This window comes from Triticum urartu, chromosome 2A, assembly GCF_056163025.1.
Source record: "Triticum urartu cultivar PI428250 chromosome 2A, HENAU_Tu73, whole genome shotgun sequence".
NCBI classification, from domain to species: Eukaryota; Viridiplantae; Streptophyta; class Magnoliopsida; order Poales; family Poaceae; genus Triticum; species Triticum urartu.
In genome coordinates, this window is record NC_141874.1 from 491,405,052 (window position 1) to 491,477,140 (window position 72,089).

Genomic DNA, 72,089 nt, shown 5'->3' on the forward strand with positions numbered 1-72,089 from the left:
CACGCGCAATATTTTGTTGGATTTTAACGTAATACAACTTTATTTTGAAATTATATTTAACCTGACTAGAAATTTTGGATAAAAATATTTCGGATCCCATCAAAATGTGGGAATTTTTTTTTGAATTCTGTTTTGAGCGATTGTTTGAAACTATTAATCGTTGTCCTAGCTAGAAGTTGGGTTGTACTTTTAACAAACTGTAAATGGGCTGTAGTAAATTCCATTAGAATTAAAAAATGGGTTGTACATTCTTACAAATCGCAAATGGGCTATATGTTCTCTGCCAAATCCGAGCTGTGGGCCTACTAAGTTGACGCGTACCGAGGGCTTTGTCAACTTAGTCAATATAAACGATTCTAGCTACAGTGGTCGTACGATGTCCATTCAACGGCCGTAGTGCTTCTTCAACCTCTGGTCTTCTTGCTCCAGCCGCCCAAAGCAGCGTGGGTCGTGTCGCGTGCTCCTGCCTCCCGTGGCCGGTTGTGATGCCGCGGAGGCCTCACTGCCCCGTACTACTCCCACCGCTGGCCAGGCCATCCCTCTTCTCACCCACACCCCCTGTTATTCTGCGGCGACGGTAGCCTCACACCGCAGCCGAACCAGTGAACCCTCGTACTCCTCTCTGCACGGGTCCCACTGCTGCGTATTCCCCGGCTCCGCGTCATCCCCTTCCTAGGCCTCGCCGTCGTCCAGACCACCGCCCTGGTGCTCTCGGCGCGGCGTGGTCAACATGGTCAATGACCGACTTCCATCGGAAGAGTACTGTATGTGGAGAGGCTGATAGCTGGGTCCAGGCGGCCGCAAGGAAGTGCCTCCTTATTACACGCAAAATAATTATTCCTCCACCTGACAACAGGGACCCATCGGACGGGCCACCTTATTTCACAAAAAAATGTTTCCCCCTGACTGCTGGGACCCACTGGACGGGCCAGCGTATTTCACGAAAAAATGTTCCCCCCGCTGTCAGCTCGGACCCACCGGAAGTGCCTCCTTATTACGCACAAAAAAATGAATACTCCCCCTGCTAGCTGGGACCCACCATGGTGGGAGGCTGACTCGTGGGCCTACTAAGTTGACTGGGACGGGGGCCTTTCTCAACTTTAGTCAATATGAACGATTCTAGCTCTAGTGACTGTACGATGTCCATCCAACGGTCGTAGTGCTTCTTCAACCTCTAGTCTTCTTGCTCCAGCCGCCCAAAGCAGCGTCGGTCGTGTCGCATGCTCCTGCCTCCCATGGCTGGCTGTGCTGCCGCGGAGGCCTCATCGCCCCCTACTATTCCCATTGCTGGCCAGGCCCTGCGGCGACGGCAGCCTCACACCGCAGCCGAACCAGTGAACCCTCTTACTCCTCTCCGCGCGGGCTTCCACTGCCGCGTCTTCCCCGGCTCCCCGTCGTCCCCTTCCTAGGCCTCGCCATCGTCCACCGCCCTGGTGCTCTCAGCGCGGCGTGGTTAACGTGGTCAAGGAACGACTTCCATCGGACGTGGACTGTATGTGGAGAGGCTGACAGCTGGGTCCACAGCCGCAGCAAGGAAGTGCCTCCTTATTACGCGGAAAATAATGATTCCTCCACCTGACAGCTGGGACCCACTGGACGGGCCACTGCATTTCACGAAAAAAAACGTTTCCCCCTAACTGCTGGGACCCACCAACTACATCTTCACACGCAAGGAAGTGCGTCCGGGCAAAAAAAACGATTCGCCCCCTGACTGCTGGGACCCACCAGCTACATCTTCGCAGGCAAGGAAGTGCCTGACAGTCGGGACCCACCTGGTCGAAGCGTGCGTAGCGTTGTCATTCTGGTCGCGAACGTGTACGTACATATATAGTGGTGGATGTAGAGGCGCGCACGTGTCGTAGTAGAGGCGCGTACGTGTCGTAGTAGAGGCGCACACATAGCATGTACACGTATGTACAACGTCCAGGGTGCAAGAAAGAAAATACGGCCACGTATGTGTACATACGGGCGGGGTCTCGAACGCCTACTCGCGCATACGTACGGCCAGGGCTCGTGTACATGGCTGGGTCGGAACGGAGAAACAGCGTCGTCGTTGTGTTCATGGGGAGGCAACGGAATGTGTCGTGTTCATGGGGAGGCAACGGAATGTGTCATGTTCATCAGGAGGCAACAGAACGCGTGGGAGCCAACCGGCTGGGTCAGAACGGAATGTGTGGTCGTATTCATCGGGAGGGCTTGGACAGAACAGGCGATGGAAAGGATGCCTGGCGTACCACACAACGGAGAAAACGGACCTCCTACGTTCGGAATGGGGTCCTGTTGATCGGGAGGGGTCTGGCGTACCGCAAAACGGAGGAAACGGACCTCCTACGGTCGAAACGAGGGTCCTGTTGATCGGGAGGGGTGTGGCGTACCGCAAAACAGACGAAACGGACCTCCTACGGTCGAAACGGGGGTCCTATTGATCGGGAGGGGTGTGGCGTACCGCAAAACGGACGAAACGGACCTCCTACGGTCGAAACGGGGGTCCTGTTCATCAGGAGAGGTGTGGCGTACCGCAAAACGAGACTCCACGGGATACTGTTCATCTCCACCGTCAACCTCCTCCAGCCTCCACGGGCTACCGTCGACCTCCTCCAGCCTCCACGGGCTACCGTCGACCTCCTCCAGCCTCCACGAGCTCCTGTTGATCCAGCCTCCACCGGCTACTGTTCAACCACCCCTCCACGGGCACCCCTCCACCATCTACTGTTCATCTAGCCCTCCACACCACGGGGTCCTGTTCAACCACCCCTCCACGGGCACCCCTCCATCGTCTACTGTTCATCCAGCCCTCCACCACACCACGGGGTCATGTTCATCCAGAGCCAACACCACCGCTCACTGTTCATCCACCCCCCCCCCCCCGCAATGCTCACTGTTCATCCCAGAGGCAGCATCGATCGGCTTCAGTTAGCAGCAGTAGCGAAGGAATCGCTCGATCGGGTTCAGTTAACAACCATCGATCGATCGCTCGGGTTCAGTAACGCGTAGCCTGCAGTGCAATCGCTCGGGTTCAGTTAGAGCCCAACGCCTCGCTCGGGTTCAGTCAGAGCCAACGCCTCGCACACACGCGCGTACGTGTACGAGAGAAACGCGCATCGCTCGGCCCCCGACCTCCCACTGTAACCGGGAACTCCCTGGAAGTTTCCTCCCCCTCGCTTCTACCATGGTTTTTTCCGTCATGGACGGCCCAAAGAATGTCATGCAGTTGCGTCTCTGGCCCGCCCAGGACGAAAAGCCCATTTTCTATCATGATTTTTTGTCATAGAAGTAGGAGCCCACCACATCTATGATGATACCGGGTTTTGTCACAATTATCGTCATAGAAGTGTCATATGTATGACAGAAAAAAATTCGTTCGGCCCAAAATGTCACGGATGTGTCTTTTTTTGTAGTGCAAGCATGTCCGGAGTAGGAGGCAAGTGGATGGTCTCCTCCATCACGGAGGAGAACATCAAAAAGTTATGGGAAGCCGGATACCTGGCTGCGGATATCGCGCACCGGCTGCCAAATGCGGGGCAAATCGTCCCAACGCCCGAACCCCATGAGAGGGTAGTTTTTCTTACCCATTTTGTCCGCGGACTGGGATTTCCTCTCCACCCGTTTGTTCGCGGGCTCATGTTCTACTATGGGCTGGATTTTCATGATTGGCCCCCAATTTCATCCTCAACATCTTGGCGTTCATCGTCGTGTGTGAGGCCTTCCACCGCATCAAGCCCCACTTCGGCCTATGGATGAAAACCTTCAATGTTAAACCGAAGGTGGTGGGTGGTCAGCAAGCAGAGTGCGGAGGCGCCATGGTGGGCAAGATGCCTCATGTCATCTGGCTTGAGGGCACCTATGTGGATACCATAAAGGGGTGGCAATCGGGGTGGTTCTACATCACCGAGCCGTGCGACTCCAACTGGGCAGCGGCCCCCAAATTTCGATCCGGAATCCCCACGCGGCTCACCTCCTGGAAAGAGAAGGGCCTGCCCTGGGGTTCTTCGATAGAGTTGACCGGACTCCAGACCTGTATCCGGAACATGACGAGCAAGAAAATCAAGCTCGTCAACATGGTCCAGGTCATGCTCTTCCGCCGGATCCTCCCGTATCAACGACGGGCATTCGATTTGTGGGAGTTTGACTCGGCCAAGCACCAGACGCTATAGGAGCTCTATGACACGATGCACGAGGACGTCTGGAGGGTGCTGTTCAAGGGCGCCGAGATTCCTCCTTCCCTCACCGAGGACCGCGGACTCAGCGCAAAACGCCGTGCCAATCCGGTAAGTTTTTATATCTCTCAGGGTATTTATTTGCCCTGATTTAGTTATATGCAGGATATAAGCTTCTATGTCATTAACATGACTGGATAGAGACAACGGAGCAGCTTGATTGCCAAGCCCCCCTGCCCGAAGATCCTGTAGGCGCTCTCCTAATGGAGATGCTGACTCCAGCACCTTACAAGGTGCCCATGAAGAAGACCAAGAAGAAAGCCGCGGGGACCCGAAAGGGTCTCCGGCGCAAGGTTGTGTCGGACTCATCGTCCATGACTCCGACGCGCACTCCTCCCATGAAGACGAGGAGGTGGAAGAGGAAACTTCTCCCCCCCAGCCGGGGGAGACAAGAAAAGGAAGGCCGTCCCCACCGGGGAGGCCGAAGGGTCCAATAAGGGAAGGACCCTCTCTCCGGACTGCGCCATGACGGCCGCCGACTGCGGCGACGAGTGGCTGCCCAGGGTCAAGCCCCTGGCGAAATCGTAAGTGTCCGGGCACCATAGCACTTCGTGGTATGTTTTATTACACTGCCTCTCTTCATGCCGAACAAGATTATGCAACCCGTCCCGAGCTCATCTCGACGTACCCTCGTCGAGCGGCTCTCTAGACTCGTCGGATATGAACAACAGTTCTCTCCCGACCGCTACCACCCCTCGCACTACGGACAACGCCGAGGTGTTGTCTCAAAAGGCACCGAGCCAAGGGGAGGTGGTTCTGGGGGCGCCTCTGTTGGGGATCGTAGCAGAAATTTAAAATTTTCTATGCATCACCAAGATCAATCTATGGAGTAATCTAGCAATGAGGGGAAGGAGAGTGCATCTACATACCCTTGTAGATCGCTAAGCGGAAGTGTTCAAGTGAACGGGGTTGATGGAGTCGTACTCGTCGTGATCCAAATCACCGATGATCCTAGCGCCGAATGGACAGCACCTCCACGTTCAACACACATACGGAACGGAGATGTCTCCCACGCCTTGATCTAGCAAGGAGGAAGGAGAGGTTGAGGAAGAGAGTCCAACAGCAGCACGACGGCGTGGTGGTGATGGAGTGGCAGTTCTCCGGCAGGGCTTCGCCAAGCTCACGCGGAGGAGGAGAGGTATTGGAGGGGAGGGGCTGCGCCAGGTTCAAGGGTGTGGCCGCCCTCCCACCCCTCCACTATTTATAGGTGGGGAGAGAGGGGGCCAGCCCCCTAGATCCCATCTAGGGTTGGGGGCGGCGGCCAAGGGGGGGGAGGAGTGCCGCCCAAGTCAAGTGGAGGCCCTCCCCCTTAGGGTTTCCCCTCTCCCATGCGCATGGGCCTTGGGGGGGCTGGTGCCCTTGGCCCATTAAGGTTAGGGCGCGCCCCCTACAGCCCATGCTGCTTTATTGGACGTGGTGGAACATTTTCCGGACCTCAGGACCCCTCCGGAATCCTTCGGAACCTTCCGGAAGCTTCCCGGTACAATACCGGAAAAATCCGAACTTTTCCCGGAACCCGAACAACAACTTTCCATATATAAATCTTTACCTCCGGACCATTCTGGAACTCCTCGTGACGTCCGGGATCTCATCCGGGACTCCGAACAACATTCGGTAATCACATACAAGTCTTCCTAATAACCCTAACGTCATCGAACCTTAAGTGTGTAGACCCTACGGGTTCGGGAACCATGCAGACATGACCGAGACAACTCTCCGGCCAATAACCAACAGCGGGATCTGGATACCCATGTTGGCTCCCACATGTTCCATGATGATCTCATCGGATGAACGACGAAGTCGAGGATTCAATCAATCCCGTATTCAATTCCCTTTGTCCAGCGGTATTGTACTTGCCCGAGATTCGATCTCGGTATCTCGATACCTTATTCAATCTCGTTACCGGCAAGTCTCTTTACTCGTTCCGTAACACATCATACCGTGACCAACTCCTTGGTCACATTGTGCACATTATGATGATGTCCTACCGAGTGGGCCCAGAGATACCTCTCCGTTTACACGGAGTGACAAATCCCAGTCTCGATTCGTGCCAACCCAACAGACACTTTCGGAGATACCTGTAGTGTACCTTTATAGCCACCCAGTTACATTGTGACGTTTGGCACACCCAAAGCATTCCTACGGTATCCAGGAGTTGCACAATCTCATGGTCTAACGAAATGATACTTGACATTAGAAAAGCTTTAGCAAACGAACTACACGATCTTGTGCTAGGCTTAGGATTGGGTCTTGTCCATCACATCATTCTCCTAATTATGTGATCCCGTTATCAACGACATCCAATGTCCATGGTCAGGAAACCGTAACCATCTATTGATCAACGATCTAGTCAACTAGAGGCTTACTAGGGACATGGTGTTGTCTATTTATCCACACATGTATCTGAGTTTCCTATCAATACAATTCTAGCATGGATAATAAACAATTATCATGAACAATGAAATATGATATAATAATAACTAATTTATTATTGCCTCTAGGGCATATTTACAACAGTCTCCCACTTGCACTAGAGTCAATAATCTAGTTCACATCGCCATGTGATTAACACTCACAGGTCACATCGCCATGTGACCAACATCCAAAGAGTTTACTAGACTCAATGATCTAGTTCACATCACTATGTGATTAACACTCAAGAGTTCTGGGTTTGATCATGTTATGCTTGTGAGAGAGGTTGTAGTCAACGGGTCTTGCCATATTCAGATCCCTATGTATTTCGCAAAACTCTATGTCATATCGTAGATGCTTCTACCACGTTCCACTTGGAGCTATTCCAAATTGTTGCTCCATTATACGTATCCGGTATCTACTCAGAGCTATCCGGATAGGTGTTAAGCTTGCATCGACGTAACTCTTTACGTCGAACTCTTTATCATCTCCATAACCGAGAAACATTTCCTTATTCCTCTAAGGATAATTTCCGCTATCTGGTGATCCAGTCCTAGATCACCTTTGTACCCTCTTGCCAGACATGTGGCAAGGCACACATCAGGTGCGGTACTCAGCATGGCATACCGTATAGAGCCTATGACAAGAGCATAGGGGACGACCTTCGTCCTTCCTCTTTCTTCTGTCGTGGTCAAGCTTTGAGTCTTACTCAACTTCACACCTTACAACTCAGGTAAGAACCCCTTCTTTGACTGATCTATTTTGAACTCCTTCAACAACATGTCAAGGTGTGCTTTCTTTGAAAGTATCATCAGGCGTCTTGATCTATCTCTATAGATCTTGATGCCCAATTTGTAAGCAGCTTTATCCAGGTCTTCCTTTGAAAACACTCTTCAAACAACCGTTTATGCTTTCCAGAAATTCTACATTATTTCGGATCTACAATATGTCATCCACATATACTTATCACAAATGTTGTAGTGCTCCCACTCACTTTCTTGTAAATACAAGTTTCTAGCAAACATTGTATAAACCTAAAAGCTTTGATCACTCTATCAAAGCATATATTCTGACTCCGAGATGCTTGCTCTAGTCCATAGAAGGATCGCTGGAGCCAGCATACCTTTTAGCATCCTTAGGATCGACAAAACTTTGATTGTATCACATACAACTCTTTCTTACGAAAACTGGTAAGAAAACTTGTTTTTGACATCCATCTGTCAGATTTCATAATCAAAAAATACAGCTAATGCTAACATGATTCTGACAGACTTAAGCATCGCTACGGGTGAGAAATTCTCATCGTAGTCAACTCCTTGAACTTGTGAAAAGACTCTTTCCCACAAGTCGAGCTTCATAGACGGTAACATTACCGCCCACGTCCGTCTTCTTCTTAAAGATCCATTTATCTCAATAGCTTGCCGATCATCGGGCAAGTCCACCAAAGTCCATACTTTGTTCTGATATATGGATCATATCTCAGATTTCATGGCTTCTAACCATTTGTCGGAATACGGGCCCACCGTCGCTTCTCCATAGCTCGTAGGTTCATTGTTGTCCAACAACATGATATCTGAGACAGGATTACCGTACCACTCAGGAGTAGTACATATCCTTGTCGACCTATGAGGTTCGATAGCAACTTGATCCGAAGCTTCATGATCACTATCATTAACTTCCTCTTCAACAGACGTAGGCGCCATAGAAAACATCTTTCTGTGTTGCATCACTCTCTGGTTGAAATAAAGGTTCGACAACCTCATCAAGTTCTATCTTCCTCCCACTCAATTCTTTCGAGAGAAACTCCTTCTCGAGAAAGGACCCGTTCTTAGCGACAAACAATTTACCCTCGGATCTAAGATAGAAGGTGTACCCAACTGTCACCTTTGGGTATCCTATGAAGATGTGTTTGTCCGCTTTGGGTTCGAGCTTCTCCGGCTGAAGCTTTAAGCATCGCAGCCCCAAACATTACGAAACTACAACTTTGGTTTCTTGCCAAACCAATGTTCACACGATGTCGTCTCAACGGACTTAAATGGTGTCCTATCTAAAGTGAATGCAGCTGTCTCCAACGCATAACCTCAAAATGAAAACGGTAGATTGGTAAGAGACATCATAGATCGCACCATATCTCATAGGGTTCGATTACGACGTCCGGACACACCATTACCTTGTGGTGTTCCAGGTGGCTTCAACTGTGAAACAATTCCACAATGTCTTAAGTGATTGCCAAACTCATAACTCAGAAATTCTCATCGATCAGATCGTAGGAATTTGATCTTCTTGTTATGATGGTTCTTAACTTCACTCTGAAATCGCTTGAACTTTTCAAACGTTTTAGACTTGTGCTTCATTAAGTAAATATACCTATATCTACTCAAATCGTCAGTGAAGATGAGAAAATAGCGATATCCACCGCACGCTTCAATTCTCATTGGATCACACGTATCAGCATGTATGATTTCCAACAAGTCACTTGCCCGTTTCATTGTACCTGAAAACGGGGTCTTAGTCATCCTGCCCATGAGGCATGGCTCGCATGTGTCAAGTGATTCAAAATCAAGTGACTCCAAACATCCATCGACATGGAGTTTCTTCATGCATCTTACGCCAATATGACCTAAGCGGCAGTGCCACAAGAAAGTGGTACTATCATTATTAACTCTACATATTTTGGCGTGACCATGTGTATTACCACGACCGAGATTCAATGAATCATTCACAGAGGGTGCATGAACATGAAAGGTATTATTCATGTAATCAAAATAACCATTATTCCCTAACTTAAATAAATAACCGTATTGCAATGAACATGATCTAATCATATTCATGCTCAACGTAGACACCTGATAACATTTATCTAGGTTCAATACTAATCCCGAAGGCAGATGGAGTGTGCGATGGTGATCTCATCAACTTTGGAATCACTTCCAACACACATCGTCACCTCGCCCTTAGCCAGTCTCCGTTTAGTCCGTAGCTTTTGCTTCAAGTCGCCAATAATAGCAACTGAACCGGTATCCAATACCCAGGTGCTACCAGGAGTACTAGTGAGGTACACATTAATAACACGTATATACTTTGTTGAACTTACCAGCCTTCTTATCTACCATGCATTTGGGGTAATTCTGCTACCAGTGACCGTTCCCCTTACAATAGAAGCACTTAGTCTCGGGTTTGGGTTCAACCTTGGGTTCCTTCACTGGAGCAGCAACTGGTTTGCCATCCATGAAGTTTCCCTTCTAGCCCTTGCCCTTCTTGAAACCAGTGGTCTTGTTAAACCATCAACACTTGATGCTCCTTCTTGATTTCTACCTTTTGCGGTCTTAAGCACCGCAAACAGCTCTGGGATCAACTCCATCCCTTGCATGTCATAGTTCATCACGAAGATCTAGTAGCTTAGTGATAGTGTCTAGAGAACTCTATCAATCACTATCTTATCTGGAAGTTTAACTCCCACTTGATTTAAGTGATTGTAGCACCCAGACACTCTGAGCACATGCTCACTAGCTGAGCTATTCTCCTCCATCTTGTTGGCAAAAGAACTTGTCAGAGGTCTCATACCTCTCAACACGGGCATGAGCCTGAAATCCCAATTTCAGCTCTTGCAACATCTCATATGTCTTATGGCGTTCAAAAACGTCATTGGAATCCCGATTCTAAGTCGTAAAGTATGGTGCACTAAACTATCAAGTAGTCATCAGGATGTGTCTGTCAGGTGTTCACAACATCCACAGACGACGTTGTAGGGGTTTGCACATCGAGCGGTGCATCAAAGACGTAAGCCTTCTGTGTAGCAGTGAGGACACTCCTCGGACTACGGACCTAGTCCGCATCATTGCTTACAATATATTTCAACTTAATCTTTCTCTAGGAACGTATTGAAACAGGGAGCTACAACGTGAGCTATTTATCTACAACATATTTGCAAAGACAATTTAGACTATGTTCATGATAATTGAGTTCTTCTAATCAAATTATTTAATGAACTCCCACTCAGATAGACATCCCTCTAGTCATCTAAGTGAAACATGATCCGAATCGACTAGGCCGTGTCCGATCATCATGTGAGACGGACTAGTCATCAACGGTGAACATCTCATGTTGATCGTATCTTCTATACGACTCATGTTCGACCTTTCGGTCTTCCGTGTTCTGAGGCCATGTGTGTACATGCTAGGCTCGTCAAGTCAACCTAAGTGTTTCGCATGTGTCCCGAGGCCATGTCTGTACATGCTAGGCTCATCGACACCCGTTGTATTCGAACGTTAGAATCTATCACACCCAATCATCACGTGGTGCTTCGAAACAACGAACCTTCGCAACGGTGCACAGTTAGGGGGAACACTTTTCTTGAAATTTTAGTGAGGGATCATCTTATTTAAGCTACCGTCGTTCTAAGCAAATAAGATGTAAAACATGATAAACATCACATGCAATCAAATAGTGACATGATATGGCCAATATCATTTTGCTCCTTTTGATCTCCATCTTCGGGGCTCCATGATCAACGTTGTCACCGGCATGACACCATGATCTCCATCATCATGATCTCCATCATCGTGTCTTCTTGAAGTTGTCTCATCATCTATTACTTCTACTACTATGGCTAACGCTTTAGCAATAAAGTAAAGTAATTGCATGACGTTTATGTTGACACGCAGGTCATAAATAAATTAAGACAACTCCTATGGCTCCTGCCGGTTGTCATACTCATCGACATGCAAGTCGTGATTCCTATTACAAGAACATGATCAATCTCATACATCACATATATCATTCATCACATCCTTTTGGCCATATCACATCACAAGGCATATGCTGCAAAAATAAGTTAGACGTCCTCTAATTGTTGTTGCAAGTTATTACGTGGCTGCTATAGGTTTCTAGCAAGAACGTTTCTTACCTACGCCAAAACCACAACGTGATATGCCAATTTCTATTTACCCTTCATAAGGACCCTTTTCATCGAATCCGATCCGACTAAAGTGGGAGATACAGACACCCGCTAGCCACCTAATGCAACTAGTGCATGTCAGTCGGTGGAACCAGTCTCACGTAAGCGTACGTGTAAGGTCGGTCCGGGCCGCTTCATCCCACGATGCCGCCGAATCAAGATAAGACTAGTAACGGCAAGTAAATTGACAATATCGACACCCACAACTGCTTTGTGTTCTACTCGTGCATAGAAACTACGCATAGACCTAGCTCTGATACCACTGTTGGGGATCGTAGCAGAAATTTAAAATTTTCTATGCATCACCAAGATCAATCTATGGAGTAATCTAGCAACGAGGGGAAGGAGAGTGCATCTACATACCCTTGTAGACCGCTAAGCGGAAGCGTTCAAGTGAACGGGGTTGATGTAGTCGTACTCGTCATGATCCAAATCACCAATGATCCTAGCGCCGAACGGACGGCACCTCCGCGTTCAACACACATACGGAACGGAGACGTCTCCCACGCCTTGATCCATCAAGGAGGAAGGAGAGGTTGAGGAAGAGAGTCCAACAGCAGCACGACGGCGTGGTGGTGATGGAGTGGCAGTTCTCAGGCAGGGCTTCGCCAAGCTCACGCGGAGGAGGAGAGGTATTGGAGGGGAGGGGCTGCGCTAGGTTCAAGGGTGTGGCCGCCCACCCACCCCTCCACTATTTATAGGTGGGGAGAGAGGGGGCCGGCCCCCCTAGATCCCATCTAGGGTTGGGGGCGGCGTCCAAGGGGGGGAGGAGTGCCTCCCAAGTCAAGTGGAGGCCCTCCCCCTTAGGGTTTCCCCTCTCCCATGCGCATGGGCCTTGGGGGGGCTGGTGCCCTTGGCCCATTAAGGTTAGGGTGCGCCCCCTACAGCCCATGCTGCTTTATTGGACGTGGTGGTACATTTTCCGGACCCCTCCGGAATCCTCCGGAAGCTTCCCGGTACAATACCGGAAAAATCCAAACTTTTCCCGGAACCCGAACAACAACTTTCCATATATAAATATTTACCTCCGGACCATTCCGGAACTCCTTGTGACGTCCGGGATCTCATCCGGGACTCCGAACAACATTCGGTAATCACATACAAGTCTTCCTAATAACCCTAGCGTCATCGAACCTTAAGTGTGTAGACCCTACGGGTTCGGGAACCATGCAGACATGACCGAGACAACTCTCCGGCCAATAACCAACAGCGGGATCTGGATACCCATGTTGGCTCCCACATGTTCCACGATGATCTCATCGGATGAACCACGATGTCGAGGATTCAATCAATCCCGTATTCAATTCCCTTTGTCCAGCGGTATTGTACTTGCCCGAGATTCGATCGTCGGTATCCCGATACCTTGTTCAATCTTGTTACCGGCAAGTCTCTTTACTCGTTCCATAACACATCATACCGTGATCAACTCCTTGGTCACATTGTGCACATTATGATGATGTCCTACCGAGTGGGCCCAGAGATACCTCTCCGTTTACACGGAGTGACAAATCCCAGTCTCGATTCGTGCCAACCCAACAGACACTTTCGGAGATACCTGTAGTGTACCTTTATAGCCACCCAGTTATGTTGTGACGTTTGGCACACCCAAAGCAGTCCTACGGTATCCGGGAGTTGCACAATCTCATGGTCTAAGGAAATGATACTTGACATTAGAAAAGCTTTAGCAAACGAACTACACGATCTTGTGCTAGGCTTAGGATTGGGTCTTGTCCATCACATCATTCTCCTAATTATGTGATCCCGTTATCAATGACATCCAATGTCCATGGTCAGGAAACCGTAACCATCTATTGATCAACGAGCTAGTCAACTAGAGGCTTACTAAGGACATGGTGTTGTCTATTTATCCACACATGTATCTGAGTTTCCTATCAATACAATTCTAGCATGGATAATAAACGATTGGCATGAACAATGAAATATGATATAATAATAACTAATTTATTATTGCCTCTAGGGCATATTTCCAACAGCCTCGAGGCGACTTCTCGGACCCTGGGTACCAAGGGAGCGAGGCCCCTGCAGGCTCTGAGTTCGGCCCCCAACCGGACACTACGCAGGAACCTTCGATGGTTCTGGACTCCGGCAGGCGGTCCCCCGTTAAGGGGGGCCAACCATCTGTGCCGGTGTCCTCTGTCCAACTAGAGGCACCGGACAACTGCTGGAAGCGCTTCGCAGCGCTTCCATAGATGAAGAGCACCGCACTATTATGAGTGCGGTGGTCGAGAAGGTTCAGTCTGCCAAAAACGGACTGACCGAAGCTTGCGCCAGCCTCCTAACAGGCTTTGAGGTAAGCAATCAAAATATAAGAAAATATTACCACATAGATAGTAGCCCTTGATGGTCTGTTCGGTGTTCGCGAGGAAAAGCCGAATAGAGGATCAAATGATAACTCAAGAGTCTAATTAGAGTATGTCTATGTGCATGTACAAGCTTCACTATTGGCCGCTGCCACACGTACTGCGGAGGTCTCTGCGCTGAAGCAGGACCTGAAGCGGTCCGAGGGCGAGCTCGGCCTTACCAAGAGGCAGCTCGAAGAGAGCAAAGGTAAGGAATACTCCTGTCTATATAGTTAAAAAGAAGTTCGGGAGTAAAGTAATAGGATCATCATGGATTTGTCAGGGGACATGACCGAGGTGGCGACCCTGAGGAAGGCGTTGTCCGAGGCTGAAGACAAAGCGGCCAAAGAATGCATTGAACGGGAGAAACAAGAAGCCCGAGTAGGCGAGGTGCAGCAAGAGCTCGAGGCTCTTGCCAAAAAGCACGAGTCCTTGGAGCTTGACTCCAAGACGCGAGAGTCCGAGCTCGCGCAGGCGCTTGAAAGCGTCCGGAGCGCCAAGGCCGAAGCCCACAAGGCCCTCCAGGAGATTGACGCGGTGAAGAAGATAGCAGCGGGTAAGGCATTCATTATGCAAAGCAAGCACGTGAAGGAGACTTTCCTTTTTCTTACCCGAGTTCGGAGCTCTCCAGGAGCGTTTGCAGATCTTCCCTGCAGCGTACTGGATGCCGCGGAGTTTTACCGGGCTGAGGAGGGGAGCTCAACGGAGAAGTTGTTCTGGTCTTAGTATACTGGGACCGAACACCCCGTGCCCTTGAGCGACCAGCTGAAGCAGTTGGTCAAACTTCACAAGGCGGCCGAACATGCCATGAGGGGCCTTATAGTCCGGATGTGTCCTGGCGAGCCCCTGTCGGGCAGCTAATTCGGTCTGGTGAGGCGGCTTGTGGAAGCATGCCCACGGCTTGAAGTCATCAAGCGGTCCGTCTGCATCGAGGGTGCACGCAGGGCTTTTTCCCGGGCGAAGGTGCACTGGGCGAAGCTGGACGCCGTGAAGCTGGTGAAGGAGGGGCTGCCAGAGGACAAGGAGCATCGCTGCCCCAAGAATTACTATGAGAGTGTCCTGAAGGGTTCCCGCTTAGTGGCAGATGAGTGTGCCAAGGATGTAATTTTTGAATGAACATGCTCGTGTGCTCCTGTAATATGAAACGAGTTCGTTTGCGCCATGCGACGCTTTCTTAATTTAAAATATTACCTTCTGTGCGGCCGTTTATAAAATCCGAGAGTTGGACAGTCGTCGGCTTCTATCCCCATGTAACTAGTACTCGGGTGTTCGGGATAAACCTGAACACTCTTTACCCCAATTTTGGGTCCTTCAAGGGAGGTGTTCGGCGCAATGAACCAGGCAATCGGACTATAATGCTTTATCACTCTCACTTAGCCATAGAAGTCTATGATTTTAAATTTTTGGCGAAGCCCCTGGTATTCGGAGGGCCGAATTTGGGGCGCTATACACGCCTAAGCCGGACAAGGCCGAGTCCTCGCCCGAAGCGGAAAAAGTCTTTAAGGACTTGAGACCTCTCGAATAGCGACCAGTCTCTCGCCTTATCATGACAGTCAGTTTTTGGCTTTCTCTACAAAGGTGCTCATCCGGAAGAACCGGGACACAATCGCAGTAGTTCTCCCACCGCTACCTTAGCCGATATAGCGGAACGTAAGGTACCAAAGCATGGGAGCCGGGCAACCCAACATTTAACCAAAGACATGATTCGGAGCTGATGCATATAATGCTATAAGTTCAGGGTGCCGCACTGTCGAAAGTGTTCGGACTTCTTGTGCCATATTATGGGGTAAACGAGGACCCCTGGCGAACTGATCATACCCACACGTGCGGGTGCGGATTGTCGTAAATGGACATATAAGAGAAAGAGAAAAACTTAAATAATGCAATGACAGATTAATGATATGCATTGTTATTTAAATGATACGTCGAAGTGTACTTGGTACAAGTAGTGCAATAAGCATAAACTAGGACAATTCGAAATGTCCTATCCCAGGGCAAGCTATGCATAAATAGTGAAAAGCGGGTATATCAATTATTACTAGAGACCACCTGGCGGTTCCCGTGTTCACCTTAGCTTCTTGCCACCTTGGATGTTGCTTCTGGAATGTGTCCGGCAATCGTACTGCCGGAAAGGGCTTCCAGAGAGTTAGGCCCTGAAAGAGAAAAGGAATGTCAAAGGTATACAGCCCCTAGTGTGGTTAAGCCACAATGCGGGGCGTGTCCTGATCATGCCCCCGCCTATGTCCATGGTATTTTCAATGCGTAGTTATGTACGCGCGACACAGATTTTGTCGCTTCACTGGGACTGGGACGGGGGCCGAATTGCTAGGCGAGCTCTGATCGTGCCAGGCGATCCTGTTGCAGCTTGTTCCGGACTCGCTTGAAGGTGTCCGGGGGCCGTGACGCCGAATGAGTGGTCTGCCTAAACAGGTTGCTTTGTGCTTCTGCTGCAAGGGCCGCAGTGTGCTCTTCCGTACGGAGCGAGCGTTCTGTGTTTCCATTTACTGTTATGACCTCGCGAGGTCCTGGCATCTTGAGCTTGAGGTATGCGTAATGCGGCACTGCATTGAATTTTGCAAATGCTGTCCGTCTGAGCAGTGCATGATAGCCACTTCAAAACGGGATGATGTCGAAGATTAATTCTTTGCTTCAGAAGTTATCCGGTGATCCGAAGACCACTTCCAGTGTGATTGAGCCTGTGCAATGGGCCTCTACACATGGGATGATGCCTTTAAAGGTGGTTTTGCTGGGTTTGATCCTCGAGGGATCGATACCCATTTTTCGCACTGTATCCTGATAAAGCAGGTTCAGGCTGCTGCCGCCGTCCATAAGGACTCGAGTGAGGTGAAATCCGTCAATGATGGGGTCTAGGACCAGTGCGGCGGATCCGCCATGATGGATGCTAGTGGGGTGGTCCCTGCGATCGAAGGTGATCAGACAAGCAGACCATGGGTTGAACTTTGGGGCGATGGGCTCCATCACATAGACGTCCCTTAGTGCACGCTTCCGCTCCCTCTTAGGAATATGGGTTGCGTATATCATGTTCACCGTCTTCACTTGTGGGGGAGACCCCTTCTGTCCTCCTGTGTTCGGTGTCCGGGGCTCCTCCTCGTCATCGCTATGCAGCCCCTTGTCCTTGTTCTCGGCATTTAACTTGTCGGCCTGCTTGAACACCCAGCATTCTCTGTTGGTGTGATTGGCTGGCTTGTCGGGGGTGCCGTGGATTTGACACGAGCGATCCAGTATGCGATCCAGACTGGACGGAGCCGTAGTATTTCTTTTAAATGGCTTTTTTCGCTGACCGGATCTAGAGCCTCTGAATCCGGCATTGACTATCGTATCTTCGGTGTTATCGCTGTTATTGCGGCGCTTTGGTCTGTTACGACGCTGCCTACCATTAACATCTTTGGTATCCGAGGTATCCGGATTCCTCGATGTGTTGTTGCTGCGAGCCAGCCAGCTATCCTCGCCCGCGCAAAAGTAGGTCATGAGTGTTGTGAGGGCTGTTATGGACTTCGGCTTCTCCTGGCCGAGGTGGCGGGCGAGCCATTCGTTGCGGATGTTATGCTTGAATGCCGCTAGGGCCTCTGCATCCAGACAGTCTACGATTTGGTTTTTCTTAGTCGGGAACCATGTCCAGAATTGTCTGGCCGATTCCCCTGGCTGTTGGGTTATGCGGCTCAAGTCATCAGCATCCGGTGGCCGCACATAAGTGCCCTAGAAGTTGTCAAGGAATGCATCTTCCAGATCCTCCCAACTGCCGACCGAATCTGTTGGCAAGCTGTTCAACCAATGCCAAGCTGATCCTTTGAGTTTCAGTGGGAGGTACTTGATGGCGTGTAGATCATCACCGCGAGCCATGTGGATGTGAAGGAGGAAGTCCTCAATCCATACAGCAGGATCTGTTGTGCCATCGTATGATTTGATATTTACGGGTTTGAAACCCTTCGGGAATTCATGATTCATAACTTCATCAGTGAAGCATAGGGGGTGTGCGGCGCCTCTGTGCCGGGTTATATCCCGATGCAGTTCGTATGAGTCTTGTCTGCTGTATTCGGCCCGACCGGATTTACTCTTGATGTATCCGACGCGACGATCAGCGTCCCGTGTTGGCGCGCATGCCCGTGTCCCGTATATTGACCTTGCGATTTTTGCCCTACTGTCCAATATGTCTCGCAGGTCCTCTGTGTAACCCCGGGTCTTAGTATTTTTGATTGAGTGGCGATGGGGTGCGGGTTGAACTTCAGGCTGAAACGCCTCTCTGGCTCGGCCGCGTAGTGGCCGGTCAGCCGCATCGTACACTGGTGAATGAGGTTTCAATGCTTCCTCCTCGAGGTGATGTAGCAACCTGCGTTTTGGGTAACTCTTGGACGGGCGCTCGAGTTCATGCTCCTCGGCCGCAAGGACTTCGGTCCACCTGTCTGCTAGCAAGTCTTGATCAGCTTGAAGCTATTTCTGCTTTTTCTTCAGGCTATTTGCCGTGGCCATAAGCCGGCGCTTGAAGCGCTCTTGCTCGACGGGGTCCTCAGGCACGATAAACTCGTCGTCGTCGAGGCTCGCCTCGTCTTCGGAGAGAGGCATGTAATTGTCCTCCTTCGGTTCTCCATTTGCTGCCTGCTCTGGAGGACTAGCTTGTTCATCTTCCAGCTCTACATCGTGCTGGAGGGGACTGTTGTTGTCTTCGGCGCTATCCGGAGTGTTATTATCTCCTGTGCCAGTATCACTGCTCTTGCTGTGGCGGGACTTAGAACGGCGCCGCTGACGTCGGCGCTTGGGTGGCTTCTTGGAGGGGTCATCCTCCGCTGTCTCGTCGCCATTGCCTTCTTTGGGGGTGTCCAGCATGTATATATCATATGATGAGGTGGCGGTCCAGCGCCCTAAGGGCGGTGGTTCCTGTTCGTCTCCTGCATCGTCGTCCATACCGTCGATGTCTCCGGAGTCGAAGTCGAGCATGTCTGTTAAGTTGTCGGCAGTGGCTACTAAGTGGGTGGTGGGTGGGCAGCGAATTTCTTCGTCGTCCGCAACTCATTCTAGCTGGACATAGTTCGGCCAAGGTTCTCCTGACAGGGAGAGAGACTTCAATGAATTTAGCACATCTCCGAAAGGTGAGTGCTGAAAGATATCCGCGGAGGTGAACTCCATGACCGGCGCCCAGTCGGATTCAACAGGCACATATGTAGGCGGCTCGGAGTCTGTGGCCGGGGATAAATCCAGTGGTTCGGCGACACAGCTCTCGAAAGGGGTGAAGTCAGTATCTGGCTCTATCGCTGCTGAGAGTGCGGCCTCTATGGCGGGGTCTATCCCTCCGCTCTCGAATGGTGCGATTTGCTCCGGATTAACGGCCGGAGTAGCTGCGGATGCGATCTCCCGAACACTGTCCGACGACAGAGTTACGTCTTGCTCGTCGCGACTGTGCGGCGCGTCCGGCATGGGCTCAAATCCGTCGAAGATCAAGTCTTCGCGGATGTCGGCCGTGTAGTTCAAGTTTCCAAATCTGACCAGATGGCCAGAGGCGTAGCTCTCGATCTGCTCCAGATGGCCAAGCGAATTGGCCCGCAATGTGAAGCCGCCGAATACGAAGATCTGTCCGGGGAGGAAAGCCTCACCCTGGACCACATCGCTAGCGATGATCGAAGGAGCCATCAAGCCTTATGGTAATGACATAGTGGAACTCTCAATGAAAGCACCAATGTCGATGTCAAAACCGGCGGATCTCGGGTAGGGGGTCCCGAACTGTGCGTATAAGGCGGATGGTAACAGGAGGCAGGGGACACGATCTTTACCCAGGTTCGGGCCCTCTTGATGGAGGTAATACCCTACGTCATGCTTGATTGTTCTTGATGATATGAGTATTACAAGAGTTGATCTACCACGAGATCAAAGAGGCAAAACCCTAGAAGCTAGCCTATGGTATGCTTGTCTGTTGTCCTATGGACTAAAACCCTCCGGCTTATATAGACACCGGAGGGGGCTAGGGTTACACAAGGTCGGTTACAAAGGAGGAGATATACATATCCGTATTGCCTAGCTTGCCTTCCACGCCAAGGAGGGTCTCATCCAGACACGGGCCGAAGTCTTCAATCTCGTATCTTCATAGTCCAACAGTCCGGCCAAAGGATATAGTCCGGCTATCCGGAGACCCCCTAATCCAGGACTCCCTCAGGACCCGATGCACTAGGTATGACACCTAGATCGGATATGAACTCCTTCATCCAGACTCCTTCATTTGCTGCTTATGTAGAGTATAAGGCTTGGAGGGTAAGAAGTCTCTCCTAGGGATAAGGCAGGAGAGTATAAGGCTTGGAGGGTAAGAAGTCTCTCCTAGAGATAAGGCAGAAGAGTATAAGGCTTGGAGGGCAAGAAGTCTCCTAGAGATAAGGCAGCAGATGATTACAAACCAAAGTTTAGCAAATACAAAGATACACCTATATACTCTAACAGGCAGGAAGCCACGTCGATGTGTGGTGAGAGCCCCTCGAGCGCCTTGAGGACCTCGCGAACGCCCTGATGCGCGCACATACAAACCCGTTTCTCTTCTCCAATGGCGGTTATGCGTCTCCCAACTCCGGCAGTTCAGACAGCGCCTCTCGATTTGACGCTGATTGATTTTTGTGAAAATGGAATGAGTCTACGAGAGAGACGGAGGTGGATTTCCAACCGAGTCAATAAGAGAGAACATGGTGGACGAACGTGAAGGGGAACGTAGCATGCAATTTCAAAAAAATTCCTACGATCACGCAAGATCTATCTAGGAGATGCATAGCAATGAGACGGGGAGAATGTGTCCACGTACCCTTGTAGACCGAAAGCAAAAGCGTTATGTTAACACGGTTGATGTAGTCGAACGTATTCACGATCCAACCGATCCAAGTACCGTACGTACGACACCTCCGTGTTCTTGGGAGAGTTCCATAGAGTGTCGAGGGAGAGTTTCGTCAGCACGGCGGCGTGGCGACGGTGATGGTGATGTGATCCGCGCAGGGCTTCGCCTAAGCACTACGACTCTATGACCGGAGGAGTAAACTGTGGAGGGGGCACCGCACACGGCTAAGAAACAACTATTGTGTCTTTGGGGTGCCCCCTGCCCACGTATATAAAGGAGGGGTGAGGAGGAGGCCGGCCCAAGGGGGGCACGCCAAGAGGGATGGAGTCCTACCAGGACTCTGTTCCTAGTAGGATTCGGCCCCCCTTTCCTTCCAACGGAGAGGGGGAAAGGGGAAGGGAGAGAGAGGGAGAAGGAAAGAGGGGGGCCGCGCCCCCTCCCCTTGTCCAATTCGGATTGGGCAGGGGGGGCGCCTCCTCCCGTAGCCTGCCTCCTCTCCTCCACTATAGCCCATTAAGCCCATTAACTTTCCCGGGGGTTCCGGTAGCCTCCCGGTACTCCAAAAAATCCCCGAACCTTATCGGAACCATTCCGGTGTCCGCATATAACCTTCCAATATATCAATCTTTACATATCGACCATTTTGAGACTCCTCGTCATGTTCGTGATCTCATCCGGGACTCCGAACAAACTTCAGTCACCAAAACACATAACTCATAATACAAATCGTCATCGAACGTTAAGCGTGCGGACCCTACGGGTTCGAGAACTATGTAGACATGACCGAGACACATCTCTGGTCAATAACCAATAGTTCATATTGGCTCGTCATATTGGCTCCGAGACACACCTGGATGTTCATATTGGCTCCTACATATTCTACGAAGATCTTTATCGGTCAAACCGCATAACAACATACGTCATTCCCTTTGTCATCGGTATGTTACTTGCCCGAGATTCTATCGTCGGTATCCTCATACCTAGTTCAATCTCGTTACCGAAAAGTCTCTTTACTCGGTCCGTAATGCATCATCCCGCAACTAACTCATTAGTCACATTACTTGCAAGGCTTATAGTGATGTGCATTGCCGAGAGGGCCCAAAGATACCTCTCCGATACTCGGAGTGACAAATCCTAATCTCGATCTATGCCAACTCAACAAACACCATCGGAGACACCTGTAGAGCATCTTTATAATCACCCAGTTACGTTGTGACGTTTGATAGCACATAAAGTGTTCCTCCGGTATTCGGGAGTTGCATAATCTCATAGTCAGAGGAATATCTATAAGTCATGAAGAAAGCAATAGCAATAAAACTAAACGATCATAATGCTAAGCTAACGGATGGGTCTTGTCTACCACATCATTCTCTAATGATGTGATCCTGTACATCAAATGACAACACATGTCTATGGTCAGAAAACTTAACCATCTTTGATTAACGAGCTAGTCAAGTAGATGCATACTAGGGACTCTCTGTTTGTTTATGTATTCACACATGTACTAAGTTTCCGGTTAATACAATTCTAGCATGAATAATAAAAAATTATCTTGATATAAGGAAATATAAATAACAACTTTATTATTGCTTCTAGGGCATATTTCCTTCAGAACGTGTGTATGGCCTCTTCCCGAGGTTTGTTTTGCGCGATAGTTCGCTCTGACCAGGGAACACTTGAACACGTGCGATTAGGATCCAACGACTATCACAGGTGTGTCCTCGATGCGTCTAAAAAGTGGAGGTGCACTTTTTACAATTTAGGTTCTTGCAGTATATATATTTAAAGTACTTGGAAGATTAAAATAAAAAATGAAAACAAAAAATGTGAAAAAATAGAAAAAGACAAGGCAGTGGCCTCCCCATGCGTTGGGACAGCCCATTTAGGCAGGTGCGTGGTTGCACGGGCTTGTTGGACGGGCCAATTCACGAGCTCCTTCCGACGAGAGCTGAGTAGCTGAATATGCCTCGCTTTTCATAGTCACTCCCTTTAACACCAGGCAATCAAAATGCGCGCTAGTTGTGAATTGAACAAGCAACCTACCTCGTCAAGGTAGGCTGGTGTAACCACCCCGCCACCCAGCAGGATCTACTAGTAAGTATCAACCTTTTCCTTCTTTCCTTCTTTCCTTCTTCCTTTTTTCATTTTTCATTTTCATTTTCCCTTTTTTGTTTTTTGTTCTTGCTGGTTTGATGAATTATGTGCAAATATGTGAGCTTTTCTAAAAAAAGCAATGATTTTTTTTTAATTTTTATGAACTTTTTTTTAGTTTTGGTTAACTTTTTTCAAAGTCGATGATCTTTTTTTTTTCAAATTTGATGAGCATTTTTTAAAATTCAATGTTTTTTTTCAAAATCCATGAACTCTTTCTCATTTTTGATGATTTTTTTCAAAATCCATGAACATGTTTGAATTCACGATTTTTCCATTTTTTTATGAATTTTTCGTTCTGTTTTTTCAAATGCGATCGAGCGAACCGAGAGGAAATAAAATCTCGCTCTACATGGGCTGGCCCACCAGGGTTGATGAGTGGGCGCCTTTAACACCACACCGAAGAGATGAATGGTCTCTGTTTCGTGGGCCAATACCAAGCAGGCCCCATTAACAGTCACCAGAGAAATACTCCACGGCCCAGGGTAACGGAAAGTCTGCTCCACAGCCCCAAACGGCTGAGATCGTTTTGATGAAGATCTAGCGGCTGAAATTGCCTGGAGCGGGGAAGCCCTGAGCGCCCGTCATTTTAGCGCCGCATAAACTTTTTTTTTTGAAGGAGATAACAGGGACATATTACTCTGGAGCCTGGACCGAACTCCCGAAACAATCAAGAGTCACACAGCCCTAGCAAGTCTAGCAGATCCAGAGCCGAAGATGAGCGGGGTGAAGAAGGTGACGGACGTCGCGGCCAAGGCCGGGAAGGCGATCGATTGGGACGGCCTGGCGAAGATGCTCGTCTCCGACGAGGCCCGAAAGGAGTTTGCCAACCTCCGCCGCACCTTCGAGGACGTCAACCACCAGCTCCAGACCAAGTTCTCCCAGGTATCCTTCCAATCGCCGCCGGCCTCATCCCCGTCTCGCGCTCGGCTGGTCGATCTGGCAAATGTGCCTAGGGTTTGGTCCTCGGTCAGATCAGATCAGGGGAATCTTTACGTTTCGCTAGTCAACTGCGGTTGCGCCGGGGATCTGCAGATCCACGAACAGGGGGCAATCAAATCTCGGTTTCGCCTTTAGGATTTACTTGCCCAGTTGGTTAGTTATTGAACTATTGAACGATTTAGGGATTTGATGTTAGGATTTGGGAGGAGGTCGAGACATGAGCAAGAACATTTGGGGGAATTTCTGGATGGATCGTACATCCCGTGTCTCTCCCTATTGTTCCTCTTATCTTTGGTACATCTTACATTTTACTCCGTGTAGAACTACATATTCCTAAATCACTGCACACCCCAACATTACCGACTGGAAAAGGTGTGGCTTATTTGATCCCTCTTGTAATCCAAGCATTGCTTTTGAACATGAAATTGCAACCTCTTGTGAGGTTCTCAATGGAGGCATGCATGGATGAACTAAGTAGCCTTCTTTGGCATGTTATATGCTTGGAAAGTTTAACCCTGTTTGTTTGTTATATTTAAATTTAACTTCTTATGGCTACATATGAAACATGCATCGCCATTTCTGGCATATCGACTGATATGAGAGATCTATATCTATCGCTACTGCAGGAACCAAAGCCAATTGACTGGGAATACTACAAAAAAGGAATTGGATCGAAAGTTGTGGATATGTACAAGGAGGCTTATGATAGTATGTGTATTTCGTACTCTCCATCTACTTGCATTTCTAGGAAACCAGTGTGCTATAAATTTGTAAACAAGATGGTTTTGATTTAATATTGGATTTTTAACTAGTGGATGATATGTCTTCCAAAGATTAAGAATTAGGATACCGACTGTAACTTGCTTATAGTTCAAAATGCCCCCTTCACAATATTATAGTAGTGATGTATACTTCATGTATGCATTCTAATACATCATGTTTTAGGTTTCATCTCCCTTCTTGAGGGTGCCCCTAGCAATATGTTGTATGATTATGTTAGGAATTTCAATCCTGCTATGTATTTTGATTTATTCACACCAAATGATTTAGCATTTAGTTTTTGCTACTTTCCAGTATAGCTGTTAGTCTCGCTAGTCTATGCTCATTCAATCTGTTTAACCTCTCACTGATACACCAATCAACGGAACTAATGCAGGCATTGAGATCCCAAAGTATGTTGACACTGTCACTCCTGAGTATAAGCCAAAGTTTGATGCTCTGGTGAGGATTCACCATTATAAATATGCTTCACTTTCCTGTTATTCCCATAGACACCTTCTTTGGTACAAATTGGATTGCCACTGATGGCTCTTCCATTCAGATTCTTATGAACTTTCTTTTGAAAATGCATAGTTAATCGAAATGAAGGAAGCAGAGAAGACATCTCTGAAGGAATCAGAGAGGATAGAGAAGGAGATTGCTGAATTGAAAGAGTTGAAGGTGAGGTGGATCTTTGAAAAATTCGGTACCAGTTGTTTTACATTCATCTTAACATCTTGTTTACACATGCAGAAAAAGATCAGCACAATGACAGCAGACGAGTACTTTGCGAAGCACCCTGAACTCAAGAAGAAGTTTGATGATGAGATCCGTAACGATTACTGGGGATACTAGATAACGGCGGAAGTCCAAGTTCTTTTACTAGAACATTCAATAATACTTCTTTGTCCCTCTGGAATCTCATCATCCAAACTTGGGTGAATTCCATAACATGTGGACTGGGCTTGTTGAAATTCCGACATAACTCAAATCTTTGTGCTTTCTGTTGGACCTCATCATTTTATGGGTCGCCAGCTTATTTCATTGAAATTTTGTCTTGTGTTTAACTTTGCTCCTTTGTACAAGAGGATTTCTGCTATGGCTTGATTCCAACATGTACCTTGTCTTTTGTCGATGTGCTCATCCTTGATAGGCACCGATCTTTAGGCTGCCAGAGAGGAGTTAACCTAACAAGTGACATGTCCGTAATGACATTGAGCACTTCTGATGACTGAAACATACTTAAATTCCTGGACTGCAATGACCCTGTTGGCTGGCCTCCCAAGAAAATGGCATCCAGCAACTGAGCGCAACGAGGCATACTACTTCCTTTGTCCCATAATATAAGAGCGTTTTCGACACTATACTAGTGTAGAATGTAGCGCTAACATGAACATGAACTGGTTGCTGTAAGAATTCCATCAGTGTTGCAAAGTTCAATGTGCTGGTGCCGTTCCAGAATCAATGTTCAATGAGACGGTGGTTCCAATACATCCACGCATATTCTGAGCTCAACAGAACAATTACAGCTTGCTTGCCCCCCCCTGATTTCATTTCATATGGTAGAAACGAAATGAAATTCTGATAAGGGAATCATTTGGCTGAATCCAGATTCCAAATCCAAATTTCATGTTTGGCTGGCACTACGATTTGGAGGTGAAATCCATGCCAACACTAAAATGAGGAACAATATAACATTGAACCTCTACTGTTCACACATACAACAATGTTTTGCTTTAAACTGAAACTTGCCAGTACATACTCCCTCCGTTCAGAAATAACTCCCTCGTGTTAATTATTTCCAAACGGAGGGAGTAGAAAATAAAGCAAAAGGAGAACTTTAACATGAGACTTTGTAAAAAGTTCAATCTTTGCAATACAACAAAGGTTCACATCAACATCAAATGGTGGCAATTTAGCCAAGGTTACATTAAAACTGAATATTTGCATTACTAACACCACGGAGGAAGATTTTCATTGCTTGATTTGCTTGAGAATCTTTATGTCTTCATTCTTTCCTTCATTGCCATACTTTGCCCAATATTTGATGACCTATTGTCTTTACCAAGTGGTTTCTTTGTTCTCCTGCAAAATATGATTGGAAAATGTTCTCACAGTGTACATGCAAACAGTCCATGAAGACAACGGTATTGATGGAAACTGTAGCTTGCAAGTAATAATGATGACTCTAGCGACTCGTAGATTTCTAATATATACACATGATTGCCATATATTCCTGGGTAGCATTATTCAATATGCCTAGCCATGTAGCTTACACAAAGGTGTAAGAAGAAGATCACACGAAAGAAGATAAACAATCAAGATATTGAGTAAGATAACAAGGTGTATCATCACTATATTGTACCAGATTAAATGAAGAGGACATAGAATGAACACCCAACAAAGCACATAGCATGAAAAAGCTGGTATAATCCACACACAGCTAGAAGGGAAGAAACTGCAGGGACTGTTCGTTAAATAAATAAATACTCACTTGGTTAGTATACATACATCTAGTTTTCGATAGTGCATTGTAACATGGTTGGTAGCTAGGAGAAGCAGTAAGAGAGACCATGCTAAATAAGTAAATAAGTGTCATTTCTATCCCATTGGTACCAAAGTCACGAAGCCATGCCTTAATTAATGTTAGTACTACCATGTAGAGCTAATTTTTACAAATTAGTGCTTTATTCACAAAAATGTTATAATAGAAAACGAGCAGAACTTTACTTGAGATATTACGCACAGATCATAGTCATTGTAGGAACAAATGGAGATTTTAGAAAAAGCTAGTGGGTAGGTCTTAGAAGGAATAAGCTAGCAGAGTAGCACTTGGCAATGACTAGCAATCAATATCAGAGCCAAAAGACAAGCTTAATTAACTTCTGGAATATATCTGCGATGTTCCTAGAGAGGCAAACACAAAAAAGGCAGCTGGCTACACATAGAAATCAACTAGCAGAGAGCCAGAAACAAGCTTGATACAAATACTAGATGTTGAGCACAATGAATACCATTCAAGGTCAATAACGTGACCGTGTTCACAGTAAAGAAATCTTCTTCTGGTAATCACACATTTACATCAGGCTTGTAGTGGGAGTATTTTTTTGACAATCCTAGGGCTTTTATTATTGATTAATCATGGTCATTGCCTGTGAGATATTTTCACATCTTTATGTCCAACAAAATTTCTTAAAAATTGTGCTTTCTGATTGAAAGGATCAAAGATCTACCTAGAGGTGGGGGGGGGGGGTGAATAGGTATAATTACAGTTTTTAATTATTACTTAGGAATTTTAGGCAATTATGAGGAATATGAAAGTGAGCCTAACAATTGCAAAAGTGATACTAGTGCTAGCAATATACTCAACAACAAGTAGAAAGGCAAGCAACCACAATAAGATATAACAAGTAAAACAAAGCACAAGTAACCATAAGTAAGGAGTTAGGGTTAGGGTTAACCGAAACTCCGGAGATCAGCATGTATCCCGATGTTCACTTCCTTGGAGGGAAGCTAGTCACCGTTGAAGGGGCGGGTGTTACCATGAAAGCACACATACATCTCGACGGCTCACCCTATTCTCCTTGAGATATCACCACGAAGGCGATTCTCAACCACTAGTGGTAGACCTTGAGGCGGCCTCCAAACCTGCAAAAGCTTTTCGGGAGTAATCACAACAACCGATTCCTTTCCGAAGAACTCCTACCGCCTAAGAGTCTCCAACCATAAACAATAACAAGAACAATGGGAAAAAGCTCAAGACTTGCTCAAATCAAGATTTCCTTTGGTCAAAAGAGGGGGGAGGAATGTATCTATCACTTGGTGGAAAATCTCTCAAGAACTCTCAGAAATCTCTCCAGGATCTAAGATTTGGTGAAGGAGGGAGTGAGAGGGAGCACTTGGGTGTTTTAGGGTTGTTTTGAATGAAGTGGTCAACCTACTCGGGAGAGGGGTATATATAGTGTAGCTCCGAATAGAGCTGTTTGAGTGTAAAGTGGTTGTTAAGTACCGAACATCCGTTGTACCACTGGACATCTGGTGGCTGGAAGACGTGCACAGCGATATGAACATCGCAGGCAAAGAACACAGTTGGGGACCGGACATCCGGTAAAGTACTGGACATCCGGTGGTGCATTCAGCTACCGGACATCTGGTGCATACTGGGCATCCTGCTCGGATAACATAGCTTCTGTTGGGTTCTGGCCGGATTTCTTGTATGCACCGGACATCCAGAGCCAGGGTGATGGACCAGACATCCGGTGTGTACCAAACATCCAGTGTTTGAAAGTCATGCACATGAAGATGCAGGAGGGACCAAACATCCGGTGGAGTACCGAACATCTGGTGGAACATTGAGCCACGGGACAACCGGTGCCAACGATAAGTCCAGCCCAAATCACATAGCCACTGGTGCCTAGGGACCGGATTTTCGGTGTGTACCGGACATCCGGTGCCAGGACGATAGACCGGACATCCGTAATGACAGTGATGGCAGTGGAACACAGGTGGTGCACTATAGTTTAGGAAGTCCTATACAAATTTTCCGTGAAGTATAGAAGTAGGGTTTCTTGGCTGGAGTATGGGTGTAGCATTTGCACTGGATAGGAGTGGAATATTCGGTAAGGAGTGAACGTGAAATATGTTAGAAAGCGTGAACTTAGGCTTATCTCTTCGAACACCATCGATCCCCTCTTAATAATGTGGGATCCCTATACTCAAGAACAAACCAAAAAAGGCTACGCATATATATTAGAAATAAACCCAAGAATTACATGTGAGTTTTGGAAAAAACGAGCTGAAAACAAATATTTGATAGTGGTTCAGGGACTGCAAGAATTTTTGGAAAAAACAAGCTGAAAACAAAGAAGAGAAGGAGTCCAGGTGCAAGATGAACCCATCCAAGGGCTAATGTGTATAGATGAGGTGCATACAGCTGCAAATAAAACAGTGTGGTAAGAAATGAGCTTATGAAACATTACTAATCTGATGAATGAGATGCAAGATTCTCATATATAGGTCATAATGTATATTAACAATAGATAGTAGGTTAGTTACAAAGGCAAAGAATGACGGTGCCGGTAGAAACATAAAACCTCTCAAAGTAATAATAATACAGAAAAAGCAACAAGGATGTTTCATCACCCCTTCAATAAAAGGGTCATTGCTAACAATAACAGCTTGTGTAGAACTCTAGCCGTGTTTGGCCCGTGAGATGATTTTGAGATGGAAATAAATCAAAAGAAGGTTAGTATTGAGCGCAGATACTTGAAAGGAAAACAACATGTTGCACATCATCGACTTCCAGGTAAAATTGAATACAGAGTTACTTTCAATAGATAACCAAAATATCACTTATCAATGCTAAATTTTGATTATAAAATAGGTAACGATAATATAAAAGAACATGTGTCTTGGGAGAACCCAAGAAGGAAGTCTCAACATATCAACTCCTAGAACAAGCTAACACATGCCATTTTTGTCACTTAAAAAGATTTGATAGTGGTACAGGGACTGCAAGAATTACATTCTATCAACAAAGTAGATACCTAATTTTCGGTGATCTAACCTTGACTATATTGTACGAATACTTTAGCAGTTATGTGCCTTTGGCAAACAAAATATAACTCCAGATGACAGCAAAAAATATAGTCAAATGTAAGAAACCACTTGAAATTCAGAAACAAACACGATTAGTAAAGCCAAGTTTAATGCACCACAAAGGAAACATTTCTTTGTCGACTATTGTTACAACATGTGGCAGGACTAGGTATCAAATAGGAAATCCATCTTCAACATAAATAGAACGGTAGTAATCCATGATGAAGAACAGACGATGCTGAAGGTTAACCAAATAATAAACCCCTTCATAATTGAAAAGGCATGTTCCCTAAGACCAGATGGGCATGGGCAATAGGAAATTTTATTCAACACCAATTCCACACTAGGAATTCGTGATGGAGAACAGTTGTTGTCAATGTTTCAACTATTAAATCAATTCACATGTGCTGCCACCCAGAGAATCGAAGACAGGAGCAACTAATCAAGCAAGCATGTACCAAGGGAGAGAAAATAGTGGTTAGTTGTCCGGGACAGTTGTCCACATGAATTATTCCGGATAACAAGCATTGCCATTAAGTCAAGGATGTAAACTGAATGTTCAGAGGGGAACTAAAGCTAGATGTATTCTTATGTGCAGACATCATAGCTTTGGCAAGACTAGTGAGGTAATAAGCATTCTGATGCAGAGCTAACCACATTGGACATCATAAACTGTAGGTCACCAGATCCACAAATGAGTAGTTGTGCAGAGATAAAGAAACGAGAAGACTGCTAACAATTATTCGAGAATGGCATATCTATCATTCTATTAGTGTGCATCAACTTGGAATTTGAGGCGTGTCCTTTAAGCAAATTGTTAATTGTACATCTGCACGTCATACCTAAATCACTGAGAGCCATAGATGCAAAGATCTCCTCTCAATGCAGTCCAGCAACCTGGGTGATGCAGCCCCCGAGCACGGTGTCAGTCTTCTTGTAGCCGAGGCGCTACAGGCCACGATGGTGCGCCTGGCGCCTACAAGCACGCGCTCGACGCTTGCGCATGCCCCCAGCTCATCCGTCGACGAAGTAGTCCTATGCGGTTCTGGATCCGCGCGACCGACGACCGGCAGACGCTCTACGAAGTCAAGACCATGTGGCCTTGGTGGAACTTGCTGCACGGAGGAAGAGGGCACGATAGGCGCAGCTCTGTTCGCATCCTCGTCGTCATCTCCGCGGGAGCCGAGTCGCCGCCAAAGAAGGGCCCAGCCATGGTTTACCCCCAGATTCGAACGGAGGAGGGGCTCCGAGCACAAACCAGAGACCACCGCAGTGAAGAACGCCTCCGAGGCCACCCAGCGTGCCGCACGGGACACCGGGAGTGGATCCTCTAACACGAATGAGCGAAGTCACCAAAGTTATGCAAGCATGATAAACCCGGATATATATGAAACTACTTTAAAAAACACATTTTGCAATGTTAAAAAATTCTGAAAAAAAGTGCGTGCGGACATCTCCATATTCTATATATGCGCAGAAAGTTTCACAGAAAAACAACTCTTTTTGTAGCTTATGCAAAAAAGACAAAATTTTATGCCGTGAAACGCTATTTAGAAGCAGTAATTTTTTTCTTTTTATTGAGACAAAACAAAAATATTTTTTTACACAAAACTTTGTGCCATAGACATACCTTTGCCAACATGTATGCATAATTTTTTTAGAATTTTTTAACATTACAAAACGTGTAAAAATACATTTTTAAGAAGTGGGTGCAGATACCTCCGTGTGCAGATCGTTCACTCTTGCAAGCTAATGTAAAACATAGAAGGAAAGTCACAGACACTGTAGCAAACGCTGTATTTTTACTGTAACAGGTACTGTACACAGTTACTATTGATATACATAAATTTAAAATTAATTTTATTGCACCATAATCTTGTTTGTACGTAAAAATGTATAAAGTAGATTTGTAATTTACAAATTAATTCAAGTCATTTTAGTCTTAATCATATTGGATGTGAAGAAGGGAAATTAGGGAAATGTAGCGTAAGTGACTTCTCTCCTTCATGTTAAAGGATCCACTTCCGTGCCGCACACCACAAAAAGTCACAGCTCCGCCTCCGCCTGCCATCGAAAACGCTCATCTCTGTAAAAGAAAAAGAGAACCTAACCCTCAGATTTGGTGGCCTATGAGAATCATCTACAGCCGGCACCCCAAACTCACGCATGAGTGCACGGCGACCGGTCTGATCAGTGACTGGTCAAAAAAGCCGATCCAGACGGCTGCCTTGGTGCTGACCAGCACCCCTTATATTCAACCAAAAACATGATGGATATGGGAAAGCTTGATCGTGGCTGGGCATGTCACGTCGAACCCGATAGGCCCACCTCACCATAAATTACACCAAATCTACCAACCCTTCCTTCTCCTGCCTCACTCCACCCTTTCTCGTGTCTGAGCCCTCACCGTCCGCCACCCTTGTTCTCCATCCTCGTCGTAGGTCCCGATCCGCCGTCTTAGATGTTATCCAGCCCATCCCCGACCACCGTGATTGAGGTTGCGTCTGCCTTGTCCATCGTTGTACCGTCCTCGACGACGTCGTGCAAGCTAGGGAACATCGCCCGGAGGAACCGACGACAAAGGCAACGAGAGAGGGAAGCGACGGCGTTGCAGGGAGCGGATGCGAATATCGATGAGCAGTTGTCCCCCTCCCTCCACTCCCCGCGCTTGGGACCCCACACCCCATCTATCCAGCCAGCGAGAAGGATCGCACCGTCGGACTAGGTTGGTACAGTGGAGGATCGGACGACCGGCTGGGGCATTACAGATAGCTTTCTGCCCACGCAGATGTCGCCGATGGATGGCTGTCACTCGTTGCAGCTCGTCCAAGCACAGACAAGCACGGGCACCTGCTGCGCCAAGGTTGCCCACGACCTGTTCGACGGAATGACAAAATAAGACTCAGTATGCTCTTGTTGCTCTTGTCCAATCAACTTTGCATATGTCATGTTCAATGTTTTGCATAGATTGCAAGTTCATTTCAGACATGATCAATGCTTGAAAACCATGATCATTTAGGAGTGTATCCTGTTGGACATGATCAATGGTAATGAAGATCCGACCCAAATGCACTACGAGTTGGGGATCCAACTTGCCCTTCACTTGAAGTTGGGACAACATCAAATCCCAATCCGAGCAAGAAGGAAAAGAAGCCAGACACCGAAGGCAAGAAGTACGTCATTCTCAACTTTTGAGGGTATCTTGTTGATCAAATCTTGGGTGGCCACAACAATGGATCAAATATGCGGCACGGAGCAAAAGGGGAACAAATATTGGGAGAAATTTTGGAAGGAATATCATGAACGAAAGCAATATGTGGAGTCGCATCCTATCGTTACCAATCGCGATTTATCGATGGGGGGTCATTCAAGGGAAAGTGAACAAGTACGTTGACTACTATTCACAAGTGCTTGGCTGCCCTCGTAAGCTAAATTACTTCATGTTGTCATCATTTGCATATGTTTGTTTTTGTTGCATTGTCATGCTCATACCTATTTTGTTTGCTAGATGGTGGTGGTGACACTATGTATCAAGAAACGGAGAAGAAGCCATCTTGTTTTAGCCATTGTTGGGTGATGCTGAATGGAAAACCAAAGTGGACACAACTTGTGGCCGGTTTCATGGTCGACAAGAAGAGGAATGATGGCTCAAGCTCCCACCAATCAATTGGGTAGGAAGAAGAAGAGGAAGATGTTGTAGTGGATAATGGAATAGCCACCGTGCCAAAGGATAATTGACAAGTGATGGAAAACATGTGGGAGAAGGCAAGCCCCCCCCCCGGTGACATCGCGGCTACGAAAATGTCCTCCACCTGGACTGGCATTTTTTTTGGTTAGGGAGAACAAGAAAGAGAAGAGGTACAAGCTCATGTTGGATGCGCAAAAAGAGAGGATGGATTCAGACTGGAAGAGGGAGGAGAAGAAGCTGGAAACTGAGAGGGGGAGATCGAGTTGGAGAAGAAAGAGGCGGCAATCTAATGGGATCTCGAGAAGGCCAAGACATTTGGAGAGATTGAGCTTGAGAAGGAGAAGCTGCAAATCGCACAGGACACAGAGGATGCTAAGATAATGTTGGCGGACGAAAACCTCTTGGATGAGCATGTAAAGAAGTGGCTTGTGGGGATGAAGAAGGAGATCAATGAGTGTAGGAAGCACGAGGTGGCGAGGGCGGCTATGGTAGCAGTGGAGCATGCAAAGAGGCAAGGATGGCCGCGAAACATGCGACACGGATGGTGTCTGGCGAGCAATCCGGAGCTAGCGACTGATACATCACACTCGTACTTTGGTTTCATTTTGGCATGTTTGGATTATTGAACCATATTTTTTACTATAAACAGTAGGGTAAAAACTCCACTGCAATTTTTATAAATAATTAGGCCAAAGTACATAAAATGTCTGCAAGGCTTGAGGTAAGCCTTAGAAAAAGAAAAGGAAGACTAAGAACTAAAGAAAAAAGAAGAAGAAAAGAAAAAGGGAAAGAAAATCTAAATAACAAAATAGAGAAAACTAGGGAGAAAGACCTAGGAGAAAAGAGCAAAATTACAACAAGGCTTCCAGCCAAGCAGAGAACTGTCTCTCATGTTTCTTTTTCATTCTGAATCTGATAAGCTTGAGTTCCTCTAGAAAGATGAACTTCCATCCTTGGAATGATGGTGTAATATTTTCAAAAATCTTATTATTTCTGGTTATCCAAATGGCTCATGATCCAAGAATAATGATATCCATATAGAATGGGTAGTTGAGCTTGTCCTTCAGATCTTGGAATGCTTCTAACACTGATAAATTTGGTGGTCTTGTAGGACATATAAAATCCCAGCATTGTTGTACAAAGGGGCATCCCCAAGAGAGATGATGTAATGTTTCTTCCTGTTGACGGCCTCTTACTACACAGTTATATGTCTCCAGCACAAAACTTTTCCTCCTAAGAAGATTTCTTGTGTTGACTCTATCATGGAGCAATCTCCAGAAGAAAACTTTATGTTTGGGCTGACATGAGCTCTTCCAAATCCAGTTGAAGTGAGGAGGTACTTGCTTGTGTCCAATCAGAACCTTATATTCTTTGATGGAAGAATAAAATTCATTCCCCCAAATATAGCTCCATGTGTCCAGTGAGTCCAAGAATTCAGATTGTCTCACAGAGATGCAAATATCTTCCATTTGCAGAAATTCTTCATATGCTTGAGTTGTTAGTGGTAAATAGAATAGGTCCTGGAGATATTCAGTGTGAACCACTTGCTGTATATTGAGTTGTGGAGTTTTGAAAAATTAGTATAAGTGATTGAACTTATGCTTGAGTATTGAATGATGCCACAAATCATCCCAAAAGAAAGCACTTTTACCATCTCCCACATTGCATCTTGCAATAGCTTTGTACTGATCAATGAGAGCCAAGTTGGATTTCCACCAGAATGAACCTATCATGCTGTCTCCTGGTAACTTTCCATCGCTTTAATAAGTCTCCCAGATTAGATTGACCCAAGGAATGTCATGTCTGTTGAAGAACTTGTGCAAATTTTTCATAAGGGTTTTGTTGTGTGTATAAATATCTAAGATTCCCAAACCTCCTTGATTCTTGGGTCTGCAAACTATATGCCAAGTCACTAGAGCTAGTCTGCGATCCTCCATGTCAGGGCTTCTCCAAAGATAGTGCCTCAAATATTTTATTATCTACTTCTTTATGGTGATAGGGATGTCCAGACAGCACATGAAGAAGATTGATAGTGATGCAAGCACAGATTTGACCAGTAACAACTTTCCTGCTTGAGTCATGAAGATAGATATGCCTGCCAGTCTCTTAGCAATCCTGTTAACAAGAGGTAGAAATTGTTCCACTGTTGGCTTATGTATTCCCAATGGGAGTCCCAGATAGGTAAAAGGGAACTATCCTCTGGCACACTGAAGTGTGTTTGTAAAAAGGTCTACTCTTTCTTTAACAATGTTCTATTGAACTATAATTTGTTTTGCTTTGTTGTATTTGTTTTGAACTGATGAATTTAGATGATTTGTATCGTATGATCGACGTGCATGGATTTAAAGATCCGCATTTAAGGTGTGTGGATGTGCGTCATCCCAAACGAGGGGCCGCCCGCGTTGTCCGCGGATGCGCCCGGACACCCCCGCGGGCATTTAGGGGACCAAATTTGCCAAGTTCATCTGTAGATGCTCTAAGCCACATTGCATGATGCGATGGAGCCCGGTTGGTAGGGCTGCAAGAAAAACTCGAGGCTCGTAAGCTACTCGAGATTGACTCGTATTTTGGCTCGACTCGAGATCGTCTTGAGAAAAAATTAGCTAAGTATAAACACTTTATGTAGCTCAATCGAGAAACGAGTTGATCTTGAGCCAACAGTGGCTCACTCGATTTTAGTTCAATGGCCCGATATCATATAATTATATTACATAATTTTGACATGTAAGGATATTTTTTTACCATATAGATAAACAAAAAAATTTTATTACCAGATATGTTCTAGATAATTTTTCTCCATTTACCTACTACTAAACACTAAACATGGAAGCTTAGTTAAATGTGGAGAACATTTAGCCTCTTTATGGCATGTGGTCAGACATGTGTTAAATATCATGTTATTTTGTCCGAAATTTGAGAGCAAACGCACCTTTGTTTTCTTCTCTTGCTAGTTAATTCATGATCTCTTGCTATTAAGTACTAGTCTTCGGTTGATAGGGAATAATTTAAATTATATAATTGTTTCTTATGTTGTGTTGTGGCCTAGCTTGCTTGAAAATTTATGCTATGTTTCAAAAAATCATCTTATTTAGCTCGAGAACGCTACAAGTTGAACATGAGCCACTTCTACAGTTTGACCTTGAGCTTGACTCAGCTTTAGTTTGCTCGAATTTTAGTATAAAATTGTGCCGAGCCTAATCAAACTCGCTCGAACTCGACTCATTTGCATTCCTATTGGTAGGCAGACTGGCTCGGTCGAACGAAAAGGGTGAGAAATAATTAATTCTTCGCCCTGGGTCTCAAATAGACTTTCTATAGCCATATTCATTTAAACGGGTCCATGAACCACACACAATGATTTAAATAGACTATGTATATTCTGGTCATAGGATTAGAATATTATTCTGATCAAGGCACGCCCTATACAGTGGCGATTGATAACCCACAAGTACATGAGATTGTTTGTAGTCTTTTTCGATAAATAAGAGTGTCAAACCCAACGAGGAGCTAAAGGTAGAGCAAATATTCCCTCAGGTTCTATCGACCACCGATACAACTCTACACACATTTAACGTTTGCTTTACCTAGAACAAGAATAAAACTAAAAGTACCTTGTAGGTGTAGTAGGATAGGTTTGCAAGATAATAAAGAACGTAAAAATAGAAAGTAGGTGTTGTTATAATTAAAGTACAATTAAATTAGTATAGCGAGTGTGGATTGGTAGTGTCAGGATTTGTAGAATTGTCCATAAGAAATTGACTATGTTACTAAACCGATAGCAAGTTTTTATGTGGGAGAGGCCATTGTTAGCATGTCATCCCTTACTTGAAACTCTATGCACTTATGATTGGAACCATTATCAAGCATCCGCAACTACTAATGTTCATTAAGGTAAAACCCAACCATATCATTAAGATATATATTGGTCCTCTTTCAATCCCGTATGCATCAATTTCTATGGTAGGAAGAAGCTTCTGTCACCCTTGCCCTCCAATGCATAGTCCTATCAACATACAACTAACCCTATGATGTGATCCACACACACTCTCATATGATGGGCACCAAAGGAAACCAACATAACCACAAACAAATTACAATCATAGCAATTCACCAATTACCAATAGGACAACAAATATCTACTCAAGCATCATAGGATGGCAACACATCATTGGATAATAATATGAAGCATAAAACACCATGTTCAAGTAGAGAGTACAACGGGTTGCGGGAGAGTGGACCGATGTAGATAGATGAGGGAAGGTGATGAAGATGACGGAGTTGTTGGAGTAGATCGTCGTCACATGATGATTGCCCCGGCGGTGTTCCGGCGCCACCGTGAGAGAGGGGGAGAGAGCTCCCTCCTTCTTATTCTTCCTTGGCCTTCCCGTTGATGGGAAGAGAATTCCCCCTCTTGTCCATAGTTGCCATGGCGGCGGAGGGGCGAGAGCCCCTTCGAGATTGGACCTGTCTCTCTGTTCTCTTATGTTTCCGCATTCATGTTTTCTAGCCGAAAACTGTTGAAAGTGCAACTATCCCTAGGTGGTTTTGGTAATTCATAACAACATATAGCTCATTGAGCTAATGCTATTCCAAGATGATTATTTCAGGAAAGCTCAATGATTGGCATGGCATGGATGTGAAAGTGGAACCCTCAAAATGCTAAGGAAAAAGGATTGGCTCAAGCTCAAAAGCTCAAGACTCTTCATTTTATATTTTAGTGATCCAAGATCATATTGAGTCTTTAGGAAAAGCCAATACTATCAAGGAGGGATAAGGTGTTGCTTAATGAGCCTCTTGCTTCATGTGCTTAGTGATATGCTCCAAAAACCCTCAACTACTTTCCCATATCCACATATGACCTAAACCCTAAGCCAAACTCGGTCCTACTGATTCTTTCTATCCGGCGCCACCGAGTTTCACTTGTCATTAGCCACTGCCAAACCCTAGCAATTCGGTTCTACCGATAGGGATCTCGGTCTCACCGAGATGGGATTGCAAACTCTCTGTTTCCCTTTCGTAACTTTTCGGTCTCACCGAAAGAGCGAATCGGTCCCACCGAGATTGCAATGTAAATTCAGTGTTTCCCCTTTGTAACTTTTCGGTCTCACCGAAAGAGCAAATCGGTCCCACCGAGTTTGCCTGACCAACTCTCTGGTTAGCTAATTACCAAATTTGGTCTCACCGAGTTTGTGTAATCGGTCTCACCGAGATTACGTTATGCCCAAACCCTAACCATATCGGTCCTACCGAGTTGCATGTCAGTCCCACCGAAAATCTCTAACGGTCACTAGGTTTACATTTTCGGTCCGACCGAGTTTGTGATTCGGTCCCACCGAGATTGGAAAACTGTGTGTAACGGTTGGATTTTGTGTGGAGGCTATATATACCCCTCCACCTCCTCTTCATTTGAAGAGAGAGCTATCAGAACAAATACACCATTCCAACTCATATGTTCTGAGAGAGGACCACCTACTCATGTGTTGAGACCAAGATATTCCATTCCTACCATATGAATCTTGATCCCTAGCCTTCCCAAGTTGCTTTCCACTCAAATCTTCTTTCCACCAAATCCAAATCCTATGAGAGAGAGTTGAGTGTTGGGGAGACTATCATTTGAAGCACAAGAGCAAGGAGTTCATTACCTACACACCATTTGTTACTTCTTGGAGAGTGGTGTCTCCTAGATTGGCTAGGTGTCACTTGGGAGCCTCCGACAAGATTGTGGAGTTGAACCAAGAAGTTTGTAAGGTCAAGGAGATCGCCTACTTCGTGAAGATCTACCGCTAGTGAGGCAAGTCCTGTGTGGGCGATGGCCATGGTGGGATAGACAAGGTTGCTTCTTCGTGGACCCTTTGTGGGTGGTTGCTTCTTCATGGACCCTTCGTGGGTGGAGCCCTGTGTGGACTCGTGCAACCATTACCCTTTGTGGGTGGAGCCCTGTGTGGACTCTCGCAACCGTTACCCTTTGTGGGTTGAAGTCTCCATCAACGTGGATGTAGGATAGCACCACCTATCCGAACCACGGGAAAAACATCCGTGTCTCATATTGCGTTTGAATTCTCCAAACCCTTCCCTTTACATTCTTGCAAGTTGCATGCTTTACTTTCCGCTGCCAATATACTCTTTGCATGCTTGCTTAAATTATGTGATGATTTCTTGACTTGTCCTAAAATAGCTAAAATCTGCCAAGAACTAAAATTGGGAAAAGGTTAAGCTTTTATTTGGTCAAGTAGTCTAATCACCCCCCCTCTAGACATACTTTCGATCCTACAAGTGGTATCAGAGCTTTGGTCTTCATTTGCTTTGATCTCCATAGCTTTGATGGTCATAGCCTTGGTTTCACAACCTAGGAGAGTATGGCGTCTAGCGAGGGAAATTACCACCGTAGAGGTCCCTACTTTGATGGTACTAATTTTGCTAGTTGGAAGCATAAAATGAAAATGCATATTCTTGGACATAACCCCGCCGTTTGGGCTATTGTGTGTGTTGGTTTGCAAGGTGACTTCTTTGATGGGAGAGAACCAAACCATGAAGCTGCCGCGGATGAGTTGGAGATGTTGCAACACAATGCTCAAGCTTGTGATATTCTCTTCAACGGATTGTGCCCCGAAGAATTCAACAAAATCAGCCGTCTTGAGAATGCGAAGGAAATTTGGGACACTTTGATTGATATGCACGAAGGTACCGACTCCGTCAAGGAATCCAAGTTGGATGTGCTTCAAAGCCAACTTGACAAGTTCAAGATGAAGGATGGTGAAGGTGTCGCTGAAATGTAATCTAGGCTTGCTCTCATCACAAATGAGATTGCCGGCTTAGGAAGTGAAGAGATGACCGACAGATTCATCATCAAGAAGATTCTAAGAGCTTTGGATGGAAAATATGATACCGTGTGCACATTGATCCAAATGATGCCCAATTACAAAGATCTCAAGCCAACGGAGGTGATTGGAAGAATTGTTGCTCATGAGATGTCACTTAAGGATAAAGAGGAACTTCACAACAAATCAAGTGGTGCCTATAAAGCCTCATGTGAAGCCCCTACATCATCAAGTGAGAAACAAGACTTCAATGAAGAATTGAGCTTAATGGTGAAGAACTTCAACAAGTTCTACAAGAGTAGAAGCAAAGATAGAAGCTTCAAGTCAAGGTCCTACAATGACAGAAGATCTTCTAGTCGAGAGCGAAACTGCTACAGTTGTGGAAGACCCGGACACTATTCAAATGAGTGTACGGATCCCTACAAGAGAGGAGAAGATTCTCCAAAAAGAAGAAGCAAAGAATCACCACCAAGAGAGAGGAGGAGTAGAGATGATCGTTATGAACGAAGATACTCACGGAGAAGCAAGGATTCGGAAAGGAAGGAAAAATCATCAAGGAGCTACACAAGACGAAGACATCAAGCTCATGTTGGTGAATGGGTATCCGGCTACGACTCCGACAGCCACTCCGAGAGAAGTTATCACTCCGACTCCGAAGATACTCAAGATGAAGGTGTTGCCGGTCTAACACTTGTGTCAACCAACTCCTACGACATATTTGACTCACCAAATGAAGGAATTGGAAGATGCTTCATGGCCAAAGGTCCTAAGGTAACACACCCCGAGTATGTTGATTTCAATAGTGATGAAGATGACTTGTTAGGTGATGATTTGCTTGTTGACAACTCTAGTGATGAATACTATGATGAAACGTCAATTAAACATGCTAATCAAGATAAAACGAATGACAATGATAAGGAGAAGATTGAGGCTCTAACTAAAGAACTAAACACTCTTAAGTTAGCTCATGAAACTATCTTCGAAGATCATCGAGAACTTTTAAGAGCTCATGAGAAATTACGCTTTGAAAAGCTCAATCTTGAGCAAGAGCATGAGTTCTTAAAAGCAATCAATGATGATCTCCGCAAGAAAAGCTCTTCTTACATTGCCAAGCGTTTACTCTTATCCACTTACATGCCTCAAGTCAAGTCTAGTAACAAGAACAAGAAAGATTCTTCCTCTAGCAGTAACAATGATCATGCTAAATCCAATATTGTTGCTTCTAGTAGTTCTCTTGATTCCACTAATGATTCTCTTAGCCAAGTTACACTTGAGCAAGAAAATAGTTTATTGAAGGGAATTATAGAGAAAGGAGTGTACAAAAGCCTTGCCAGGAGTAAGCAATTCGAGGAAATTGTGCGCAAGCAAGGAATGCACCGGAAGAATCAAGGTGCTGGTTTTGAACGAAAGTTCAATGCCAATGGAGTTGAGTGGGAAGAAAATCAATACCCCTAGACAAAGTTTGTTCCTCAACAAGAGAAGTATACTTCTTTCAAGGGGACACAAGCTCAAGATGATCTTCCACCACAAGACTACAAGCAAAAAGGCAAGGACAAGCTTCAAGAGGAAACACATTTGAAGAAGCTCCTAAGACCTTAGTCAAGTGGATTCCCAAGACTACTTCAAGTTCCACTTCATCAAGTACAACTACAACTCCAAGGATTCCCATCAAGATGATGTGGATTCAAAAGAAGAAGAACTAGAGAGTTCTTGAGGGTGACTCCGCCAACATACTTCACTCTTATCATTTTGGCAAGAACAAGTGCAATCAACTTCCAAATCTTGCACTAGTTCAAGGAGTCACAAACCCTCTTGTTGGTAAGACAAGGGACAAGGTAACCTAAAAGTTTTTCATGGACATCATCTTTTGTGTGCATCACTCTATGTCTATGGATATCCTTGTTTGTTCCTTGTGGGACTAACCCATGTAGGTATTGAAAGTGCAATTCACTCAAATGGATAGCTCCAAGTGATCTACATCAACATTGAGCATCCACATCTTCAACATCTACATGAAGTCATCATCGACAAAACCCAAGGTTAGTTCATCCCTCTTAGGGGGGATATCACATCTAGGGGGAGCTTTACTCTAAGACTTGAGCTAAAGCAACTCTAAAGATGTGAACACAACAATGCTTTATGTAAAAGTGGTAACCCCACTTGAGCTTAAACGATGAGTATGACCTATGATCAAGTGCTCTCACTTGACTCCTAAGTCAATATACTCATATATAGATGACCTTGTCATCGCAAATTGCTTGATAGATGCTAGAATTGGTTGTGCATGCCTTGCCACATATTTCATTTGCCATCTTATTGTGTGAGCATGCTGGTTGCATATTTTGCTCATTCGAGGACATCCACTTGTTGTTTTGATTGTTTGGTTTTATTTTCTTTTGCCAAGTGGATGGACAAGAATGCCTAAGTACCTCCTCTAGCTATCTATGCTTTTCTCGTCTCAAACTCTATTCATGCTGCATCACAAAATTTGATCAAGTCAGATTCGAACCACTCTGTGTGAGGAGCGCTCGGAGTCCCCGATTCGTCATAGACTTAAACTTCCAAAACCTCTTTATGATTCTCGGTCTGACCGATACCCCACTTTCGGTCCTACCGAGATCATTAAGTTGATCTAGGTTTTCGATCTCGGTGCAACCGATTTGAACATTTCGGTCACACCGAGTTTCAGTAACTGCCTGCAGTTATGAATCTCGGTGCCACCGAGTTGTTCCACTCGGTCACACCGACAGGGTCGGGCTATATATAGTCACGGGCAAAATTTGGAAATTTCTCCGAACCCCTTCACCCGCGCGATAGCCTGCTCTGCCAACGTGGTCTCCGGATCGTCTTCTCGCCGCCAGCCGCCTCCAGTCGCTGGTCTCCGTCGCCGTCAACTGGAATTCTGCCCTGCCGTTGCCGCCGTAGCGAGTCTCCGCCGAACTAGGGTATGGACTCAATCACAGTGCTATTCCCCGTCCGATTCCTAGCACATTGTGTTCTTCATGATTCTTGCCACGATTGAAACACTCCTATCCAGTCAATACGCCCATAGATTAGCTTTGATTCGAAAATTTTAGGGTTAGGTTTTCGCTGAAACCATCTCGGACCCACCGAGTTGAAAAACTCGGTCCCACCGATTTGGCTTATGCCATTGCACAAGTGAGACTCGGTCTGACCGAGAATTACTTATCGGTGTGACCGATTTTGGAACTCTGTGAAACCCTAGTAGTCTCGGTGCCACCGAACTGTGACTCGGTCCTACCGAGTTCACTAGTTTAGGTTCCAAAACTGCTTCGGTATCACCGAGTTTGAAAATCGGTAGATCCGAGATGATTTCAGTGGGAAACTAAAACTAAGTTTTTGGATCATTCTTTTGCAAAAATCTTTGCATTTTGTGATGCTCATCTTTTCTACCTCATCTATAAACTGTTCACAGGGTCAGCAGTCAGAGTTTGCAGTATGTCTGATCAAAGTGACAGCCAGAACATGTCAGAGCAGCAGGTGCACATGAGTGAGGGCACTAGTCCCTCCAGCTCTTCAGATGAGGGCAACAGGAGCACCCCTAGTAACTTGCCAAAAGCTGCCACCAGACAGAGGAAGAAGAGAACTTCTGATTCTGAAGATGAAGATTATGTGGCAGAGGAAGAGGCCACATCAAAGAGAGTTGAGCCAGCTCAAGGCACAAAGCCAGGGCTGAAAATCAAAAGGCCAGCAGGCAGGCAGCCCATGTCAAAGGCAAGAGCTTCAACTGAGAAGCCTGCACCCAAAGAGCCAGTTGCTGCTGAGGGAAAGAAAAGAAAGGAAAGGGTCAAGAAGACCGTAGCCAGAGTGCTAGGAAAGGCTTCCATCATGGAAGAGGAAGAGGAAGAAGAGGTAGCTGCACCAGCACCCAAGGCACCCAAGCTGATGGGTGATGCCATAAGATCAGGGGCTACTGCATCTAAGCCCAAAGATGCCTCCAAGCCAAAACCAAAGAGGAATACAAGGAGCATTCCTGCAGCTGAGAAGAACAAGGCCCCAGTGCCTGAGACTGTTGCTGAAGAAGAGGATGAAGAGCAAGTTCTAAGAAAGCTCAAGCCCAAGATCCCAGACCACAACGATGCGCATCCTGTGGCTGAGGACATGAAGCTCAGGAGAGATTCAGGGCTGAGGAAGTGGAGAGAAGCAGACCCGTATGCTTCAAGGAGGAGGACTGCTGTTGACTACAGATTCCACACTAAGGAACAACAGGACTTCTATGAGACAGTGCTGCTTGATAAGAAGCCAATAGTCTGTGATATGAGATGGGTTGACTGGCAGTACATCAAGGACAATGAGGAGCACTATCCTGGAGTGCAAGACAGCTTCATAGCTTGTGGAGTAGCTGACTTTGTTGGGCAGAAGCTCACAAAGTGGAATGAGGAGCTTATAATGCAGTTCTACTCCACATCACATTTTTATTCAGATGGGAGGATCACATGGATGTCTGAGGGTACAAGGTACCAATCCACAGTTGCTGAGTGGGCACAGATCATTAATGCCCCAGAGGAGCATGATGATGACTTGGACATATATGCCAAGAAGAAGATGGACCATAACTCTATGTCCAATATGTACAAGGAAATTCCCAATGAAGCTCTTGACACCTTCAAATTTGGGTCTGTGCATTACCTTCTGTCAGGGCTGCCAACTATCAATTGGATCTTGAGGCACACCTTATTGCCCAAGTCTAGAGATCACAAGATGATCAGAGGCCATGCTATCAACTTTCTACATGTATTTGATGTACCTCAGAAGTTCAAGGTGATGAGCCTCATAGTGGAAACTATCAAAAGGACTGCAAAAGATCAGAAGAGGGGTTGCGGATATGCCCCTCAGATCCAGGAGCTCATTAACTCCAAGATGGGCACGGGCATATATTTATTGGACAAGGAACACCTGCCCATCCGTCCAGATTTTGAGGACAATCAAGTTGTCATGACTGAGAACGAGCCATCATCTGCCCAAGCATACGCAAAGAAGGAGAAGGCAAGGAAGGAGAAAGCTGCCAAGATGCCAACTCAAGAGGAGGCATCTGAGTATTTCTTGAAGACCAAACAAGAGCAGCTTGGTTACCTGATTGCATCCACCCTGCGGATTGAGCAAGGACTAGCCACCCTAACTCAAAACCAGGCAAGCCTAGAGAGAATCATGGAACAAAAGTTCTATGACTTGGATGTCAAGGTAACGGAGATTCAGACTGCAGTGGAGCAGCTCCAAGATGATATGCAGGAGAGGAGAGGCAGGACTACCACTCATGCCTTTGCCAGAGTGCCATGAGGTCCGAGGTCATCTGCCGTGCCAGTTGCTGACACAAGAGCCACCACCTCAGCACCAGCTACAGCCTCAGTTCCACCAGCTCCAGCATCTACTTCAGCTCCAACTCCAGCGTCTACTTCAGCGTCTACAGAAGCCTTCGTCCTTGGAGTGATCCGGACTCCACCACCACCAGAAGATCAAGCCTGAGCGTCGATCTAGTACTATGCATTTTCTAGGAACTTTTTGGTAACTTGTTGCCAAAGGGGGAGAAAAATGTATAGATCATAGGCTTCGAGAGAGAGAGTGTTGCTTTTCTCTCTTGCTTTATTTGGTGGTTTTTCAAATTTGTTTGCTTTTGAGTGCTTGAGATACTACGTCATTATTTGTGAGACATTGATGATCATGTGCTTGATCATAAGCTACACTTAATGCTTGCTTAATGCTATTATCTTATCTATCTTATGTGATCTTTCACTATTCTTGGTGATGAGTGCATGTATTTCATTCTTATCATTTTAAGCGCTCCACCAAGATGTATGTGACATGGAAGAGTAACCCATGACTCTAACTCCTTGTGCATTTGCAGTCCAAAGCAAATTTTAAATATGCACAAATTTAGGGGGAGCTCTTACTTATCACATACTTCTCAAAGCGACGATATATTTCATGCTTATTATCATTTGTCGAAGCTTTGATCTATATGTTGTCATCAATTACCAAAAAGGGGGAGATTGAAAGTGCAACTATCCCTAGGTGTTTTTGGTAATTCATAACAACATATAGCTCATTGAGCTAATGCTATTCCAAGATGATTATTTCAGGAAAGCTCAATGATTGGCATGGCATGGATGTGAAAGTGGAACCCTCAAAATGCTAAGGAAAAAGGATTGGCTCAAGATCAAAAGCTCAAGACTCTTCATTTTATATTTTAGTGATCCAAGATCACATTGAGTCTTTAGGAAAAGCCAATACTATCAAGGAGGGATGAGGTGTTGCTTAATGAGACTCTTGCTTCATGTGCTTAGTGATATGCTCCAAAAACCCTCAACTACTTTCCCATATCCACATATGACCTAAACCCTAAGCCAAACTCGGTCCTACCGATTCTTCCTATCCGGCGCCACCGAGTTTCACTTGTCATTAGCCACTGCCAAACCCTAGCAATTCGGTTCTACCGATAGGGATCTCGGTCTCACCGAGATGGGATTGCAAACTCTCTGTTTCCCTTTTGTAACTTTTCGGTCTCACCAAAAGAGCGAATCGGTCCCACCGAGATTGCAATGTAAATTCAGTGTTTCCCCTTTGTAACTTTTCGGTCTCACCGAAAGAGCAAATCGGTCCCACCGAGTTTGCCTGACCAACTCTCTGGTTAGCTAATTACCAAATTCGGTCTCACCGAGTTTGTGTAATCGGTCTCACCGAGATTACGTTATGCACAAACCCTAACCATATCGGTCCTACCGAGTTGCATGTCAGCCCCACCGAAAATCTCTAACGGTCACTAGGTTTACATTTTCGGTCCGACCGAGTTTGTGATTCGGTCCCACCGAGATTGGAAAACTGTGTGTAACGGTTGGATTTTGTGTGAAGGCTATATATACCCCTCCTCCTCTTCATTTGAAGAGAGAGCTATCAGAACACATACACCATTCCAACTCATATGTTCTGAGAGAGGACCACCTACTCATGTGTTGAGACCAAGATATTCCATTCCTACCATATGAATCTTGATCTCTAGCCTTCCCAAGTTGCTTTCCACTCAAATCTTCTTTCCACCAAATCCAAATCCTATGAGAGAGAGAGTTGAGTGTTGGGGAGACTATCATTTGAAGCACAAGAGCAAGGAGTTCATTACCTACACACCATTTGTTACTTCTTGGAGAGTGGTGTCTCCTAGATTGGCTAGGTGTCACTTGGGAGCCTCCGACAAGATTGTGGAGTTGAACCAAGAAGTTTGTAAGGGCAAGGAGATCGCCTACTTCATGAAGATCTACCGCTAGTGAGGCAAGTCCTGTGTGGGCGATGGCCATGGTGGGATAGACAAGGTTGCTTCTTCGTGGACCCTTTGTGGGTGGTTGCTTCTTCGTTGACCCTTCGTGGGTGGAGCCCTGTGTGGACTCGCGCAACCATTACCCTTTGTGGGTGGAGCCCTGTGTGGACTCTCGCAACCGTTACCCTTTGTGGGTTGAAGTCTCCATCAACGTGGATGTAGGATAGTCCCACCTATCCGAACCACGGGAAAAACATCCGTGTCTCATATTGCGTTTGAATTCTCCAAACCCTTCCCTTTACATTCTTGCAAGTTGCATGCTTTACTTTCCGCTGCCAATATACTCTTTGCATGCTTGCTTGAATGATGTGATGATTGCTTGACTTGTCCTAAAATAGCTAAAATCTGCCAAGAACTAAAATTGGGAAAAGGTTAAGCTTTTATTTGGTCAAGTAGTCTAATCACCCCCCTCTAGACATACTTTCGATCCTACAACTGTTTCTTATATTCCTGGAGATTCGTAACTCCGATTGCGTTGAGATTTTAACATGATTTTTTTAGGATATAAGCTTCCTTGTGCCTGAAGTAGAGCAGTAACCGCCTTACGAGGTGACCACAACCCACCACCACACGCTTGGGCCCTGGGGCGCGCCTTGGTGTACTGTGGGGGCCGTGGTCCTCCTTTTGCATTGATCCCACCTCCCAAAAATCACATATATTCCAAAATAATTCTCCATAATTCTTTATTGCATTTGGACTTCGTTTGATATGGATATTCTGCGAAACAAAAAACATGCAACAAATAGGGACTGACACTAGGCACTGGATCAATAAGTTAGTCCAATAAATCATATAAATTGGCAAAAATATGTGAATCAATAAATCATATAAATTGGCAAAAATATGTGAATCAATAAATCATATAAATAATATAAATTGTTGCCAAAAGTATGTGAAAGTTGTTTAATGTTGGCATGAAACAATAAAAGAATTATAGATACGACGAAGACGTATAAGCATCCCTAAGCTTAATTCGCGCTCGTCCTCGAGTAGGTAAATGATAAAAGATAATTTTTGATGTGGAATTCTACCTAACATAATCTTGATCATATATCTAATCATGGCATAAATATTAAGACACGAGTGATTCAAAACAATAGTCTATAATTTGACATAAATACATCAGTACTCAGGCATCCCAACAAGCAATCATATCTTTAAAAATATCAATGCTAAAGAACGTTATCCCTACAAAATCATATAGTCTTGCCATGCTCCATCTTCTGAACACAAAGTATTTATCATGCACAACCCTGATGACAAGCCGAGCAATTGGTTCATACTTTTTTAACGCGCTTCAGCTTTTTGAACCCCCACGCAATACATGAGCGCAAGCCATGGACATATCACTATGAGTGGAATAGAGTATGATGATAGGGGTAAATATTGAGTAGACAAAAAGGTAAGAAAGTCTCACATCGACGCGGCTAATCAACGGGCTATGGAGATGCCCATCAATTGATATCAATGTGAGGAGTAGGGATTGCCATGCAATGGATGCACTAAGAGTTATAAGTGTATGGAAGCTCAATGGAAACTAAGTGGGTGTGCATCTAACTCTATAATTAAAAATTCCCACTAGTATATGAAAGTGACTACATAGGAGACTCTTTATATGAAAAACATGGTGCTACTTTGAAGCACAAGTGTGGAACTAGCATGCCCCTTCTCTCTTTTTCTCTCATTTTTTCTTTTTCTTTTTTTCTTTATTTTTCTTTCTTTTTATATATATATTTTGTCCGAAGTCTCATCCCGACTTGTGGGGGAATCATAGTCTCCATCATCCTTTCCTCACTAGGACACGCTCTAATAATGAATAATGATGATCATCACACTTCTATTTACTTACAACTCAATATTACAACTCGATGCCTGGAACAAAGTATGACTCTATATGAATGCCTCTGGCAGTGTACCAGGATGTGCAATGATCTAGCGTAGCAGAGATATCAAAAAATGGACAAGCCATGGAAATATCATGTTGGCCGTCTTATGATCATGCAAAGCAATATGACAATGAATGCTCAAGTCATCAAAATGGGAGCTGTGGAAGTTGCATGGCAATATATCTCGGAATGGCTATGGAAATGCCATAATAGGCAGGTATGGTGGCTATTTTGAGGAAGATATAATAAGGCTTATGTGTGATAGAGCGTATCATATCACGGGGTTTGGATGCACAGGCAAAGTTTGCACCAACTCTCAAGGTGAGAAAGGGTAATGCATGGTACCGAAGAGGCTAGCAAATTGCGGAAAGGTAAGAGTGCGTATAATCCATGGACTCACATTAGTCATAAAGAACTCATACACTTATTGCAAAAGTTTATTAGTCCTCGAAACAAAGTACTACAAGGCATGCCCCTAGGGGGATAGATTGGTAGGAAAAGACCATCGCTCGTCCTCGACTGCCACCATAAGGAAGACAATCAATAATAAATCATGCTCCAATTTCATAGCATAACGAGATACTATACGTGCATGCTTTGGGAATCACAAACCTTAACGCCAATATTCCTACTAACCACAACCATTTACTAGTACCACCCACATATTATCATCTCTATATCGCAAAACTATTGCAAGGAATCAAACATATCATATTCAGTGATCCATAAGTTTTATGTAGGATTTTATGACTAACCATGAAAATGACCAATTCCTGTTGACTCTCTAAATAGATATAAGTGAAGCAAGAGGGTTTAATTCTGTCGGTGCAACAAACCCTGGGTCTTTTTCCCAGACTATGCACAAGCCTAAGGACAAGATTGCAGCACCCAAGATCAAACCAAACACTAGAGATCAGTTGTTTGGAGAATCAAAGTGCAGATCAAGAAGACCAAGTCAAGCCAGAGAGACAAGATATCACTAAGGGAAAAACCTCTCTTGTCGGGCAGGCAAGCCTGGCAAGGATGAGGATTGCCCTGAAGATAAGCCTCCAAGACCGCCCGACAGGCTTGTCGAGCACAGTAAGGGCAGACTGCCCCGCCAAAGCTTCACCGCTCCACCTCACAGAGACGCAAGTCGCCTATTGGTGTGGTGTCAAGCCCCTGAGTGACTAAGTGGTTACTTCTTGCCACATGGCAGCCAATTCCTACGGAAAACACCTCCAAATGACACCCGTCATGAGATGTGTCAAGCAAGCAGACACGAAGCTGGCAAAATAGCCCGACAAGGCTTGTCGGGCACACCGTGATGTGACACTAAGCGGTGCATTTAATGCGCTCTGTCCGCCTGTAGAGTTAGGTATGATAGCACTGTTGTTGGGGAACGTAGCATGCAATTTCAAAAAAAATCCTACGATCACGCAAAATCTATCTAGGAGATGAATACCAACGAGAGGGGGAGAGTGTGTCCACGTACCCTCATAGACCGAAAGCGGAAGCGTTAGCTTAACGCGGTTGGTGTAGTCGAACGTCTTCACGATCCAACCGATCAAGCACCGAACATACGACACATCCGAGTTCTGCACACGTTCAACTCGATGACGTCCCTCGAACTCTTGATCGAGCAAAGTGTCGAGGAAGAGTTTCGTCAGCACGACGGCGTGGTGACGGTGATGGTGATGTGATCCGCGCAGGGCTTCACCTAAGCACTACGACAATATGACCGGAGGAGTAAACCGTGGAGGGGGACACGGCACACGGCTAAGAGAATAATTGATGTGCTTTGGGGTGCCCCTGCCCCCGTATATAAAGGAGGAGGGGAGGAGGCCGGCCTAAGGGGGCGCGCCATGGGGGGAAACCGATTAGGACTCCTAGTCCAAGTCGCCCCTTCCTTCTTTCGGAGGGGGAAAGGGGGAAGGAGAGGGAGAGGGGGAAGGAAAGGGGGGCCGCGCCCCTTGCCCTTGTCCAATTCGGACATCCCATGGGGGGGGGCGCACACCACCCCTTGCGGGCTCCCCTCTCTCCTCTATGGCCCATGTCGGCCCATTACTTCCCCGGGGGGTTCCGGTAACCTCTCGGTACTCCAAAAAAATACCCGAAACACTCCGAAACCATTTCGGTATCCGAATACTATTGTCCAATATATCAATATTTACCTCTCGACCATTTCGAGACTCCTCATCATGTCCGTGATCTCATCCGGGACTCCGAAAAATCTTCGGTCACCAAAACACATAACTCATAATACAAATCGTCATCGAACGTTAAGCGTGCAGACCCTACGGGTTCGAGAACTATGTAGACATGACCGAGACACATCTCCGGTCAATAACCAACAGCGGAACCTGGATGCTCATATTGGTTCCTACATATTCTACGAAGGTCTTTATCGGTCAAACCGCAATGACAACATACGCCATTTCCTTTGTCATCGGTATGTTACTTTCCCGAGATTCGATCGTCGGTATCTTCATACCTAGTTCAATCTCGTTACCGGCAAGTCTCTTTACTCGTTCCGTAATGCATCATCCCGCAACTAACTCATTAGTCACATTGCTTGCAAGGCTTATCGTGCATTCCCGAGAGGGCCTAGAGATACCCCTCTGATACTCGGAGTGACAAATCCTAATCTCGATTTATGCCAAGCCAACAAACACCTTCGGAGACACCTATAGAGCATCTTTATAATCACCTAGTTACATTGTGACGTTTGATAGCACACAAGGTGTTCCTCCGGTATTCAGGAGTTGCGTAATCTCATAGTCAAAGGAATATGTATAACTCATGAAGAAAGCAATAGCAATAAAACTTAACGATCATTATGCTAAGCTAACGGATGGGCCTTGTCCATCACATCATTCTCCTAATGATGTGATCCTGTTCATCAAATGACAACACATGTCTATGGTCAGGAAACTTAACCATCTTTGATTAACGAGCTAGTCAAGTAGAGGCATACTAGGGACACTTTATTTTGTCTATGTAATCACACGTGTATCAAGTTTCCGGTTAATACAATTCTAGCATGAATAATAAACATTTATCATGATATACGGAAGTATAAATAACAACTTTATTATTGCCTCTAGGGTATATTTCCTTCAGTCTCCCACTTGCACTAGAGTCAATAATCTAGATGACATTGTAATGATTCTAACACCCATGGAGTCTTGGTGCTGATCATGTTTTGCTCGTGGAAGAGGCTTAGTCAACGGGTCTGCAACATTTAGATCCCTATGTATTTTGCAAGTCTCCATGTCTCCCTGCTTGACTTGATCGTGGATGGAGTTGAAGCGTCTCTTGATGTGTTTGGTTCTCTTGTGAAATATGGATTCCTTCGCTAAGGCAATTGCTTCAGTATTGCCATAAAAGATTCTCATTGGACCCGGTGCACTAGGTATTACACCAAGTTCGGATATGAACTCCTTCATCCAGACTCCTTCATTTGCTGCTTCCGAAGCAGCTGTGTACTCCGCTTCACACGTAGATCCCGTCACGACGCTTTGCTTGGAACTACACCAACTGACAGGTCCACCATTCAATATAAATACGTATCCGGTTTGTGACTTAGAGTCATCCGGATCAGTGTCAAAGCTAGCATCGACGTAACCATTTACGACAAGCTCTTTGTCACTTCCATAAACGAGAAACATATCCTTAGTCCTTTTTAGGTATTTCAGGATGTTCTTGACCGCTGTCCAGTGATCCACTCCTGGATTACTTTGGTACCTCCCTGCTAAACTTATAGCAAGGCACACATCAGGTCTGTTGGAAATATGCCCTAGAGGCAATAATAAAAGGATTATTATTATATTTCCTTGTTCATGATAATTGTCTTTTATTCATGCTATAATTGTGTTATCCGGAAATCGTAATACATGTGTGAATACATAGACACCAACATGTCCCTAGTAAGCCTCTAGTTGACTAGCTCGTTGATCAATAGATAGTCATGGTTTCCTGACTATGGACATTGGATGTCATTGATAACGAGATCACATCATTAGGAGACTTATGGAGATTTATGGGCTGGTGCAAGCATCTCAGAGTTGGAACATTCGCTTTGATGAGATGATCAAAGCGTTTGGGTTTATGCAGACTTATGGAGAAGCCTGCATTTACAAGAAAGTGAGTGGGAGCTCTGTAGCATTTCTCATATTATATGTAGATGACATACTTTTGATGGGAAATGATATAGAGCTTTTGGACAACATTAAGGCCTACTTGAATAAGAGTTTTTCAATGAAGGACCTTGGAGAAGCTGCTTATATATTAGGCATCAAGATCTATAGAGATAGATCAAGACGCCTCATAGGTCTTTCGCAAAGCACATACCTTGATAAGATATTGAAAAAGTTCAATATGGATCAGTCTAAGAAGGGGTTCTTGCCTGTGTTGCAAGGTGTGAAATTGAGCTCAGCTCAATGTCCGACCACGGCAGAAGATATAGAAGAGATGAGTGTCATCCCCTATGCCTCAGCCATAGGTTCTATTATGTATGCCATGCTGTGTACCAGACCTGATGTAAACCTTGCCGTAAGTTTGGTAGGTAGGTACCAAAGTAATCCCGGCAAGGAACACTGGACAGCGGTCAAGAATATCCTGAAGTACCTGAAAAGGACTAAGGAAATGTTTCTCCTTTATGGAGGTGACGAAGAGCTCATCGTAAAGGGTTACGTCGACGCTAGCTTCGACACAAATCTGGATGACTCTAAGTCACAAACCGGATACGTGTATATTTTGAATGGTGGGGCAGTAAGCTGGTGCAGTTGCAAGCAGAGCGTCGTGGCGGGATCTACATGTGAAGCGGAATACATGGCAGCCTCGGAGGCAGCGCATGAAGCGATTTGGGTGAAGGAGTTCATCACCGACCTAGGAGTCATACCCAATGCGTCGGGGCCGATCAAACTCTTCTGTGACAACACTGGAGCTATTGCACTTGCCAAGGAGCCCAGGTTTCACAAGAAGACCAGGCACATCAAGCGTCGCTTCAACCCCATTCGTGAAAATGTTCAAGATGGAGACATAGATATTTGTAAAGTACATACGGACCTGAATGTAGCAGATCCGTTGACTAAACCTCTCCCTAGAGCAAAACATGATCAACACCAGAATTCCATGGGTGTTTGATTCATCACAATGTAACTAGATTATTGACTCTAGTGCAAGTGGGAGACTGTTGGAAATATGCCCTAGAGGCAATAATAAAAGCATTATTATTATATTTCCTTGTTCATGATAATTGTCTTTTATTCATGCTATAATTGTGTTATCCGGAAATCGTAATACATGTGTGAATACATAGACACCAACATGTCCCTAGTAAGCCTCTAGTTGACTAGCTCGTTGATCAACAGATAGTCATGGTTTCCTGACTATGGACATTGGATGTCATTGATAACGAGATCACATCATTAGGAGAATGATGTGATGGACAAGACCCAATCCTAAGCATAGCACAAGATCGTATAGTTCGTTTGCTAGAGTTTTTCCAATGTCAAGTATCTTTTCCTTAGACCATGAGATCGTGTAACTCCCGGATACCGTAGGAGTGCTTTGGGTGTACCAAACGTCACAACGTAACTGGGTGACTATAAAGGTATACTACGGGTATCTCCGAAAGTGTCTGTTGGGTTGACACGGATCAAGACTAGGATTTGTCACTCCGTATGACGGAGAGGTATCTCTGGGCCCACTCGGTAATGCATCATCATAATGAGCTCAAAGTGACCAAGTGTCTGGTCATAGGATCATGCATTACGGTACGAGTAAAGTGACTTGCTGGTAACGAGATTGAACGAGGTATTGGGATACCGACGATCGAATCTCGGGCAAGTAATGTACCGATTGACAAAGGGAATTGTATACGGGGTTGCTTGAATCCTCGACATCGTGGTTCATCCGATGAGATCATCGAGGAGCATGTGGGAGCCAACATGGGTATCCAGATCCCGCTGTTGGTTATTGACCGGAGAGTCGTCTCGGTCATGTCTACATGTCTCCCGAACCCATAGGGTCTACACACTTAAGGTTCGGTGACGCTAGGGTTGTAGAGATATGAATATGCAGTAACCCGAAAGTTGTTCGGAGTCCCAGATGAGATCTCGGACATCACAAGGAGTTCCGGAATGGTCCGGAGGTGAAGAATTATATATAGGAAGTGCAGTTTCGGCCATCGGGAGAGTTTCAGGGGTCACCGGTATTGTACCGGGACCACCGGAAGGGTCCCGGGGGTCCATCGGGTGGGGCCACCCATCCCGGAGGGCCCCATGGGCTAAGTGGGGAGGGGAACCAGCCCATAGTGGGCTGGTGTGCCCCCCTTGGCCCACCCCATGCGCCTAGGGTTGGGAACCCTAGGGTGGGGGGGCGCCCCACCTGGCTTGGGGGGCACTCCACCCCTTGGCCGCCGCCCCCCCTAGGAGATCCCATCTCCTAGTGCCGGTGCACCCCCTAGGGGGCCTACATAAAGGGGGGGGGGAGGGAGGGGCAGCCGCACCCTAGAGTCTTGGCGCCTCCCTCTCCTCTGCTACACCTCTCCCTCTCGCAGTAGAACAGCGAAGCCCTGCTGCGGTGACCCCTGCATCCACCACCACGCCGTCGTGCTGCTGGATCTTCATCAACCTCTCCTTCCCCTTGCTGGATCAAGAAGGAGGAGACGTCACGCTGACCGTACGTGTGTTGAACGCGGAGGTGCCGTCCGTTCGGTGCTAGGATCTCCGGTGATTTGGATCACGTCGAGTACGACTTCCTCATCCCCGTTCTTTGAACGCTTCCGCGCGTGATCTACAAAGGTATGTAGATGCAATCCGATCACTCGTTGCTAGATGAACTCATAGATGGATCTTGGTGAAACCGTAGGAAATTTTTTGTTTTTCTGCAACGTTCCCCAACAAGGTCTGGTGCACAACATTGCATACATGATAGAACCTATCGTTCAGGCATAGGGAATGACTTTCATTTTCTCTCTGTCTTCTGCAGTGGTCGGGCATTGAGTCTGACTCAACTTCACACCTTGTAACACAGGCAAGAACTCTTTCTTTGACTGATCCATTTTGAACTTCTTTAAAACTTTATCAAGGTGTGTGCTTTGTGAAAGTCCAATTAAGCGTCTTGATCTATCTCTATAGATCTTGATGCCCAATATATAAGCAGCTTCACCGAGGTCTTTCATTGAAAAAGTCTTATTCAAGTATCCTTTTATGCTATCCAGAAATTCTATATCATTTCCAATCAACAATATGTCATCCACATATAATATTAGAAATGCTATAGAGCTCCCACTCACTTTCTTGTAAATACAGGTTTCTCCAAAAGTCTGTATAAAACCATATGCTTTGATCACACTATCAAAGCATATATTCCAACTCCGAGAGGCTTGCACCAGTCCATAAATGGATCGCTGGAGCTTGCACACTTTGTTAGCACCTTTAGGATCGACAAAACCTTCTGGTTGCATCATATACAACTCTTCTTTAAGAAATCCATTAAGAAATGCAGTTTTGACATCCATTTGCCAAATTTCATAATCATAAAATGTGGCAATTGCTAACATGATTTGGACAGACTTAAGCATCGCTACGGGTGAGAAGGTCTCATCATAGTCAACTCCTTGAACTTGTCGAAAACCTTTCGCAACAAGTCGAGCTTTGTAGACAGTAACATTACCATAAGTGTCAGTCTTCTTCTTGAAGATCCATTTATTCTCTATGGCTTGACGATCATCGGGTAAGTTGCGACGCCCGCATAATTAGGCTACAGTAATCCCACGTTAATGATTCTGAGTCACCATGATTACTGTTGTTAATCTCGCGTTAGTTCAAACCCGATTCGGAATTCAAATTCAAAATAGAGGCAGACAACAAAATTTTCAAACAATAAAACTAAAATGTTCGAGAGGTGAAAAATAATGCGTAGGTAATTATGGTGAAGAAACCACAATTTTATAAAATGTTTAAATACTCTAAAATGATTTAAACCGTTGCAAAAACAATTAAATATATGCCTTTTGTATTTTATAAATTGCTAAACTATTTTAATTTAGGGCAAAACTTTTTATGACAGTGGGTTATTCTGGAACATTATTTTAGGGGCTACTGTTATATTTTACTGAACTAAAATTAATGTGTAACTAAAAGAAAAAAACAGAAAAGAAAATTAAACAAAAAGGGGAAAATGCTAAGAAAAGGAAGAGACCCCTGGCTCCTCTAGGCCTCGGCCGACTCCCACCGGCCATCCTACCTAAGCCGGCCCACCTCTCCCCCATAACCACCCCCTCCGTGACCTAAACCGCTACGCCCACTCCCCACGCACTCCTCCCCCACTCCCCGATCCCCTTCTAAATCGGGGCAATGACCCCGACGCCGCTGCCTCGGCCCCGTCAATTGTCGACGCCGCTCGGAGGCCTCCCCTCCCTCGCTGGACCTCGCTGGACGCCCTCGCCGCCTCAGCGCATCGGAACCCGTCATCGGATCGCCGCCGCCCGGAGCTGCCCTCGCCGGACCGTCCCGCCCCGCCTCTCCTTCGACGGTCATCGTCGAGCCTCATCGGTCCCCGATCCCTTGCAAACGGGGGTGAGCCACCGTCCTCCACTCCTCTCCTCTTCCCTATAGATCGAATGTGCCTGCCCTCGCCTAGCGCCACCACACTGCTCCCCCGCTCCCCTGCACACTGCTCAGGGCGCGCCCTGCACGCGCCCACCCGCGCCCCGTGGCCGTGGCCTGCCTTGCACACGGCAACCGTTGCCGGTCGCCCCTGTCCCGTGCCCGCCTGTGCCCCTCGATGCCCGCGCCCCACCGCTCCTCACATGGGCCAGCCGAAGCTCTGCAGCTCTGCTCGCCGCGGCCACCCGCACGCACGCGCGCCCTTCCTCCCTGCCCGCTCGCAAGCCCCTGCTCCACCGCCGCCCGCCGCTCTGCTTTCTCCCCCACTCTGGCCACCGTGCGCCCGCACCGACCACTGCTGCCTCACTCGCTGCGCGCCATCGCCGGCCACCGCAGACGTTGCTTGGGTCATGCCTGACTACGCTCGGGCACTCACGCCCGACGCCCGCAGTGCCTGCGCATGTAACCCGCCTGCCCGCTAAGGCCGCCCTGCCTATGAAATATGGGCCCCGTCCACAGAAAAAAATTAAAGAAAAGAATTAATAAAGAATAATTAATAATAATTAAAATATTAATTAACTTAATTAATCCTGATTAGATTAACGTAATCACTTAGTTTAGTTAATTAATCTGTTAGGTTAGTTAACGCCCTGTTGACTGCTGACGTCATGCTGACATCATGATGACGTCAGCATGCACTATTCTGGATAATGTTGATTTAAAATAATTAAATAAATCCTAAAAATGAATTAAATCTTTAGAAATTAATATATAAAATAATCCGTAGCTCGGATGAAAATACTTTGTACATGAAAGTTGCTGAGAACGATGAGACAAATCCGAATACGTAGCCCGTTCGTCCACCACACATCCCTACCATAATGAACACACAACTTTTCCTCTCCGGTTCATCTGTCCGAGAACGTGAAACTTCGGGGATACTTTCCCAGATGTTTCCCCCCTTCGCCGGTATCACCTACTACCGCGTTAGGGCACAGCTAGCAACGCTCATTGTCATGTCATGCATCGTTATGCATCTGTTTGCATTGTATTCATTATTTCTTCCCCCTCTTTTCTCCGCTAGACTATGAGACTGACGTCGTTGCTGGTGCCCCGATCGACTACGTTGTTGATGACCCCTACTTGCCAGAGCAACCAGGCAAGCCCCCCCTTGATCACCAGATATCGCCTATTCTTCTCTCTACTACTTGCATTAGAGTAGTGTAGCATGTTACTGCTTTTCGTTACTCCTATCCTGATGCATAGCCTGTCTTTGCTACTACTATTGTTACCCTTACCTGCAATCCTAAATGCTTAGTATAGGATGCTAGTATTCCATCAGTGGCCCTACATTCTTGTCCGTCTGCCATGCTATACTATCGGGCCGTGATCACTCGGGAGGTAATCACGGGTATATTACTTATATACATTATATGTGATACTTGTGGTGACTAAAGTCAGGTCGGCTCATTGAGTACCCACGGTTAATTCACGGATTGGGGGCTGAAAGGACATACTTTCCCGACGGCTCTCTGTGTGGATCTTTGTGGTGGAGTGACAAGGCAGGTTGAGACCACCTAGGTGGGAGGTGGGCGTGGCCCTGGTCGGCGTCCGCGGTTACTTCAAAATAACACGCTTAACGAGATCTTGGTATTTGATCTGAGTCTGGCCACTGGCCTATACGCACTAACCAACTACGTGGGAACAGTTATGGATACTCGGCATCGTGGTACCAGCCGAAGCCTTCTTGATGTCAGCGACTGAGCGGCGCGTGCTAGATTGGACTGGAACGCCTGCTCTTGTATTAGGGAGGCTAGGTCCGCTTATCGGCTGCGTTCGCAACGTGCAGGTGTGCAACGAGCGATGGGCCTAGACCTCTGCACCATAGGATTTAGACCGGCGTGCTGACCTCTATGTTGTGCCTAGGTGGGGCTGCGACGTGTTGATCTTCCGAGGCCAGGCATGACCCAAGAAAGTGTGTCCGGCCAAAGGGGATCGAGCGTGTTGGGAAATGTGGTGCACCTCTGCAGGGAAGTTGATCTATTTGAATAGCCGCATCCCTTGGTAAAAGGACGACTCGGAGTTGTACCTTGACCTTATGACAACTAGAACCAGATACTTAATAAAAAACACCCTTTCAAGTGCTAGATACAACTCGGTGATCGCTCTCTCACAGGGCGACGAGGGGATCGCCGGGTAGGATTATGCTATGCGGTGATACTTTGTTAACTTACCATCTACTCTCTTCTTCTGCTTCAAGACGGAGGCTGCCAGAAGCGTAGTCTTTGATAGGACTAGCTATCCCCCTCTTATTCTGGCATTCTGCAGTTCAGTCCACATATACTACCCCTTTCATTGATACCAATGCATATATATGTAGTGTAGCTCCTTTCTTGCGAGTACTTTGGATGAGTACCCACGGTTGCTTTGCTCCCCCTTTTCCCCCTTTCTATACCCCGTTGTTGCGACCAGACGTTGGAGTCCAGGAGCCAGACACCACCATCGACGACGACTCCTACTACACTAGAGGTGCCTACTACTATGTGCAGGCCGCCATCAGGAGTAGTTTAGGAGGATCCTAGGCAGGAGGCCTGCACCTCTTTTCGATCTGTATCCCAGTTTGTGCTAGCCATATTATGGCAACTGGTTTAGCTTATGTCTGTACTCAGATATTGTTGCTTTCGCTGACTCGTCTATGATCGAGCTCTTGTATTCGAGCCCTCGAGGCCCCTGGCTTGTAATATGATGCTTGTATGACTTATTTATTTTTAGAGTTGTGTTGTGATATCTCACCGCGAGTCCCTGATCTTGATCGTACATGTTTGCGTCTATGATTAGTGTATGATTGAATCGGGGGCGTCACAAGTCAACCAAAGTCCATACTTTGTTCTCATAGATGGATCCCATCTCAGATTTCATGGCCTCAAGCCATTTCGCAAAATCTTGGCTCATCATCGCCTCCTCATAGTTCGTAGGTTCGTCATGGTCTAGTAACATGACTTCCAGAACAGGATTACCATACCACTCTGGTGCGGAACGTACTCTGGTTGACCTACGAGGTTCGGTAGTAACTTGATCTGAAGTTTCATGATCATCATCATTAGCTTCCTCACTAATTGGTGTAGGCATGACTGGAACTTATTTATGTGATGAACTACTTTCCAATTCAAGAGAAGGTACAACTACCTCATCAAGTTCTACTTTCCTCCTACTCACTTCTTTCGAGAGAAACTCCTTCTCTAGAAAGGATCCATTCTTAGCAACCAATATCTTGCCTTCGGATCTGTGATAGAAGGTGTACCCAACAATTTATTTTGGGTATCCTATGAAGACGCACTTCTCCGATTTGGGTTCGAGCTTATCAGGCTGAAGCTTTTTCACATAAGCATCACAACCCCAAATTTAAGAAATGACAGCTTCGGTTTCTTGGCAAACCAAAGTTCATATGGTGTTGTCTCAACGGATTTGGATGGTGCCCTATTTAATGTGAATGCAACTGTCTCTAATGCATAACCCCAAACCGATAGTGGTAAATCAGTAAGAGACATCATAGATCGCACCATATCTAATAAAGTACGTTTACAACATTCGGACACACCATTATGCTGTGGTGTTCTAGGTGGCGTGAGTTGTGAAACTATTCCACATTGTTTTAAATGAAGACCAAACTCGTAACTCAAATATTCGCCTCCGTGATCACGTCGTAGAAACTTTATTTTCTTATTACGATGATTTTCTACTTCACTCTGAAATTCTTTGAACTTTTCAAATGTTTCAGACTTATGTTTCATTACGTAGATATACCCATATCTGCTCAAATCATCTATGAAGGTCAGAAAATAACGATATCCGCTGCGAGCCTCAACACTCATCAGACCGCATACATCAGTATGTATTATTTCCAATAAGTCAGTGGCTCGCTCCATTGTTCCGAAGAACGGAGTCTTAGTCATCTTGACCCTGAGGCATGGTTTGTAAGCATCAAGTGATTCATAATCAAGTGATTCCAAAAGCCCATCAGCATGGAGTTTCTTCATGCGCTTTACACCAATATGACCTAAACGGCAGTGCCACAAATAAGATGTACTACCATTATTAACTTTGCATCTTTTGGCATCAATATTATGAATATGTGTATCACTACGATCGAGATTCAACAAAAATAGACCACTCATCAAGGGTGCATGACCATAAAAGATATTACTCATATAAATCGACAACCATTATTCTCCGATTTAAATGAATAACCGTCTCGCATCAAACAAGATCCAGATATAATGTTCATGCTCAACGCTGGCACCAAATAACAATTATTCAGGTCTAAAACTAATCTCGAAGGTAGATGTAGGGGTAGCGTGCCGACGGTGATCACATCGACCTTGGAACCATTTCTGACGCGCATCTTCACCTCGTCCTTAGCCAATCTTCGTTTAATCGGTAGCCCCTGTTTCGAGTTGCAAATATGAGCAACAGAACCAGTATTAAATACCCAGACGCTACTACGAGCATTAGTAAGGTACACATCAATAACATGTATATCAAATATACCTTTCACTTTACCATCCTTCTTATCCGCCAAATACTTGGGGCAGTTCCGCTTCCAGTGACCAGCCCTTTGCAGTAGATGCACTCAGTTTCAGGCTTAGGTCCAGACTTGGGCTTCTTCCCGGGAGCAGCAACTTGCTTGCTATTTTTCTTGAAGTTCCCCTTCTTTCCTTTGCCATTTTTCTTGAAACTAGTGGTCTCGCTAACCATCAACACTTGATGCTCCTTCTTGATTTCTACGTCCGCAGCCTTAAACATCGCCAAGAGCTCGAGAATCGTCTTGTTCATCACTTGCATATTATAGTTCATCATGAAGCCTTTATAGCTTGGTGGCAGTGATTGAAGAACTCTGTCAATGACACTATCATCCGGAAGGTTAACTCCCAGCTGAGTCAAGTGGTTATGGTACCCATATATTCTAAGTATGTGTTCGTTGACAAAACTATTCTCCTCCATCTTGCAGCTATAGAACTTGTTGGAGACTTCATATCTCTCAACTCGGGCATTTGCTTGAAATATTAACTTCAACCCTTGGAACATCTCATATGCTCCATGACATTCAAAAAGTCTTTGAAGTCCCGATTCTAAGCCATAAAGCATGGCACACTGAACTATCGAGTAGTCATCAGATTTAGTTTGCCAGATGTTCATAACGTCTGGAGTTGCTCCTACAGCAGGCCTTGCACCTAGCGGTGCATCAAGGACGTAATTCTTATGTGCAGCAATGAGGATAATCCTCAAGTTACGGAGCCAGTCTGTGTAGTTGCTACCATCATCTTTCAACTTAGCTTTCTCTAGGGAACGGTAGCACGGGCCATTGATCTACAACATAGATATGCAAAAACTATCAGGACTAAGTTCATGATAAATTTAAGTTCAATTAATCATATTAATTAAGAAATCCCACTTAGATAGACATCCCTCGAGTCATATAAATGATCACGTGATCCATGTCAACTAAACCATGTCCGATCATCACGGGAGATGGAGTAGTTTTCAATGGTGAACATCTTATGTTGATCATATCTACTATATGATTCACGTTCGACCTTTCGGTCTCAGTGTTCTGAGGCCATGTATGTATATTCTAGGCTCATCAAGTTTAACCCGAGTATTCTGCACATGCAAAACTATCTTGCACCCGTTGTATGTGAACATAGAGCTTATCACACCCGATCATCATGTGGTGTCTCGACATGACGAACTGTCGCAATGGTGCATACTCAGGGAGAACACATATTCCTTGAAATTTAGTGAGGGGTCATCTTATAATGCTACCGACGTACTAAGCAAAATAAGATGCATAAAAGATAAACATCACATGCAATCAAAATATGTGACATGATATGGCCATCATCATCTTGTGCCTTTGATCTCCATCACCAAAGCACCGTCATGATGTCCATCGTCACCAGCTTGACACCTTGATCTCCATCGTAGCGTCGTTGTCATCTCGCCAACTATTGCTTCTACGACTATCACTAACGCATAGTGATAAAGTAAAGCAATTACATGGCGATTGCATTTCATACAATAAAGCGACAACCATAAGGCTCCTGCCAGTTGCCAATAACTTTTACAAAACATGATCATCTCATACAATAACGTATATCACATCATGTCTTGAACATATCACATCAGAACATGGCCTGCAAAAACAAGTTAGACGTCTTCTACTTTGTTGTTGCAAGTTTTACGTGGCTGCTACGTGCTTCTAGTAAGAACCGTTCTTACCTATGCATCAAAACCACAATGATTTTTCGTCAAGTGTGCTATTTTAACCTTCAACAAGGACCGAGCGTAGTCAATTTCGATTCATCTAACGTTGGAGAAACAGACACCCGCCAGCCACCTTTATGCAAAACAAGTTGCATGTCTGTCGGTGGAACAAATCTCATGAACGTGGTCATGTAAGGTTGGTCCGGGCCGCTTCAACCAACAATACCGCCGAATCAAAATAAGGCGTTGGTGGTAAGCAGTATGACTATGATCGCCCACAATGACTCTTTGTGTTCTACTCGTGCATATCATCTATGCATAGACCTGGCTGGGATGCCACTATTGGGGAACGTAGCATGCAATTTCAAAAAATTTCCTACAATCATGCAAGATCTATCTAGGACATGCATAGTAACGAGAGGGGGGAGTGTGTCCACGTACCCTCGTATACTGAAAGCGGAAGCGTTAGCTTAATGCGGTTGATGTAGTCGAACGTCTTCATGATCCAACCGATCAAGCACCGAACGTACGACACCTCCGAGTTCTGCACACACTCAGCTCGATGACGTCCCTCGGACTCTTGATCGAGCAAAGTGTCGAGGGAGAGTTTCATCAGCACGATGGCGTGGTGACGGTGATGGTGATGTGATCCGCACAGGGCTTTGCCTAAGCACTACGACAATATGACCGGAGGAGTAAACTATGGAGGGGGGCACTGCACACGGCTAAGAGAACAATTGATGTGCTTTGGGGTGCCCCTGCCCCCGTATATAATGGAGGAGGGGAGGAGGCCGGCCTAAGGGGGCGTGCCATGGGGGAGAAACCGACTAGGACTCCTAGTCCAAGTTGCCCCCCTTCCTTCTTTCGGAGGGGGAAAGGGGGAAGGAAAGGGGGGGCATCCACTTCCCTTTGTCCAATTCGATCAGCCCATGGGGGGGGCACCCCTTGCAGGCTCCCCTCTCTCTCCCCTATGCCCCATGTTGGCCCATTACTTCCCCAGGGGGTTCCGGCAACCTCCCGGTACTCCAGAAAATACCCGAAACACTCCGGAACCATTCCGGTGTCCGGATACTATCGTCCAATATATCAATATTTATATCTCGACCATTTCGAGACTCCTCGTCATGTCTGTGATCTCATCCAGGACTCCGAACAATCTTCGGTCACCAAAACACATAACTCATAATACAAATCGCCATCGAATGTTAAGCGTGCTGACCCTATGGGTTCGAGAACTATGTAGACATGACCGAGACACATCTCCGATCAATAACCAACAACGGAACCTGGATGCTCATATTGGTTCCTACATATTCTACGAAGATCAACCGCAATGACAATATACGTCATCCCCTTTGTCATCGGTATGTTACTTGACCGAGATTCGATCGTCGGTATCTTCATACCTAGTTCAACCTCGTTACCAGCAAGTCTCTTTACTCGTTCCGTAATGCATCATCCCGCAACTAAATCATTAGTCACATTGCTTGCAAGGCTTATCGTGATGTTCATTACCGAGAGGGCCCAGAGATACCTCTCCGATACTCGGAGTGACAAATCCTAATCTCGATCTATGCCAACCCAACAAACACCTTCGGAGACACATGTAGAGCATTATAATCACCCAGTTACGTTGTGACGTTTGATAGCACACAAGGTGTTCCTTCGGCATTCGGGAGTTGCATAATCTCATATCGAAGGGATATGTATAAGTCATGAAGAAAGTAATAGCAATAAAACTTAACGATCATTATGCTAAGCTAACGGATGGGTCTTGTCCATCACATCATTCTCCTAATGATGTGATCCCGTTCATTAAATGACAACACATGTCTATGGTCAGGAAGCTTAACCATCTTTGATTAACGAGCTAGTCAAGTAGAGGCATACTAGGGACACTTTGTTTTGTCTATGTAATCGCACATGTATGAAGTTCCCGATTAATACAATTCTAGCATGAATAATAAACATTTATCATGATATAAGGAAATATAAATAACAACTTTATATTATTGCCTCTAGGGTATATTTCCTTCAACTGTTTGCTATCTAATCAGTACATAAAGACTGATTTGCCACTATGGTGACCCCTTGACCTATAAAAGGAGGCCCATGGCAATCGTAGAGAGGATTCGGACCCTCGCATACTCATACGTGCGTAGTCGCTCTTGTCCCGAGGCAACCCTGCCGGGCAAGAGCGCTGCATTTCTTCCACCATAATCCACATCAATCCAACAAAGCAGGAATAGGGTTTTACGCCTCGCTGCGGCCCGAACCTGGGTAAGTTGCCCGTGTGATCGCTGTCGTGTTGTGTTATGCTTCTCTGCTCTTTGTGCAACGTGCCCATCCCCTCGCCGAACCAAAAGGGGCTCATGGCCCCATATGTGGCAGTGGTTTCCCACGACATCTTTGGCGCATCAGGTAGGGGGAGCCACTTGCGCGAACCCGAGAGTGTAAGCAGCGCATCATCTTCATCGCCATTTTTGTGATCGACGACTCGATCAACTACCCCAAGAAGAAGCCCGGTTCCGCAGCTCACCCGTCCACCTCGAAGGCCCTGCCGCCCACGACCGCCGACGTTGCGGGGACTGTGGGGACGCATGAGGATGTGGACACTGCAGGGACGTGGTCGACGCATGCGTCATCGTTACCACCTCCCCAATGGCCGAAGCAGGAGCGGCATGCACCGGAGAAGGACAACACCAACGGCATCCCGGCGACCATGCTCCGTGAGGTACGGGTAGAGAGATTATTCCTTCTGCACCTCCCCGCCCGACCGAGGAGCATAGCCACGGCGGTGACGCTCGCCCTGAGGCGAATCGCAATCCTTCGGACACCCCCGCCAATGCTCCGAACGGGGCCATTGGTCCATACGCGCCACCACCTCGTTACCACGCCATCCAAGCGACTGGATCCTGACGGCGGGAGCCCAGCGCAGTCACTGCCGGCACCGTCAGGAGTCGGGCGACGTTGTGATCTACGTCGTCATCACCTAAATCAAGCACCGCTTCGGAGGGCGCAGGCCCAACTGCTGCTGAGATTTCTGCCGACAGCTGATCAGATGGATGAGTGGAGAGCCACCATTCAGATCCTGATTGGCTTTGACGAGGCTGGAGGCTCACAGCGAGCTGGCCCGCCACGGCCTCCCCAGGCGACGACGACAGCCCACGCTGCTAGTCGTGCGGAAGGGCCACCCCCACGGTGCAATCCCCACCACGGCAACCAGCACAAGGGCCACACGACCAAGAGTTTGATGACGTCTCGATGGCTTCATCTGACCCACAAGCACCTCAAGACCAATGGAGAGCCCCGAAGGACAGTGATGTCTACTATGCAACTTTATGCTTGTAGACACGTGTTGGGCCCCCAAGCGCAGAGTTTTGTATGACAGTAGCAATTTTCCCTCAAGTGGATGACCTAAGGTTTATCAATCCATGAGAGGTGTAGGATGAAGATGGTCTCTCTCAAACGACCCTGCAACCAAATATAAGAAATCTCTTGTGTCCCCAACACACCAAATACAATGGCAAATTGTATAGGTGCACTAGTTCGGCGAAGAGATGGTGATAAAAGTGTAATATGGATGGTAGAAACATTTTTTTATAATCTGAATAAATAAAAACAGCAAGGTAGCAAATAGTAAATGGGCACAAAAATGGTATTTCAGTGCTTAAAAACAAGGCCTAGGGTCCGTACTTTCACTAGTGCAATCTCTCAACAGTGCTAACATAGTTGGATCATATGATTATCCCTCAAAGTGCAACGAAGAATCACTCCCGAGTTCCTATTAGCTGAGAACAAAGGATAGGAATTGTTTGTAGGGTACTAAACCACCTCAAAGCTATTCTTTCCATTCGATCTATTCAAGAGTCCGTACTAAAATAACACAAAGCGATTTTTTTCGTTCGATTTATCCTAGAGTCCGTACTAAGATAGCACCAAAGCAAGTTCATATTCATAATACTCAATCCACACAAAGAACTACAAGGAGACCCCAAAGTTTCCGTCGGAGAAAAGATAATAAAAACATGCATCAACCCCTATGCATAAATTACCCCAATATCACCGTGGGAATCCGCGAGTTGAATGCCATAACATATATCAAGTGAATCAATAAGATACCCCAATTGTCACCTCAAGTATTCATACCGCAAGACATATATCATGTGTTCTCATCTTTGAATATTCAATCCGACAAGACAAAACTTCGAAGGGTAAAGATTCAATTCATCACAACAAGAGTTTAGAGGGGAGAAACATCATATGATCCGACTATATTAACAAAGCCCATGATATTGATCACGAGAGAGAGAGAGAGATTAAACACATAACTACTGGTACAAACCCTCAACCCCGAGGGTGTACTACTCCCTCCTCATCATGGTGGCCACCGGGATGATGAATATGGCCACCGGAGATGATGCCCCCTCCGTCAGGGTGCCGGAACGGGTCTAGATTGGTTTTCGGTGGCTACGGAGGCCTGCGGTAGCGAAACTTCTGATCTAGGTTAACCCTAAAGGGTTTCGGAATATTTGGGAATTTACAGTGCAAAGAAGGGGTACGGGAGGCCACCGAGGTGGGCACAACCCACCTGGGCGCGCCAGGGGGCCCTGGCACGCCCTGGTGGGTTGTGCCCCCCTCGGGGCACCCCTAGGTGCAGCTCTGGCCCATTGGGTTCCTTCTGGTCCAAAAAAAATCTCCATAAAGTTTCACGGTGTTTTGACTCTGTTTGATATTGATTTCCTGCGATGTAAAAAAACAAGCAAAAAACAGCAACTAGCACTGGGCACTGGGTCAATAGGTTAGTCCCAAAAAATGATATAAAGTTGCTATAAAATGATTGTAAAACACCCAAGAATGATAAAATAACAACATGAATACTTCATAAATTATAGATACGTTGGAGACGTATCAGCATCCCCAAGCTTAATTCCTACTTGTGCTCTAGTAGGTAAATGATAAAAGAAATAATTCATGAAGTGTGAATGCTAGCAAAGTGCACAAGTTTGATCAATGATAATTTCAATCACTTTTCCTAGCATCATAACAACAATTCTTTCTTATGGAACTTCTCATGTTATAGTGGCAACCAATTCACATGCTATGGTTCAAATAATGAATTCTCTCGAAACCCAACAACCTGTGTTCTTAGTCACCAAGCAATTGCAATTCAACTTATTCAACAAAGTTTAAGTAAGAGCTCCACATACTCAACCATCATATAGTCTTCTATGATTGCTAACACTCACCGCATACACATGAGCAAAACGTTTCAACCGGACACATAGAAAGATAGGGGCTTATTGTTTTGCCTCCCAACGTATTCACCTCAAGGGTGATGTCAACAATAATAACTCATGCTACCCATATTCAACTGGACATATGTGCCTAGATCTTTCTTCACCACATGATGCTCGCCAAAAGAGAAAAATAAAAAGGAATAGAGAGAAAAACGTTGACTCTTTTCATAAAAGTAAATACTGAAAAGTAAAATATAGGCCCTTCATAGAGGGAAGTAGGGATTTGTAGAGGTGCCAGAGCTCAAAGCAAAAATTGAGAGATAAAAAATATTTTGAGAGGCATACTTTTCCCACCAACGAAAACGACTTAGAGCTCCCAACACTTTCCATGCTAGATATATCATAGGCGGTTCCTAAACAGAAAATAAAGTTTATTCCTTTTTCCACCATACTTTCACTTTCCATGGCTAACCGTATCCACGGGTGCCCTCCATACCAACACTTTCCAAGGAATTTATTATTTGACAACATAAAGCAAATTCATTTTTCATTTCGGGACTGGGCATCCCTAATACCTTTGCCTTACTCTCGTGCAATGACAAGTGAATAAACACTCATCGTGAGAGTAACACATCTAGCATGGAAAATATTGGCCACCCCTCACCGCCTCGCGAGTGGTACGAGCACACAAAAGAGAAATTTATTTTGAATATTAGAGATGGCGCATACAAATTTGCTTAGAACGGCAAAAGAATACCACATATAGGTAGATATAGTGGACTCTTGAAAATAAGATTTGGGTTTAAGGGTTTTTGGATGCACAAGTAGTATCTCTACTTGGTGCAGAATTTTTTTGGCTAGCAAAGATGGGGGGCAAGCACCAAATGTTGAAGGATCTATGACAATATAACTTCTATGTTGAAACCATTACGTTGTCTTTGTCGGTGTCAAAACCGGTAGATCTCGGGTAGGGGTTCACGAACTGTGCATCTAAGGATCGAAGGTAATAGGAGGCAGGGGACACGATGTTTACCCAGGTTCGGGTCCTCCTAATGGAGGTAATACCCTACTTCTTGCTTGATTGACTGATGAGTATAGGGGTTACAAGAGTTGATCTACCTCGAGATCGTAATGGCTAAACCCTAGATGTCTAGCCTGTATGATTATGATTGCCTCTACGGACTAAACCCTCCGGTTTATATAGACACCAGAGGGGGTTTGGATCGTACAGAGTCGGTTTACAGAGAAAGGAATCTTCATATCCGAACGCCAAGCTTGCCTTTCACGCCAAGGAGAGTCCCATCCGGACACGGGGGGAAGCCTTCTATCTTGTATCTTCATGGCCAACCAGTCCGGCACACATCACATAGCCCGGATGCCCGGGGACCCCCTAATCCAGGACTCCCTCAGTAGCCCCTGAACTAGGCTCCAATGATGATGTGTCCGGCGCGCAGATTGTCTACGACATTGCAAGGTGGGTTCCTCCTCCGAATACTCCAAAGTAGTTGATCAAAAGAACTATATCCGGCTCTGTATAATAGTTACAACCCTGAACCGCGAGGGCAAAATACTTAAAAAAAATAGGTTATGTCTTCTGACAACTTTTTCGGCGAGGTACTGTGTTTTGGCCTTATTATTATTTCGAACCGTTTTTCAGCCTCCCGCCTCGCGTTTCGAGACGCGTTATTCATTGACACGTCTTGTCAAAGCAGAGATCGTGTCCCCTTATTGCGGGATTCTCATCAATACGGATTTGGGTAATCCAACCGTGCCACTCGCACGACTCCTGGGGAATAGGCTAGTTTTAAGGCTCGTGGGGGGATGTTCGACATTCACTGCCTTTATAAGAAGATAAAGATCCGCCTTTTACCCCACACCTTCTTCCCCCTCAGCCCGTCTATCCTTGAGCTCAAGCACCCCAGCTTCAACCCCTTCCATCTCCAACTAACACTCCGACCATGTACGAATCTAGAGCGTAGGGCAAGTGGATGGCCTCCTCCTCACGGAGGAGAACATCAAGGAACTTCGGGAAGCGGGGTATTTAGCCAAG

General features: G+C 45.9%; 1 protein-coding gene and 1 long non-coding RNA gene across 3 annotated transcripts; one reads left to right on the forward strand and one right to left on the reverse strand.

Moving 5' to 3' along the window:
• Positions 1-23,527: 23,527 nt before the first annotated feature.
• ATPQ (ATP synthase D chain) lies at positions 23,528-25,688 on the forward strand. Its single transcript, XM_048701330.2, has 5 exons — positions 23,528-23,805; positions 24,489-24,570; positions 25,019-25,083; positions 25,216-25,302; positions 25,375-25,688. Exons 1-5 carry the CDS (start codon positions 23,638-23,640, stop codon positions 25,474-25,476), a joined length of 504 nt encoding a protein of 167 aa, XP_048557287.1. The 5' UTR covers positions 23,528-23,637; the 3' UTR covers positions 25,477-25,688.
• Positions 25,689-26,460: 772 nt separating this feature from the next.
• LOC147985589 (uncharacterized) lies at positions 26,461-31,562 on the reverse strand. Of its 2 annotated transcripts, none has more exons than XR_015616773.1 (2): positions 31,062-31,562; positions 26,461-26,706 (listed from the first exon to the last, which is right to left on the reverse strand). It is a non-coding gene; the product is annotated as an uncharacterized LOC147985589 (long non-coding RNA). The 2 variants fall into 2 exon arrangements; XR_015616774.1 differs by having other exon boundaries at positions 28,083-31,562.
• Positions 31,563-72,089: the final 40,527 nt, after the last annotated feature.

Coding starts and splice junctions, on each gene's coding strand:
- ATPQ (XM_048701330.2), top strand. CDS start 23,638: ATGAGCGGGGTGAAGAAGGTGACGGACGTCGCGGCCAAGGCCGGGAAG. Junction 24,571..25,018: donor GTACAAGGAGGCTTATGATA/GTATGTGTATTT, acceptor GAACTAATGCAG/GCATTGAGATCCCAAAGTAT. Junction 25,303..25,374: donor CTGAATTGAAAGAGTTGAAG/GTGAGGTGGATC, acceptor TTACACATGCAG/AAAAAGATCAGCACAATGAC.